Source organism: Bidens hawaiensis, unplaced genomic scaffold (genome assembly GCF_021521415.1).
Source record: "Bidens hawaiensis isolate Kalapana, Puna unplaced genomic scaffold, B.hawaiensis_p1.1 tig00022290_1, whole genome shotgun sequence".
Taxonomy (NCBI): domain Eukaryota; kingdom Viridiplantae; phylum Streptophyta; class Magnoliopsida; order Asterales; family Asteraceae; genus Bidens; species Bidens hawaiensis.
Window position 1 is genome coordinate 184,367 of NW_027493458.1, and position 72,089 is coordinate 256,455.

Consider the following 72,089-nt stretch of genomic DNA (forward strand, 5'->3'; position numbering starts at 1 on the left):
GTTATCAATCGTGTCTGATAGGGATACACGGTTTACTTCGAGGTTCTGGAAGAAATTCCATGAAGCTATGGGGACGAGGTTGAACATCGGTACGGCGTATCATCCTCAAACCGATGGACAGTCTGAAAGGACGATCCAAACCCTTGAGGATATGCTACGTGCTTGTGTCTTAGATTTTGGTGGAAGTTGGGATGATCATCTGCATCTGGCAGAGTTCTCCTATAACAACAGTTACCATTCAAGTATTGGTATGCCACCGTTTGAGATGCTTTATGGTAGACGGTGTAGAACCCCGGTGTGTTGGGGTGAGATTGGTCAGAAAGAAATGGGAAGTCTAGAAGTGGTTCAAGAAACGTCTTCAAAGTTCGATCAGATCAAAGCAAGAATGAAAGCCGCGCAAGACAGACAAAAGTCTTATGCAGATAAGCGGCGACGACCAATTGAGTTTATCGTTGGTGACAATGTGATGCTCAAGGTCTCGCCTTGGAAGGGGATCATCCGTTTTAGGAAAAGGGGAAAGTTGAGTCCGAGGTACATTGGACCGTTCAGGATTGTAAATCGTGTGGGTGAAGTAGCTTATAAACTGGATTTACCCGATGAGTTAGAAGGAATTCATTCAACCTTCCATGTTTCTCATCTGAGGAAGTGTCTAGCTGATGACACGTCTCACGTGCCATTGATGGATATTGAGGTTGATGAGCAATTGAACTACATCGAGCAACCGATAGAGATCGTTAATCGCAAGGAAAAGCAGCTTCGTCACAAGATTATACCTTTGGTAAAAGTGATATGGAAACACCGCAAAGGATCGGATGCTACTTGGGAAGCCGAGGATGAGATGCGCAAGTTTTACCCTAGTTTGTTTATGTAACAGTTAGGTTTCGGGGACGAAACCTCTTTAAGGGGGGAAGACTTGTAACATCCTAAAAATTTTAATGATGAATAAAGGAAGTTATGTTTAGTGATTTCGCGTAATTAATTAATATCGGGTAAGGAGCGGGTCTTGGACTTGGATTAATTGAGATGGGTTAAATGAGAATGGGATTTCAGGGATATAAATACCCCCAAATCCCCAAAATACCTTCATTTCCATCATTTTCCTAAAAACACTCCATAACATACACACAACCTACAACCGCCGGCGGCAGCCGAGGAGAGGGAGAGCAAGGTCCGAGAAAGAGAGAGCGGTTGGTTGTGATTAAGCAAGTAAACGAGATCCAAACAAGCCCAAAAAGGTATGGTTCTTGATCTTTGAAGTTTAAAGATCCAAGCTTTTTAGTGTATAAACGACCGAAAATGGCCGGGTAGCGTAGTGGGTGATATTGAACCATAGCAAGGGTGTTAAAATCGCTCGAGATGCCGATCAGAAGCTAAAACAGCGGCTGTCTGGGCAACTTCGCCTTCATCTGGGCAACTTCGCCTTCAAAGCGATGAACTTCGCCTGCAAGCCAAGTTCGCCTGATGAACTTCGCCTGCAAGCTAAGTTCGTCTGATGGCAACTTCGCCTAAAGCTAAGTTCGCCTGATGACAACTTCGCCTAGAGCTAAGTTCGCCTGAGGCTTAACTTCGCCTAAAGCCAAGTTCGCCTGATGACAACTTCGCCTAGAGCTAAGTTCGCCTGAGGCTTAACTTCGCCTAAAGCCAAGTTCGCCTGATGACAACTTCGCATAAAGCTAAGTTTGCCTAAGGTTTAACTTCGCCTAAAGCTAAGTTCGCCTAAGGTTTAACTTCGCCTAAAGCTAAGTTCGCCTAAGGTTTAACTTCGCCTAAAGCCAAGTTCGATTAGAAAATAAATTAAAAATCTAATGAAAAATGTGTTAAGACAGTTAATGGAAATAAAATTTTTCCAAGCTGACCTGGCAGCTCGACCCCAGCCAGGGGCTCTGCCCCTTGGACCCTGCTAGGGGCTGCCGCCCCTAGACCCCGCTGCCAGGGGCGCTGCCCCCGGACCCCTGTTCGTTGTGGGTCATATAAAGATAGACATACATTATGAGAAGTGATAGTTAATTGATACATATACTTGTTATACAGTCAGCCGTGCACAACTGAAGAAAGGAATTACGATTAACGGTGAACGTAACCGTGTTCAGGTGAGTTTCTAGCCCCATTCCTTGTTATGTTTTCGGGGCTATGTGCATACTTGATGTGTTGTTAATACATTTATCCTAAGTGATAAGTGTATGCCCTACGTGATATATGTGTTATGTAATAATGATTGCTTGATGGTACGTGAACGATCTTCGGATATTGCACGTACTGTCAGGTTGTAATGCTATGTATAAGGTAAGTATAATATGAATGCTTATGCGTAAGAACGTGATAGAGATAATAAAAGAAGGAAATAATGATGTATGGTCGTATGGTTACGAAAAGGGGTACCGAGCCCTAATAATACTCGAGGTATGATGTATGGTTGTATGGTTACGAAAAGGAAATAATGATGTATGGTAACGAAGAGGGAATCGAACCCTACTAATATTCGAAAACTAGGGACCAGACCCTTATAATATCTGTGATGTTAGGGACCAGACCCTTATAATATCTGTGATGTTAGGGACCAGACCCTTATAATATCTGTGATGTTAGGGAATCGAACCCTTCTAATATTCGAAACTAGGGACCAGACCCTTATAATATCTGTGAGGGTAGGGACCAGACCCTTATAATATCTGTGATGTTAGGGAATCGAACCCTTCTAATATTCGAAAACTAGGGACCAGACCCTTATAATATCTGTGAGGTTATAGGGCGAAAGGCTCTTTAAAACGTATGATTATGTATGTAAAGAAAGTATGAAGGTAAAAATGAAAGTAAAAGCACTTAAGTGTGTATGAAAGAAAGTTAAGAGGTTAAGTATGAAGTGTAAAGAATGTATTGTATGATTATGTGATTAACTAGAACTCACTCAGCGTAGCTGACTTTTAGTATGCACGCAGGTGAGTAGGATGAGACAGCTGGCTTGAGCGGGGACACATGGCAGAAGAATAAGAGCCTGGCATCTGAAGACTTACGATGTTTTAATTTTAATGTTTTAATGTGAAAGACAAAGGACGTTTTGAGACAAGTTATGAAATATTGTAATGTTTTATGAGAGTTTTATATTCCGCGTAAATGTTTTAATTAACTCTGATATTTAGAACTGTGTTTATGAGTAAATCCAACACGAGAGTAGGGTTACCGGTAACGGGGCCTTACAACTACGTTAATGAACTCTCATGCATGTAGTGTCATGTATGCATACACTTGAATTAGTCGTGTCATTGGTGACTTACACAAGAATAACTAGTTATTTGTAACTAGAATAATAAACTGTTACACATGCTATAATAAACATGATTGGTTGCATGTACCTTATATGATAGGTATAATGTGTTATATACTTTATATGTTGTATGACTAGTTGTTATATGCCTATGTGATATTATAAGAAAGTTAGATAATTAAACTTGTTACAATATATGATATGTTACATGTTATGTTGCCTAGCTAGACAACTAAACCTTAGACAACATAATACATAGAAATGATTTAAAAGTTAGTAACATGTCACATATACTTTTATATAAAAATAACCTAAGGTGCATTTTATTTATTGGAATTAAATCTTTAAATATTATTAAAGCAATACAATTGTACACATGGCCTTCTCCTAGGCTATCCACATGTGCAATCCATTCAGCAACTTTCCATTCACATATTCTCTAATAGGATGCCACATGTCATTTTGACCAAACACCCAAAAAACTTATTTAAACCTTAAGATTTTCCACCCAAATCATTTTAATCTCTCTCTCTCTCTCTCTCTCTCTCTCTCTCTCTCTCTCTCTCTCTCTCTCTCTCTCTCTCTCTCTCTCTCGGCTTACTAACTCCACCATCCATCATCTTCTATAATTCGGTAATGTAGATCGGGATTAATCGTTTTCCGGTAAGGTTATATATTATACTTTGATGACCAACAATGTTATATGATTTTCCGGCAAGGTAATATCTTTTTCCGGTAAGGTTTTCCGATATGGTTTTATATTTATTTTACTTGTTATATGATTTTGTAATAATCTCTTTAGGTTGTATATCAAAATCCAATATTGAATTGATATTTTGAAGTTATTACGGTTTTCTAGTAACATTTTTGTTTTCCGTTTTTGTTTGTATTTATATTGATTATTATATGATTTTCTTATAATTTCTTTAGGTTCTATATCAAAATCGAAGATACAATGGAGATTTTTCCTGTTTAGTTTTTCCGGTAACGCGATTCAAATATTCCAATTATCAATTAGAATATTTGTTTACATAGAGCATGTTTGGGATTGAGTTTCAAAAGTACTTATGACATTTCAAAAAGCCATTTTGAAAAGCCAGGATTTGGGTCTTTTGAAAAACTGCTTTTTAACCTTTTCAAAAAGCTAAAATATAAGGTTTTTTGGTGATTGCCAAACACCATTTAACTTATTGGCTTTTTCAAAAAGCCAATAAGCCAATAAGGTGTTTTCAAACTCAATCCCAAACATGCTCATAATTCAAATATTCTATAATTGGTAATTTATTTATTATGTGATATTAATATTAATATTTAATTTTCTCATTTCAGGTTATGTCTCCAACTTAATATAGTTAATTTCATGGATTTATGATTTGTTGATAAGATTTCTTAGTTTTTGTTTAATATTGATGTATATTTTTGTTATTATTCATGTATTTTTGTTTAATATTGATGTATATTTTTTTATTATATATGTATTTATGTATATTTTTTGCACTTCCAAAAAATATTTCTCAAGTATCAATATTATTGTCAATTAAGATTAAGTTTTGAGTAGTTCCTAATTTTCACACACTTTTCATCTTTTTTGTTTGACCAATGTATAATGAGGTATAAATGTCACAATTAATGTTAATTAGTGTCATCATTTGGTTATGGAAACTGTAACAATTAATGCACTATAAAAATTTGAAATATTATTTGAATTTGAATTCTAAAAAAAGATATATTACAGTTGGTTATGGAAAATTTTTGTTTCCATTGTCAATATTATTATGTTTATTAGTTTCCAATCTCCACAATCTTTAATATTGTTGACCGACTATTAGTTTTGATAGTTCCAGAAATTTTGGTAAACAGATTTATAACTTAAATAGCCGTTTAATATATTCTAATTTAATTCATTTTCCTTATATATACTCAACATAAAATGTCAATATCTTAAATACGTGTCTATTACATTTTCTGTTTTTACGGGATATTCATATACGTTCGTTAGTAATGTGTTTAATAATATTCTCATTTAAATATAACAATTAATTTTCACGTTTTTAATATATTTTTTATTAAAATACATGTATATATGGTATTTATATTTTTGTATCATATTTTTTCATCTTTAAATATTTTCAAAGTCAACATAAATTTTTTTAATCTTTCCAAAGTTATTTGAAAATTCATTTATTGTAAAACGTTTTTATGTTTTGCAAGTTTAACAAAATATTAATGTCATTGATTTAAAAGTTTGTTGCAAGATTGGTCAAAAATAAAAAAAAAATCATAATTTTTTGAAGCTGACTAATTCTAATTTTTTTATATTTTGTAACTATTTTGAAAAAATTTCAAAACGGATTGTTTTAAAAGAGTATCAAATTTGTTATGTATAAAATTACGGCCAAAAAGGTTTTTATTGATATATCTTTTTGGTTTAATGGTTTAAGTTAGAAAGATGTTTATGTTGTCATTTTACTTTGTTTGTTGTTGTATGTTATTTTGTTTTAATAAAAACAACAATTTAATAAAAACAACTTTATAAATGTTCAAATGTTACTCATTATTAAATATATATAATTTGGATGCTATTGTTTTATTATATTTTCAGGTGGTGACGCAAAATGAGTTTCTTTTGGTAGAATGTTTAAAGAAGTTGATGGTGGTTTAATATGAAAGAACATGTTTATGTCTTTTGCTAATTTTTTTGGTTGTTCGATGTACATTAACTTATTGTAACTTTTAACTTTTAATATCTAGAACATGTAAATGGTTAACGTTTTGGTCCGAAAGTTTGAAGAAGTTTTGTGTTGCTTGAAATGGTTTTTAAAATTTATTATGTTTGTTGACATGTTTTTCTACCCGTGTGAAACACGGGCTAACCCTAGTGTAGCATTATTACAAAATTGATTACAATACTTTAAGTTGGGAAAACTTTTATTTTCCCTTTCTCTCTTTTGTCGTGAATTAGCCACACACAGAGTTCACTTTTGCAAATCTCTCTCAAAGATCATACACAAACTAAAGCTTTTGGTATTTTTTTTGGAAGCAAGGGTACAAGAAGGTAAGCATATTGCTATATGTTATGTTTTATATTTCTTTGATTTGGGATGGTGGGATAAAAGTATCCAAACACATGAAATCATAAGAAAACAAGATATGATAAAATTTACAAACTACACATTAAAATTTGTTTTGTTTTGTTCTTGTTATAAAACCCAAAAAATATTTGTAATAAAATATGGATGAATAATAAAAAGATTTATTTTGATCATATATAATTATCTCTTGGTGATTTAGAGTCATAAAATTTTAATGTCATGATTTTTGTGAATATAGATTTGAATCTGATTGTTGACAGGATTGGTAACCAAGATTTCTAGTTGTATAAATTATTGATATGTTAGTTTTTGTGGTTGATTCTTGATTCTAAGATTAATGAATTTGATTCTAGGTTTCAAAAAGTCAAAAATCATAATTTTTGGAGACTTTTTGTATACTTTTTATGAATTTACAAAATCAGATAACAATCTGAATTGAAAAAGATATTTTTTGATTTGTTTTGTAAATAGTGTAACTTTTAATTGAAAATGGATAATTGTGTGATTCCACTTCTGGGATGTTATAAATTGAATTAGGAATCCAATCCAGTTGGTCTTGAATCAATTGGAAATATATGAAATTTTTGGAAAATATTTACATTATGTTGTGCTGATAAGGTAGCTGAAAATAGGTTATTGTAGTGTATGAATTTTCATGATGTTTGTGAGTGTTGGAAAATTACAAGAAAATATTATTTTTTACCTACTAGTTGAAAGTATTTGTGGGAATTGTTTGGTAATTTATTTGCATGTTTTGGTTGGTTAGAAAATAGGTTTTGTTGACTTAAAACCTGCCCAAATTTATCCAGCGTGATGCTTGGTAAAAATAGTTGTAGTTTGTAAAAATACTGTTGTGTTATTTTGGAATTTGACTTTATTGGTCAACTTGAAATTATTTGACTAAATGTTTGGTCTTACTTATGAGAAATGAAATTGTTAAATGTGTGACTTAGCATAGGGTTGCATGAAAAATGGTTAAGTGCAAATTACATTATCGATTGTTAGGTTACAACTATGAATATCTTATGACTATTTTAAGTCTAGATAATTGCTCAAAAGTCACCAACAGGCCGAACATTTAGGGTCAACGGTCAATATTTTTTATCAGCGGTCAATATTTTGGTCAACGGTCAACATTTTGGTCGACAATCACAAAACCCAAATTTTTAGTCTTCGGTCATTGAGACTTGGACGTTTTAGTCAACGGTCAACAACTTAGACCTTTTGGTCAAAAGTCAAACTTTGGTCAAAGTTAATAGAAAGTCAAACCTTGGTCAAACTTCAAATAAACAATGGGATTGTTTGGATACTAAGGGTTTCTAGGAATCGCTTAGCAAATACTTATAGTGCTTGTATGATTTAGGCACTAGAACACTTTGTGACGTAGAACAAAGACTTCTATTTTACATCGCATTCAAGGTGAGTTTCGCTGCCCCTCTTTTTACTTCATCCTTTTGGGAGAGAAAGCATTTATATAAAACTTTTTTGGATATTGTAGACTTTGTTAATACCTCATGTGTACATAGTGAACTTAAACTGAAGTCCCCCATACACATTGGATCGTTAACAATTGTATATTGGATGGGCAATAAAATGTAGTACTACTGGGTTTGAAGAACCCCCTCGGGGCTCTCGGGAGAGGGAGTCGCCGTGTGTCTTCATTTACTAGAAACGCAATATGCACTAGTCTTGTATTAGACACCGTGGGTGGCAACAAATTAAAAAGTCACCTCGGTCACAATGGAACTTACCCCAATGTAGCATGATAACTAGCTTAATTAACTAGTGGTATTACAGAGGCATACATTATCTGTGCTTATATTAGCTACAATGTTTTTTACTTATTTACCTACTGGTTTGTTTGGCAAGCTTGTTTTAAACTCAAACCTGTGAACTCAACTGTTGTGTTGACCCGTTTAGCATGTCTTTCTCATGTGTTTAAGGTGCACGTGCGAAGTTGAAATGAGTCTAGAATGCATGGATTCCACTAAGCATCGAATTATGATGCGAGTCTTTAATGAATTGTTATGTATGGACGTCTTGACACGCACTCTGGGTTTTTAAGTATTTTCATAAATTATACGCTTCCGCAAATGTAAAACTTTATTGTAAATGTACTTACTCATTTATGATGAGAAATAATATTTAAATATTTTCCATTATAAATTGGTTGTTCGTTATGACACATGGCTAGATCCTAGTATGTTATGCACCTCACAGTAAAACTCCGTTTAGTCGAAAATTGAGGGTGTGACAGATAAATTACTAGAAAGCAATGAAAATAACCAATTATCAATGAATAAATTGTATTATTAATATGACCATCATTATCATTTATACAATATTAAATCAAAATAATTAAATTATACCTTATTATATATTAGTTGGTAACTATTGATAGACCATATTACCCTTGCTAGCTAATAAATGGTTTCTCATTGGGTGAATATAAAAGAGAGATTAGATTAACATTATAACCTAATCAAACACACATAATAAATTCGCGTGCTTCCTCTCTCCCGAGAACATGGTTCCTCTCAAGAACCATAACCCCATCATTGACTATACATCCTAAAGGGGAACTCAATCAATATGACAAACATGTCGACTAAATCATACTCTACTCTTGTTTCTACTCTCTATTTTGTAACAAGTTCTTGTGTTTAATATTATATTCATGTTTTCTATTATAATCATGAAGAACTGATTAACATAAATATAATTAGCAATCTTTAATCAACAAATAATAACTAGTGTTTTACCCAGCGCGTTGCGTCGGGGCATGTTGGTAAAACCATGGCGGTGGTAGAACTCAAGCGTTGTCGATCCCAAGCATTGAGGCGGTAAATTAACGTGAATTTGGCTGGTTCCGGTTACTTGATTTATTTATACCGGAACGAAATACAAAAAATAAAACAAAAATGTTATAAAAATTGAGGTGGACCAACAGGGTGACATCGATTGGTAAAACTCAAGCATTGGTAAAACCCAAACATTGTCGATCCTGGGCGTTGAGGCGTTATAGTTTACACAAATTTGGTCTGTTTCCATCTTGTTCATTACGGTATCATACTAAAAAAATCGGCATTCGGTCAGTTTATGTGACATTCGTCAATTTCGGGTCCTATTTGTATTCGTTTGTGTCTTCGTTTATCATGTAAACCGACCCGATTTATATCCCGAACATTTCAAATATATAAAATATTTGATTTTTTGTTACTAAATCGTTCCCTCTTGTTCAATTTGAAAAACCCCTTTTACGGATTCCAAAACGCCTTTAAAACGCTCAAGTTACATCGAAAATGAACTTCCTAGACGCAAAACGAACCACGCAAGACGAGCTGGACCAAACCCCATCCTCATGGGCGCCGCGCCCGACGGCCATGAGGGCTAGGGCGGTCGCGTAGCGCGGCCTCAGACCTGCAGTTTGTTGTTGTTGATTGTGGTTTACATCCTTTTATCCAAATCCTATTTTTACCCATTAGATCTCTTGTTTAACCCTCTAAATCTTTGTGTTGACAAACTTTATTTTATACAATGCAACATGTTTGAATTTTGTTGACTCAATGACTTGACGAAAAACATTATCAATACTATTAGGATATTAGCAAAACGAACAACATATATTTGTGTACTTGTATTCAATTTGTTTTGTATGAACAAGATGTGTTATTTGTTGATTTTATGAATTAAAATAAGTTGATTAAATATTGTCACTTTAATAATGTCTTGTGTTTTAGGCAATTCGTTGCACCCCGGCATGTTCTGCCTTTGGTCGGGGTGTGACGGTTTATGTTACGTTCGTTACATTACAGGAACTAAAACAAAACGTAGTTAGTCTACACAAATCTAGTCGGCTTCTGTCACGTTCGTTACGACACTGGAACTAAAACAAAACCAAAATTGGTATTTGGTCGGTTTTAATTGCATACGTTATGGATTGGAACTAAAACAGAACCGAAAGAAGAAAAACAAAACAAAATGACTTAAACCAATAAGGTGCCGTCAAGTGACCTATTAGGGTGATTGCAGAATCAAAACTCAAAATTGTATATATTAGTAAAGTAGTAATTTATAATCATTAACAACTATATTGTTATTTATAATTCGATGTTAGGCGCTTTGCAATTTGATAACTTGCTTAATTGAAGGAATAAACAATCCATCGGCAATGAAAAAACACTTTCTAGTTTTTACCTTATAGAGAATTACAAATCGGCAAGTCACAATTCGCAAACATCCAACAACCAATCAACCATTAAATTGAAAACTGGAAGAACCAACAATGATAAGAATCGCAAATTGACTAATTTGTTATCCAGTTATCACTTATTGATTTTGCGGCGTGAATGGAAGCCTGTTCGATTGCAGGTTAGGGCTGACGTTCTCGCCAAACGAAGAATCGAACGACAAAGGGGTTTTCGGTCTTTGATCGGAAAAGAATCGAGTGAATGGATAGGTCGAAGTTGCGAAGCAATAGCGAATGGAGAGAGGCAGACATTTAGAATATTCACTTAGGCTTTGTAAATTGAAAAGGTTAAAAGGGTAATTACATGTTAGAATGTGTAATAACCCGGTTTTTCTCATTTTGATTTACGAACTAGAACCCGACCCGTTTTGTTATTCGGATTATTTTAATCAATAAAGTTAGTGCATGTTTATTACCTAATCATTATTTATTAAATAAATGTATGGTATATTATTATCCATTTTATTCATCTAACCCGTTTATACTTGGATCCAAACCCAACCCGAATCCGAATTGATTAATTATAAACCCTAACTTATTCTTGAGCCCAAATCCATCAACCAAAGTCTAATTAGGCATTCCTAAACCTTAATTTGCATCTAGCCAACCCTAACCCCTCATTCAATTACGTTAGAAGGATCCAGAACTTGGGTCGTAGCTTATTACTCACGCATGGAACCCTAATATCGTTTTCTATATAAACGATCTCATAAACGCAATTAAATTCGCACCAACCTTCCTCTCACCATCGCCAACAGTAACCCTATAATTAATTACATTACATTTGCCATTTACTTGTCGTTCGTCATCATTTTCTGGCCGACAACTGTTTGATCTCATTCACCATCGATCAGATTGAGTTAAGGTAATATAAATATATGGTTTGATCGCAGGATGGTACTGATCAAAAGCCCTATGGCTGATTTGATTAAATTCTTCGGATTGGATCAAATCAGTTTGCTAGGGTTCATAATCAATTCTGATTAATCGGGTTATGTTTATATTTAATCAGTTCTGGTTATTATCAGCTAGTTAAGTCCTTGAGTCACGGGGTGCAGGCCGCGGGTTCGATCCCCTGCAACCCCGGATTTTAAGCATTTTTTGTTTATTTTATTTTAAATAAATTAATAAACATGCTATTAATCATATTAATTAATTAAAATTATTTTAATGAAAACCGACAATATAACACTTGTTTCTCGCATCTTTTGTCCGTGTATATGTGTATATGTAGACATATATGTATATATACATATCTATATATATAATAAACTAATATTTATGTTTTAATATATATATATTATAAGTAAACTTTATATATAACTATATTTATAAAACTAACAATGTTTTAAGATGTATTTTATATGATAAAATATTTGAATAATTTAATTTAACAAACTAATGATACTTTAAAAGATGAATCTATATGATAAAATATTATAATATACTTTATGTATATAATGTAATAAACGAATAATTATCAAATTAATTATGATTAAAAGGGAATAATATTAACTTAATTATCGAGCTTTCATGAATCTATCTAGTTCATATATTTAGCATATCCGTACTTCTTTTTGTTCCTTTTAGGCTTTATTGTCAACGTGTGATTTCATGCTTTCCAAATATCTCAATCACCTTAGTTCGTTTATCGAAGTGAGTACCACGTTCCCCTACTTTACCGCTTTCAACGTTTTGGGGACATATGCGTAAATATACTTCTTATACATACTTATACACAAAAATGCAACTTTGTCTTTTGTGTTAACAACTTATACCTTACGTGTTTATGTGCTTATTTGTTTTGTATGCTTCCGCATTCGGAGAGGTCCAACATAATCTCAGTCTAGTATGATCATACGCCAGTCGTTATAGCCTTTGTGCTTCTCGGCATCTCAGTTATACTTGCTTACTTGGTTAATTTGTTATTCTCATATGACTTGTTGCAGCTACGTATTTGTTATATATACTATATGTACAACTAAACTGGTGTGTTGCTCACTCAACATGTGTTGTTGACAAAATTCTATTTTAAACGCAAATGCAGGTTATCGTAGAAATTTAATGCAGGTTGGTGAAGACTTATTGAAGAATTTAAGTTAGAAATGATATGATCAAGAATTTAATTGTAATTGTTGTTTGTGTAATAAGTTGTATTTTGTACTTGAATTATCTGAAATTATTAAATAGATATTGAAACTATATGGTGCATGATAGTAACCTTGAGAGCTGTGACAATCAGTTCGCGCCCTGGGATTTCCGCCGTAGGGTTGGGGTGTGACAGAATGGGATATATGTCATTAGGGGTATGTTTAGCAGGAAGCTTTTAGGAGCTTCAAACTTCAAGCTTTTAAGAAAAAACTCATACTCAATTAAAAGACTTCTTTGGTTCAAGTAGCTTGAAGCTTTTAGGTCAGCAGAAAAAGCTTAAAGCTTCTACTAGTAGCGTTTAGGAAGAGGTACAAGCTTTTAGGATTTTAATTTACTTAAATAACATTTCTAAATAAATACATTTACTATTATTGTTTTTAGCTAAACTCATTTTAGTAATTTTATACATTTTATTAAAAACTCCAGCTACTCTACCAAACATCTAAATATATCTAAAAAAAACTACAACTACCAGCTACAGCTTCCAACCATCAGCTTTAAGCCACCAACTAGCACCTTCCAGCTAGTTTTGTCAAACATACCGTAGATATTTTACATTCGGAAATTATGTAATTAAGATGATTAAGGAGCGGATATATATAAAAATCATATTGATATAGTACAAGTACATATGTGTAAATATGTGTAATGTAGAATTATGTGTAAAGGAATGAAATCAAGTTTCTCCTTAGACCATACGTAGCCATAACTTTCCACACTTAGGCATTTTGTGGCACGTGATGGTCCAGTCAGCATTGAAGAGTTTTGTATAATGTGGTGTAGTGGTAAAAAGACCATAACTCTCATGCAATTATTACCCCCTCACTCTCTCCCTCTCTCACAAAACTCCGCCCTTTAAAGTTATGTACATAAAGTTGCACCACAAAAAGTCACCCAAAACGCGCCGGGGGTTAGGGGGGGGTTATGCTCCGGCATTTTAGGTTGGATAACTTGCAGACTGCAGACAGTCTTATTTCTCTCTAGTATTTTTTTAAAAATTGGTGGTGGCCATTGATGATGATGTCCTTTTCTTTATTATTTGAATATACTAGGGTTAAGTTACGAGTAACATGGAAAGATAATGTGCAACAATAGTACCCAGTCATTCGTTACCATGAATAAGTCACCACATTATAATAAATGTTATCCAATTTGAAAAGATTCTGGATGTTATCCGGTTTGAAAGATGGAGCATTGCAAGTTATCCTTATTTCTAACTAGTTTTTAAACCCGTAGTACGAGTTGTGTTTCTTTTTCGTGTCTAATATTTATACTTTTTGAATTTTAATTTTATTGATTGTAAGAAGTTAATAATATACTTAATATTTGATGATAAAAAGATTTCACAAATAAATGGGATGTTATATCCGTTTAAAAGCTATCGGTTTGGTAATATCCATGACACGTTTATTTTTTTACTATAAAATTATTACTTAATATAAATAATATCTTTTTCTTAAAAAATTGGATATTAATTTATTGTATATCACTATTTTATAAGATTTTCATATCAAGGTGAGATTATTTTCTAATATAATGAGATGTTATAATACGTTTAAGGTTATCTGGGTTTAGTGAGACTCATACCCGTGAATACGGGTCAAATTCGTAAGAAGCCTTCATTTACAAATAAAATAATCCGATGGCTTAAGAGAAGGTAAGAAGCAACCAGAGAGCTTTTAAGGATTTCGTTTATATATATTTAAGGTTAAGATTCTTAGTTCTATACTTTTTCTTAAATATATTTTTTTTATATTAATTTTCAGTATATTCTTATTTTATAGGATTTTCATATGAAATATTTGGTGAGGTTAATTTTTAATTTAATGAGATGTAATAACCCGTTTAAGGAATATATGTGTTTGGTAAGACACATACCCGTGAATTCGGGTTAAATGCACGAGAAGCCTCCATTTACAAATAATGCAAATCCTGTGACTCCAATAAAAAGGGGAACGACCACATCGCGACACGTATGATTTTTGAGGTTTCGTTTATATATATTATCATAGATTATTTTTCTTAAATTAAGGTTCTAGATTTTAGTAAAGATGAGCGAAACTAATAGTTTATACTAACAAACTGTTAGTTTTAAATTATAAAAAAAAGTAAATGTTATTTAACTTGTTTAGAATAAGTACACCAAGTAAAATGGTTATTAATTGTTTTTGTTTTGTCTTTATTCGAAAAAAAAAAGGCCATCTCAATTCCCACTTACATATTATAGCTTTTGACAATGTAAATATTTAATGGGAAAGCAGGCTATGATTTTTATATGCTCAAAAGATGTCCAAAACCAATAACCAAGGAAAGGGGGTTTTGTTGCAGGAGACAAATGTGTATGCTCTTCCTTTCGGACATCCGCTCAAGTAGTTCTTAATAAAAAATGACCTTTGAAGTTTTAGCCAATAACCAACAAATTTTGTGTATCTTATTTATTCTTTATATTAAACTAGTGCTATACCCGACGTGTTGCGACGAACAGCTTGGTAGAACTCAAACGTTGTCGGTCCCGGACGTTGAGGCGGTAAGTCAACGTAAATTCGGCCGGTATCGGTTAAGTTTGTTATGGTACTAGAACTAAAAACCAAAAATAAAACAAAAACATATAAAAATTTGAGGCGGATCAAATGAGTGGTGTCAGTCGGTAACACTCGGGCGTTGGGAAGATCTGAGCATTGCTGATCCCGGAAGTTGAGGCGGTGTGAGCCAACGCAAATTCGTTCGGTTTCTGTTATGTTTGTCACGGTACCGGAACTAAAACAAAAACAAAAAAACTAACAAAATTCATGGACCAATACGGTTTCGCCAAGTGGCCCAATCGACACTTAGAGGCACCAAAGTTAGTAATTGTTATATATAGTATAATTACTTTTAGTTAAAAAAAATTATTATGTTTTGACTTTCTTTTACTCTCTCTTGGAAACCCGTCGGCCATCAACCGCAAAGCATCATTGTCTTAATCCAGCAACATCTTATCAGTTATCACTATATCTACTAAAACGGGTGGGCTAGATTGGGTTACAAGACAAGAAAAAAAAAGTACAAGTTACAATTGTTCTTTATATATAATGTTAATTTGGTTACAATTAAAGCTATACTGATACGAACATTAATATTAATTAAGTTTAATTTGATTATTTAGTTTCCTTAATATACTCTAATTGTATTTCCTTATCGTTTACCTTTTCCTATTTTTATATTTTTCTGTTCTTAGAATCATTGTTTGATAAAAAAAAAATAAGAAAAATAATCAGAAAATTTGTCTCAAGTTTGGTTTCTCTTCTTCACTCTTGTTCTTGGAGCCTAACCCACTCTACAGGTCTATCGGGGGATTGACCATCTCGAATGGATCTTATCAATTTGGTACTTTCATCAATCGTACTCATCCTCCTTCGTCGCGTGATCTAATCATGGCCTTAGTCGACAAAATCGATTTGCTATTAATCCAGCAAGAATCAAGCGCCGTCCAAGCCAAGTTCCACTTTGACTCCCTCACTACCACCATGAACCAAATAACCGCAAACCTTACCGCCGCCCTCAACAATATTTCCAGCAACTCCTCGATGATAACCGACCCAAAACCAACCCTTACACCCCTAATCTCGGTACCGCCACCATCGACTGTAACCGCTTATGAGTCCTTACCGGCCCCAAAAACATCGCCGGAACCATTCCTACCATTATGCGTACCATTAGAAAACAATTCACCTAGGTTTACCCATATGAGTAATTTTATTACCCAACTTAAACCATGTTGCTCACTAACTCCAAATTCCATACAATTAAGCATATGTACCATGACTAAAACCACTACTATACCACATCCTACCAACTCAATTTCCCATAGTGTTGACACCACGAAAGCCTAATCCCGACTCAGCGTCCTGCAACACCGACGCCTCAACACACCTTGCCTCTCCATCAATAACTATAGCGGCGATTTCAACGATGACAGAGAAAAAATTGATATCAATCATTAGAGAAACCGGAAGACACGAGTGGCGCCCGCCGTGGCGAACGGTTGAGACCACCCCTCATGTGGTAGTCCGACTTGAATGGCGACCACCATGGAAAACAGTTTTCGTTCTTGAGGACAAGAACGTTTAGAAGGGGCGTGGAATTGATACGAACATTAATATTAATTAAGTTTAATTTGATTATTTAGTTTCCTTAGTATACTCTAATTGTATTTCTTTATCATTTATCCTTTTCCTATTTTTATGTTTTTCCTTTCCTATTAATTGTAATCATTGTTTGATGAAAAGAATAAGAAAAATAATCAGAAAATTTGCCTCAAGTTGGTTTCTCTTCTTCACTCTTGATCTTGAAGCCTAACCCACTCTACGGGTGTATCGGGAGATTGACCATCTCGAACCGGTCTCTATCATATACTCGGGATGAAATGGTTGTTTTTTTTTAAAGAAAAGGCATATATAAAACAGGTCCAACCTTTATATTTATTACTTTGGTCACTGATGGTGAAGTGTAAGGCTAGAGAACGTGTCAACAACGATGAGGTAGAGGTGGTTTTGGGTGGGAGCTTCGGTAATTGATAATTGGGGTTAGGTCGTCGTGGTGGTGAAATGAAATGGATCAACAAATGGATCATGACTGACGACTTACTGATTGTTGTCCCTTACAAACCATCAACTCTATCTCATACGTCCTCTTAATAGACCTTGTCATGAAATTGAAATCGTACTTAATATATTAGGGAACCCTCTCATTGTGTCTCATCAAATCCATCTTTAATGACCTCTTGCCTCTCGTGACACCATCTAAAACACATCTTTACATCTATGAATCCACCTTTATAGATGAGTTCTTCGAGAACCACTAAATCAAGTCCCCCAACAATCGAGCATTCGCTACCATAGTTTCTCTCTCATGTTAAATAAGTAACTACATTCAAGCCCTATCATTTTGAAGACCCCATTATTTGAAGTATAATAAATCAAAGAGGAAATGTTTAGCTCATCTGAAATCGAAAACAAATGCGACAATGTGTAATCACATCCTTTTAGAATACATCAAAATGTAACACTACTAGTTCAACACAACGGATAGTAAAATGTAGGTAAATGGATACAATTTTGTATAGTTTGTCATGTATCATTAATGCGGGATCAAAAGCTTCACTTGGTTTTTTTTTGAACGGCAACGATTACAATAAAAAATGTTGAATCGGCTAGAAGCCAAAACAAAATAAACAACTTACATCAAGAGGATAGGGTTTTTTAACCACTCATCCCAAGAAAATAAAACTTTATGGTTCCTATGACTCTATGAGCATATCAAAAATACGAATAATATAAAATAGAGTCAAAAATCTCTCCGTGCCTTAGCTTGGATGGTTGAAAGATGAACGTGTTCCTATATCTCCAAAGCACCCATCATGTTGAGAAAACGACTGCCTCAATAAGCATTTTCTTCTTAGCATTAATCCACACACCATCAAGCAACTCCATCAGTGTTTTAGGTCGTACCTCCACCAAGAAATCAATGTCCAACCAGGATGCATGCAATCAAGCTTCACACCCTAGAAGCGACATCGCACAAGCCAAAAACATGATCGTTGTCCTCAACCTTCATACTACAGGAGGGGAAAAAGATAAATTGAGTATCGAATACACGACGACTAGGATTCCATTTAGTGGGCAATCGGTCCCGAAGCACCCTCCAATCCATAATATTCACTTTTTTGGAACAAAAGAATTCCATCGAGTAGAGGGGGGCAAGTTTGAAGAACTAGAAAGAAGGTAGGCTCTATCAATGGGAGAGCACTCACTTTACTAGTGAGAGGTAGGGGGTTCAAGCCTCACTATCACTAATTTATATGGGAGATATGAGGGATGACCCTGGCTTGCCAGGGTTCGAGTCCTGATCTCACCCGGTTTTATCGGCTCCTCGCTGTCGTGCCGCTTGGCGGGCGTGGGGGTCGGGTTTTATCCGGGAAATCCCTCAATAGGTGGACCACTAGGGGCTCCGTCCGGACTCGTGGACGGCTCGGGCTACCTTTAGCCAACGGGGGCCGCGTACGGAGTACTCAGCGTTACTTAGTTGGTCGTTCCAAAAATAAAAAAGATTTATTTGTTTTAAGATTGGAAATAGATAAAGACGGAGGGGCGTTTTTTAATTATCTGATTTCAATCTTCAACTTTAATAAAAGTGTAAACCGTAGAGTGGTGCACAACAGACATTTCTATTTTCTCCTTTCCGTTGATTGCGGCTAATCTTAGAAGTGGTCCACTTCGCTTATACACTTCTACCAAACTTTTCTCTCTTTTTTGAGTTTGCTCCACAATCATAACAAATATTCTATTTAACTTAACTACAAAAATAAGTATTTAACTACAAATGTTTTTCGAGCTATCTACTCTCTTATGCAGTGGCGGAGACAGGAATTTTTTGCTATGGGTTCGGTATTTTTTAGTGTTCGATTTTTTTTCCGGCTACAAAGTTTTCGGGCCCGGATGGGTCGGGTTCATCATTCAGCCAAATAAATAAAACACAATATCACATTCATAACAAAAATATATCATCAACATTAATATAAAATATAAAGTTATATTAAATAAAAAGGCTTACGTATTATAATTGTTTCATACGCATTTTCATGTATTGAAAACGAATCATAACATCTTCGGTCGCGACTATCAGAAACAACTCATTTTCAATATAGCAAATGCAAGCATCATTCATATTACCGCTACCCATCTGATTAGTTCGAATACATTTTTAAAATGATGATAAAGGAGATTAAAAGGGGTACATTCTCATGGATTTAAATAAGAGCCGACAAGAGAAACTTGATTGGTCGAGTTTGTGTAAGTTTACATTTAAAAAAAATGAAGTTTGGTGTTGTTCGTTCCTTCGTTTCAAGCTACTTGCTAGGTATATGAGTTTTTTAAAAATATTTTAGTCGTTCAAAAAAATATAAATAAATATGGATGAATGATGATGACCATTAAACAAAATATGGCTACACATATTATTATAATAAAAAACAATATATGTCCGGACCTATTTTTTTGTGAGCACAGAAAAATTGAGAAGACTCCTCAAACCATCTTCTTCTTTATGGGTGCACTAAAATTAAATGGCATGTACATAAAATGTCATAAAAATGACGATATAATAGCTGAAGAAAATGACATCGTTGTCTCTCTTTGAAATTCAAGTTTTTGCTTTTTTCACCGGTGAACGGTGAAATGTTTCTGGAGATTTCGTAACACTGGGTTCGTTCGCTGAAAAAGAATGAGTTCGCTCGTTAATTATACCTATAAGTTATATATAAAATCGAAAATGGACCGGGTACGGCCAAACCCGGTGGCTTTAATGTGGCTCCGCCACTACTCTTATGTAAGAAAAAAAATAAGTATTTAACTACAAATGTTTTTTCGAGCTATCTAGTCTTTTATGTAAGACGCCCTGTTTGGTTGTTTGCAATGTGAGACTGTGAGCATATAATGTATATATGCGTGGGCTCTCTTGGAGAGTGAAATTGCAATAATTTGACGTTATTTTACAATTTTTGTGAAAGTAAAGTTAAAATGGCGGAATATTAACCATGATTAATGCATCATGTGGTGACGTTAATAGCCGAAAGACAATGGTACATAGTGTCTAGATGGTTGATTACTATGTCTATATGACTTATGTCCAAGGCTTGAGGCAAAATTACTATCGAGTTAGGGTCTTATCGGAAGTACACTCTATTCTTACGGGGCAGAGGTAAGGTTGAGCATCTTACCATCCTCAGACTCTATCATATGTTTGCTATTGATTAGATTTACTGGGTACGATAATGATGATAGTCTCTTACGTAACCTTGATGCAAATCAATAGCAATTAGCAATTAACGTGCACACGTTCATTTTTTGAAATTGAATTTCCTTAAATAAAACTTAACAAAAATATTGAAGTTAAGTTCATTGAGCGATTTAACAATTCATACATTATGTCTTTTTAAATGATATTGTTTTTTCTTATTATTAAAGATTTCACAACAATATGTACATATATTTTTTTGTAACATATTAACATTTCACCCATTTTATGAAACTAAACTGTAATTTTATGATGTGTTCAACAATAACCGGTCTTGCTCATTCATGTGCAACTTCACATAAAACCAATTTTGACAATAAAACCAATTTCACCCAAACCGACCTAAACCGTTTTGGGACCGGTTCTATGCAAACTAAGCCGAACAGGTTTGACAATAAAACCAATTTCACCCAAACCGACCCAAACCGTTGGTTCCCCCATGACCAGTCTTTGACCAAACCGGTTCGATTTGGGGAAAAAAAACAGTTTTGTACACCTCTAGTCCCGGGTGGAGCATGTTAAAGAAAAGCCCTCTGAGGCTACCTTTTACCTATCTTAAAAACAAAGTATCAAGTTGTTGACAAAAACATAATACAACTCTACACAGAAGATGTGTTTGTCAAGCATCACTTGAGAACTTATGTTAAAAGTTATAACTGAACCGAATGATAATAAGCCATATTTATCTAATTATCCACCCCTACAACTTAACCACTACATCCAAGTTGATCAGTAGTTGTAAAAGTCAAGCCTCATCATGAAAAGCAAATACATGTTTGCACAGAAAGTACTGGCATTAAATTGAAACCAAACTCAAATCAATTCTGCAATAGTATTAGATCGAAATAAAAATCAAATCAATGTTGCAATCTAAGAGTAAACGATTTAACATTCAATGCAACTACAACTATTGTTGTGCTTTATGACTGTGTGCGTGTAAAACGCGGTATGATCGTGAGAAAGAAAATGCGAATGAGCATACATACCAGGTGCCCAATTTTCAGAGTTAGGGTTTATGTAGCCAGCGTACACGAAGAAATTGGACGTATTTCTAAAGCATGTCTGATTGTAATGGGATGGTAGGAAGAAGAGTGTAGCGACATACCGCCACCGCCACCGCCACCGCCACCTAGGGTTTTGAAATCAAACCCGTCAACGGACCCCCCTTGACCCTCCTCTAGTTCCTTCCCTGATTAGACATAATTTGAATATTCAAATATGTAATCAAGTTAACACATTTATCATTTATACACGTTCCAGTCATCAAACATGTTACCTAAGTTTTTGGGTTCATATGCTCCCAAATTATAACAAACCACAAAATAAATAAAAGGAAAAAGTAAGGATATGAAAGGAGAAAATTTTCAATTCCATATTGGTGGAGGAAATAAAAGGAAAGGCTTCCATCATGGTATAAATAGGAGTGTAAGTACTTGTCCCACATCGCTAGATTATAAAACTAGTGAGCTCTTTATAAAAAATAAAATTCATATGTTAATGTTCTTATAAGACATATCACACCCAGTGGTCCTAGCGGAGGGTGCAAAGCACCCGAACGCGCACGGGCACGGGCGAGGGGCGCAATGTGGCTCTTTGATGTCACACTTCGCTTAAGGGCTGCCTTAGTATTTTTGTAGAAAATTAAGATATTTCCTCCCATCGCGATACGCGACAGGTTTGGGTTATCCTCATCGCGTACCGCGATGACGTGGAAATTATCCGAAAAGTATTGCGGCGTAGCGATACGCAATGGCCTATTAAGGTAACCCATCGCTTATCGCGACGTGGAGGTTACTCAGACGGGACACGTCGCCTGCTACGTGGCGTGCCACGTAGCAGGTCTAGGGCTGATTAGGCAAGGCTATAAGATTCTTTGCGATACGCGACGCCTTTGCCTATGGCCATCGCGTATCGCGATGGGGTCCAAAATCTGCTATAAATAGATTGGCAACGGGACTACATTTCTCATTCAAAACTTCTGAATTTTCACACACACATACATAATGTTAAGAGATCGTATAATACCCGAGTTATTGTAACTATATCCTATCCGATCGAAAGAAATATACACGAATCCAAAAGCTCTGCCTGTTAAGGTTTGACATTGTGCCATCGTGTAAAGATTCTACGCTCGTGATTATCGTTATGATTATTGGTTTTATACTAATCTAGGTATACTACATTGTGTTTATCATAGGTTCTTAATACCAAGAGGCGTTTTCATTAATTGTAAACTTGCAAGGTGAGACATTCGAGTTTTTGTAAAACTCACATTTGCGTGAGACAACTGTTTTTCCGACACTGTCATGATTATTTTAAAACTTATAAAACCCATGACAGATAGTCTAAATATTTTCAAAGATATTTTTAAAGTATTTTAAAATACATTACAGTGATTAAGTCTCTGTAGACTTTCGGGATGGTTACTACTGGTATTGTGGGGTTTTGTATACAAGGCTTGCCTACTGGGCTATTACACGTTACTTATTGGACAAGTGTTAGCCAATAAGTAATATGACCACAGTCATAGATACGGTCGAGTGACAAGTAACCTTTCTGTAATTTGTAAGCATGCATGTGTAAAAACATTTTAATGTCGTGACTGTAAAATTTGTCATTTACAATCGAATGTACTCACCAGTATTTCTTGCTGTACAAATATTTTAAACATGTTTCAGGTGACTTGTTAGAGACAAAGGAATGATGTGTAACACCCTTGGCAAACACAACATTGTCCCACTCTTAGGCTATCCCACATCGGCCGTAGACAAGAGAGATCACTGGTTCATAAGTAATGTCATGCCTCTTCAATCACCAACGCGTTTTGGGCAACTAAAAACAAATCCATGAGCTCTTCATGGACAGAGCAGACAATATTGGTCGTGCGAGGGGCCGGATGTTACATGATGTCTGCGGACTTCCAGCTTAAATAAGTGGATTGTCATAAGAATAAAGAAACGTCTTTTGTAAATTAGGGTTTATCCCTATAAAAATTATGTTTGTATAAAAATGGATTAAATTCCAAGTTTATTATAATAATAATCACGGTGTTTTTATAACTCTGATCATTTTTCCTAACTACGGTTTTGATGAAATATTCCGCTGCAAAATAATTCAATAAACATCGATACCACCAATCAATGTTCACGGCTTTCCTCCCGAGGTATAGGGGTCGGGGCTGTAACACAAATAGACACTCATGAATATAAAAAGTAAGGTTATTGCTTCTTTCTAGTTTCTAGTGTTGGTGTGACTATATCTATATTAGTACCTTTCACACATTGAGTGATTTGATCATTAAGCCTTAATCATAAGAAATATGTCCATTGTTTAACCTGAGATCTTTCTATAATATCATTCCTATGTGAGGTTGATTATTAGGTACGTAGCTGAAAAAGGGTGCTGCTAAACATACCCCTCTCCTTACACCATTTTTACTAAATATACACCCCCTTAACATATTAGATAAATTACTATTACCCTTTAACATTTTTTATATACATATTAGTCCCTACAACATATTTTTCACTTAATAATCTTCATTACATATATTAAATTAAAAACTATCAAGTATTACTATTAATTTATTTTTTTAGTATTAATATTTTAAATATTTATAATATTTTATTTTTAATTTTAATAGTATATATATTTATAATATCCTTATTTTACCTCTTTATCTTTTACAAAATAAACCCGAAACTTGAAAACCTAAAACCCTAAACCCGAACCCTAAACCCTAAACTCGAAACCCGAAAACCTAAACCCTAAACCCGGACCCTAAACCCTAAACTCTAAACCCTAAACCCGAAACCGGAAACCCGAAAACCTAAACCCTAAATCCGAACCCTAAACCCGAAATCCTAAACTCGAAATCATAAAAAAAAACGCAACTTGTAAAAAAATATGAAATCCTTGTTTTTGTGCTAATTTGGTAATTATATAATTTCAGGGGGTAATATTAAAGTTGGTTTTTCCAAAGAGAGTATGACAAGCAACCAGGAAGGTATATTTAGCCTAACCCGTTGAAAAAACTCAAAAAGTATACATGACCCTTCCACACGTATTTAGCAGCTATGTGGACCAGTTACTACATACTAAATAAAGTCAAATACATTAAAATACTTACAAATTAGTCAACAAAACATAAAAGAAAATACAATTACATCTCTATATTTGAATCAAGTTATTTTCCATTAATATATTCTCCCGGATTTTCTGCAGCAATTCACTGCTATAATTTATAAAATAAACTCTTAACTATATAATTAAATTATATGTTCCAACACCGATCCTTCGCAGGAAACTATATCAAGCAAAACCCACATGCTTTTGTTCTGTATTTTTCTCTCACACACACAAGAATTCAAATTGAAACAGAATAAAAAATATTTTTTAAAATCACCCCCATTTATTGATCAATACTATATAATTTTTTTACCTTTTAAAACCCATTATAACCGTTATAGTATCTTTTTAATTGACTTTGGAGAATGAGAAAAAACAGTGATGATTATTTTTTTAACATAATTACTTTTCTGAACTAAATTTAAACAATTCTAAATTCACAAAAAGGGTAAGTTGCGTAAAGGGTCAACAACTATCATTTCTCTTTTAGAAATATATTTATTTTTGAACAGCATTTCTTTTTATAAAATAAGTTTATTTCATATTAGGAAATGCTATCAAGTTTCAAAATTCTATCATTTAAGAAAGAATATATTATCTAATAATAACCAAAATATTGTTCTTTTAATATTGCCTCACTAATGTGAAATCTTTATTAAATGTAAAATAATATAACTAAAAAATAAACTGATATAAACATTTATTATTGTTTAATGATAATTCTCATCCAATTAATAATTAATCAGGAACAATTTAAAAACAAGGTCACTAAATATCAAATAATAACAAATTTTATAGTTGTTTCATTTACATCACATTCAATTAAACCATTACAATTATTTCATAATATTGTGACAATATTAAAAGTTGAGTTCCTTTTATAAATATAAAAAATATCATGGGCATTAATTATGATAACAATAATAAAATTGTTCAAATAAATAAATAATACACTGGTGCAAGCAAAAACTTGTGGTAAATTCTATAAAATATGTTTTATCCTAAATCTCAATTTTTGGAAAATTTTACTTTTAAGTTATATAATTTTTTAACAATTAATTATCAACAATTACACTTTAATCATCAAAATCACCTTTTAATCATAACATAACTGTGAAATTAGTTAACTTTTCATGTAATTGCCAAAAAGAAAAAAACATTATTATTGCTTAAATTATTCAAAAAGTAATACGCGTGTTCATATCACACCACTCTTCCACTCTCCTCCATATATATACACTACTCCTATAGCTCATCTTCCTCGCCAACTTTCCTCTCTTAATCAGGTTTATCCGATTATCAAAATCGATAAACCAAATCCACATTGTCAATTCAACAAAAACCCATTTTAAATTCACCTTCAGTTTCGATTACAATGCCGAAAATGATGAGAATTGGTGAAACTAGCCTGTTTCTACTTATTACAATCGTGCCACTAGCGTTATCGCGTGGACACGATTACGGTCTAGCACTTACCAAAAGTATTTTGTTTTTTGAGGCTCAAAGATCCGGGTACCTCCCGAGTAACCAACGGGTTAAATGGCGAGGAAACTCGGGTTTAAATGATGGCAAAACTAATGGTGTAAGTTGTACTAGTGAAGTTGAATTTTTGTTGATTAATTTGGGAGTAATTTGATTGGTTTGGTTTGGTTGTGATTTTGAAGGTGGATCTAGTTGGAGGGTATTATGATGCGGGTGATAATGTGAAGTTCGGGCTTCCGATGGCGTTTACGGTCACGATGATGTCGTGGAGCATTTTGGAATACGGGTCCCAGATGGCGGTGAGCGGGGAGCTCGGTCACGCCATGGATGCGGTTAAATGGGGTACTGATTACCTCATTAAAGCGCATTCTGAACCACATGTGTTATACGGAGAAGTAATTGTCATTATGTTTTAATTCATTTATTTATTTATTTATTGTCAGGCTAAATGTACTTAAAAGTATATTTAGCCTGACGTTTTATTTTATTTCTTTATTGATGTGGGTTGATTTAGGTGGGAGATGGAACTACGGATCATTATTGTTGGCAACGCCCGGAGGAAATGACGACGTCACGAAATGCGTATAGAATTGACGAAAATAACCCTGGATCAGACCTCGCTGGAGAAACTGCCGCCGCGATGGCTGCCGCCTCCATCGTATTCCGTAGGGCTAAACCTGCCTATTCAAGAGAGCTGCTAAAACATGCCCACCAGGTCAGTTGGCTGGTTACTATTGTCATTTTCATGTTTTTTCTGGCACATGCTGTTGAGGGTACAATGTGTAAAGCATAAGTTGCAACTACTTGTTGCGTTTGTCTTTAAGAAAACCCGAGTCTAAGTTTTGTAACTCCTAGAACATGTTTTTGGTAAAAGTGTAAAACTAGGTAGGACTGTTATTGACCATTAAATCTTGATAAAAAGTAATAGTATATTTTATAAAAATAGTTTTAACATAAATCAATATAATTTGGTAACAAATCATTTTCATTCTCAAAGAAGAAATAAATAATTCCTAACAAAGGAAAAATAGCTGTAACATAAGCTAACTTTTTTAACATTTTATGTTGTAATAAATACGGACATTTAAGGTTTTATCACTTTTATGAGTCCTAGTGTCAGGCTGGTAGTTGACGGTGTAAATTAGCAGTTGCCATGAGATGTCCTTGTATATGTATGTACAATTATATATACACATGGTACAAATCTTCTTATTGGCCTAACAATACGTTATAATGGTTCACATGGGATGTGTCCATATATGTATGTACAACTAATTGTAATCATTTCTTCAACTTTGTAGTTTTCTTGCATACACATTTTCTTTTCTTTTCCCATACATAATTCTTAACTTTATTTGTCCCCTTTTATTATATTTTAATCAACTCATGGTTTACCATGTAGTCCAAAAACAATATTCCAAAGTTTTGATATATGAAAAATCATTAAATGATCATTATTAACTTATTTTAATTAAACATGGGTTAACTTTACATAAACATTAGAATTTTAAAACAATTAATATTGAAGTCAAAAGGAGACACAATTTTAAAAACAATTTAGGCTGTTGATTTATGTAAACATAGTCTTAGGCATAATGGCTAATAAGAATTTGTACTTTCAATTTGATTAATTGGGATCCTAACTTTAACAATCGTTGGCTAACAAAATCCCAATCTAACAAAGAAATAGCTATGTCCGACTGTAACGGTCTGTTGTCTAATGATAATATAGATTGCTTTAAAACTCGAAAGAACTTTGGACATACAAAAACATTTTCTTAACAACGTATGAAAGTTAACACAACAGTCATATTAGGCACATTCTGGTATAAATTATTCTTAGTTAAAATTAAAAGTAAAAGTTTTTGAACTTAAAAAATACAAAGTGACAATAATATCATATGAGAGTGTAGTAGACTAGTTGTTACCGTCAATCACGGATGATAAATACACATGACACCATTAGTTGTCGGTGTGTTGCACCGTACTCACCACTGATGCATATTAAGACTAAGGGGTGTGGGGCTCTAGTGGGGGCTTCAGCAGAGCCAAGAACCAATAATATTATGACTTGTGGCAGAGAGAGAAACTGGATAAGGGGGGTGTTGGAGCCCCTGGCCCCTGGTGTGGGTAGCGCCCCTCTAGCGCCCATATTAAAGCCCCACATCCTCTCTCTCTTCTCCCACTACCATGCTCACAGGTGGTGTTTGCGCCTCGATAGCGCCCCCTCTAGCGTCTATTTGGTGTGGTATTAGCGTCTGGGAGCGCGAGCGGAGGGGCTCTAGCGCCCCCTTTGAAGCCCCCACACCCCTCAGTTTAACTAAACACTTTTTTACACTCCCATATTACCCCTAACCATATCTCTTATTTACTTCCACAGCTCTTTGAATTCGCTGACAAATACAGGGGCAAATACGACAGCAGCATCTCCGTTGCCCAAAAATACTACAGATCTGTTAGTGGATACGCCGTACGTTGTTAAAACCTTAACTTACTTTATTTAAATTAACTTAATTTTTTTATTAAACTCTTTTTTTTTCTTCTTTTTTTTAATATGATCAGGATGAGTTACTTTGGGCAGCTGCTTGGCTGTACAAGGCAACAAATGAAAAGTACTACTTAGATTACTTGGGCGAAAACGGTGACGCCCTCGGTGGGACCGGATGGGCCATGACCGAGTTCGGATGGGACGTTAAATATGCTGGGGTTCAGACCCTAGTCGCGATGGTAATATAAATAATGTTACAATTATAAGTAACGGAAAAACTTAAAGATAAATGATAAATCAAATAATAATAAGAAGTGCTTTTGTATTACAGTTTTTATTGGGAGGGAAAGCAGACAGTCACGCGCCGGTGTTTGGAAAGTACCAAGAAAAGGCGGAAATGTTCATGTGTTCGTGCATGGGGAAGGCTAATCACAATGTTCAAAAGACACCAGGAGGTTTAATTTTCCGACAAAGTTGGAATAATTTACAATTTGTCACAAGTGCGTCGTTTATTCTTACGGTCTACTCCGACCACTTGACAGCTGCCCGAAAACACTTGCAATGTGCTTCGGGCAGTGTTGCTCCCTCAGAGCTTCTTGCATTTGCCAAGTCACAGGTATTTCAAAATATTGTTTTATAATTCGAAAAATATTGATGTAAGTTTTGTTAACAATATAATATTTTATTAATATTAAGGTGGATTATATTCTTGGAAATAACCCAAGGGCAACAAGTTACATGGTTGGATATGGGAACCATTACCCGCAGCAAGTTCACCATCGCGGTTCGTCAATTGTGTCAATTAAGGTTGACCCGACTTTTGTTAGCTGCAGAGGTGGTTACGCTACATGGTTTAGCCGAAAAGCAAGTGACCCGAATCTTTTGACTGGTGCCATTGTGGGTGGTCCGGATGCGTATGATAACTTTGCTGACCAAAGAGATAATTATGAGCAGACCGAGCCGGCTACTTATAACAATGCACCCCTTCTTGGAGTCTTGGCTAGGTTGCATGTCGGCAGTCACGCTGCCCATGACCCGCTCCTTCCAGGTAATATTGGTCACCGTTTTATTTATTTGAAATAGCGCGTGCATAACCAAGCCGAACCTGTAAAAACCGAAAACATTGACTTTTGTTATTGACTTTATAATTATGGCTTATGATTAGAATAGTGTAGCACAAAACTTTTAGGCTCAAATATATAATTATCTTTTAATCATTAATTAACAACACAGCTTTAGTTCCTAAAGTTTCAGACCTAGATTCATTACTTTGGACAATATTTTTTTCGGTCCAAATGGCAAAACCGAAAAAATAAAAACTTCAAATACTTAAATATTGGTTTAAATGTCAGTTAGACCTTTTGGTTTTCACTGTTTGTAACAACTTTTTGTTTCTGCAGTTGAAGTTCCTCTTCATAAACCCTTTGAAGTTCAACCAACTCCACACGCAGGTAAAACATAACCCAAATCAACTCGTTAATTTTTAAATTTCGAAAATTTTTTATTTTGACAAGGATATTAATTATTTTTTTTTTCTTTTTTTTAGCTCCAATTGAAATTGATCAAAAGGTAAGTAGTTCATGGGTATTAAATGGAAGAACATACTACAGATATTCAGCTATAGTTACCAACAAATCAAAGAGGACCATCAAGAATTTCAGTCTAACCATCTCCAAGCTCTACGGTCCACTCTGGGGTCTAACCAAGACCGCAGGTGGCTCATACGGGTTCCCAGCATGGGTTAGCTCATTGCCAGCTGACAAAAGCATAGAGTTTGTGTACATCCATAGTGCTTCATTCGCAGACGTTTTGGTTTCCGGCTACACGTTGGTTTAAGGTTCAAGACTAAGTTAAAAGCGACTGATAAACGTGTTTGCAAAAAAACAAGCTACGAATTCTCGGGTTTTTTGTCCGATATTATTTTTTTCTTTCTAATTATGGAAAGAGAGTGCCATTATGCAGTTGGGTGAGTATACAATTATACTTCTCAATCTGGTAAAAAAACACAGATTAGAGTTTTTTTTTTCCTTTTGTTTTTTTTTCTTTAACTTCAAAAGAGGTTTGAAGTTGTCTGTTTCTGCTGTAAATTGGGCTTTAATTTGCAATATTTATAGAGTTTTGCAATGTCTTCTGTTTATTATTTTTAATTTTCAGACTAGTCATTTATAGATTGTTTTAACTACAATGGATCATAAGGCTTGATAGTATGTTTAGAACTCATACTATTAGACTTGGTACCGGTAGGATCTCGATTCTCACGTAAACACAAATAACCGTAGAAACGTAAAATTAGTTTTGTGTTCAGTATTTTTCTGAAAATCGGTGCGAATCTTGGATAATAACTAGGATAGTGTTACGTACACTTTCCAAAAGAATTATAACAGACATAATCTTCAAATAATTAATTAACTGTGTTAACAGACAAAATCTTCAAATATAAAAGATCAGAACTTCTATCAATGCAGTTTGCATCTACTTCCAGCTTCACTTCATATTCTTATACATATCATCAATTTTAGTCTGCCAACAACAAACGATATTAGAATCCGGTTTTCAATTTCAAATGGATCCTTTCAACAGACATACCTGATAATATTTCAGCATCTGGGGCCTTTTCTTTTTCATTGTCGGGGTCAGAAGATCGCGTTCAATGTCAAACGGTACAGGATCAAGCTCAACCGCTTTAATGAACTCAAATCCTTTCAACTGCCAACCCAAACAACCAAACTAATCAAACCTTCCTTATATTCAAATCTCAATACCAGTTAGTTGTATTAATAATACCTTTTTCTCTTTTCCAACTCTGGCTAGCTCTCCTAGTATGTATTCGTTAACCTTCGGATCCTTACATAAGGACTCAAAATCACCAGACAATTCAGCTGAACGGGCCCACTTTTCGAGAGCCGATTTGTTTGGGTTTACAACAGCAACAAGACATGACTCAAAACTATTCCCATATATCCACACCTAAAACACACAAGCGGGTATCAGTTTTCATGGATCATATAATATTATGATATCAAAAGCATACCTCATCAACAGCAGAAACAAGCCCGTAAACATTCTCCAGATTCTCAACTGCCACATATTCTCCTTGTGCAAGCTTAAAAATATTCTTTTTGCGGTCAATAACTTTCATGCTTCCATCTGGTTGCCACTCACCAATATCACCTAAAACATACATATAAATCTATAAATATATGAAATATATAACACAAAATCAATCTTAAACAAGAACTATGAGAAACGCATAAACACCTACCTGTATGGAACCATCCATCAACCAAGACCTCTTTTGTAAGGTCTTCGCGTTTGTAGTACCCGGAAAACAAAATACCCCCCTTTATGCATATTTCTCCACGCGCTGTACTTGAAAGAGCATCGTAATTCATTTCAGGAACAGATTCCAAACGCGCATCCAAATTTGGTGGGCCCACTGTACCCACCATGTTCATTTCATTTGGCGGTGAGACAAACGATCCAGCACACGTTTCGGTCAGGCCTACATTTAGGTATACACAAATATTATTATGCGGTTACCCGACCTGCTCAGTTTTCCATATAACCTGAGAAACTGAATTACCATATCCTTGGAGGACATGACAACATGCAACCACTTTCAGAAAACCTTCTACGTGTGGAGCCAGTGGGGCCGCTCCAGATAAGATAATGCGGACCCTACCGCCTAACCTCTGCTTAACCTGCACAAAATGAGCAACACAATAACATCTTTTGTCCTAAAATATTTCATTCATAGTCTACTTTTTTTAATAAAACAAGTGAAATATGAATATGAGTTCCTTTAAGTTAATATCTAACCTTATCGAAAACATATTTGTCACTTAATACAGATGCCTCTTCATGTTTACTCCCACCCTTCATATTATGCAACTTACTGCATAAAGTTTCAACAATCAAATTCAAATATTACAAAAATGAATTAAGGTGCATGATTAAAATGTGAAGAATCTTGTTATTGGAACACTCACTATGAATATGCTAGGTTAAACAATTTACTTTCAAAAAAACTCCCAGAATTAATCTTCTGTTGCAAACCTGAACAAAAGAAAGTAATTAGCAATAGTAGAAACATAGGGGTAACATTCACAGAATAAAAGTAAATACCTGAATAAATTCTTTCTAAAACCCGAGGAACAGCACAGAAAATAGTAGGTTTAAGCTCCCCAATGTCTTCAATTAGTAATTTCACATCCTGAATATATTATTTGCCATATTATAAAAAAGACTAATTTCTTGATATTTAATTAAACAAGATGTTTTGATGTTACCCCGCGCCAAAATCCAATTCTACCACCGTGATGTATAAAACATTCTTCAATCACCCGGCCAAATATATGCGCCAAAGGTAAAAATGAGAGATATGCATCATTTTCTGTCAACTGCAACATTACAAGTATGAGAAGAGTATGATCATCAGAATTTGCTGAAGTGGCACCAGTTTTGCATGTTTTATGCCATGTCACTGTTCACGTGTACGTTGACTAGGGCTGTTCAAAATGCTCGCTGTAAATGGCTCAGCTAAAAAAACCTCCTTTGTAAATGAGCTGAGCCTATCCAGCTCAACATGTTAACTAGCCAAGCCCTAGCCAACGTTGGCTCGGCATGTGGCTCGCTCGATAACTGGCTCATTGGCTCGCTCAATTCGCTCTTTTAAAACATTTCATACAAAATATATGCTATAATACTAAAATGATAATAATAATAACTTATAAAAGTATTGAAAAAAAAATATTCTCTCATTTAGAAAAAAAAAACAAAAGTAACGTTATAAATTCTCTTGTTTATAAAATTTGTGTGATGTGTATGTTAAAGAATGATATTTTTTTCTTTTACACATCAATATACATAAAAAAATAAGAAAAAAGTTAACGAGCCACAAGCTAGATCGAGCTATTTACAAAATGAGCTCCAGCTCAGGTTTCAGTTCGGTTTCAAAACATGAGCCAAGCCACCCCTGTTTACATTTGAGCCAAGCCCGAACTTGCCCTGACTCGGCTCAGTAACAGCCCTAACCTTGACGATGACGTGTATCAATTAAAAATATAATGAGCTTGAAGGGTAGGAAACTCACTGATTCATTATTACAGTCTAGAAAACGGCGAACACCAGCTATGAGTGTAACAATGCTGTTATTAGAAATTAATACACCCTTTGGATCACCGGTTGTTCCACTTGTGTACATAATAGTACAGATGTCGGTTTTCTTCTTCACTGGCAGATTGAAGAGGTATGTACCCGCCTCAACACCGAGCGAGGCGGGTCAACCCACAAGATATGGACAAGAGGCTTGAAATCAAGACATTATGAAGGCACAAAGCCAAAACCTACGCGCATGGCGCATATCACATATGCTCACGCATATCACATATGCTCACGCATATCACATATGCTCATGCATCACATGCTCAGGCATCATATGCTCAGGCACCACAGATGCTCAGGCATCACATATGCTCACGCATCACATATGCTCACGCATATCACATCCGCGCGTGGCGCATCCGCGCGTGGCGCATATCACATGCTCGTGCATATCACATCTGCGCATGAAACATCTGCGCGTGAGAATAAAGAGAAGACCTCGCGCATCCTCAGGATAGGCGCGTATCACACATGCACATAATCAACCTCGTCCTTATCCAAATCAGGATTAGGGCAACCTTGATTGTGCACGTCAGACAACCTTCCAGAAGGTATCTTTTTAAGGAATAAGAATATGCTGATGTTGACAGCTGCCAATGAAAGGTGGACAACTCAGCAAAACCCATGTGCTACCACGTGATTATAACCAATGAAAAAGCACCAGGTGTCCCAAAGGACACGTGGCGCAAAGCAATTGGAGGAGGCCAACAAGGCCCTAATTAGGTCTGAGCCCAATCATGGGAAACCCTAGCACTATAAATATCACATCAACTCCACAAGGAGAGGAGACATTAAAACACACAATTACAGAGTATTCAGCTATTAAGCAATACACTCCAAATTCCTTACTCTCACATATTATTATCTTCTCCCACAAATACTTATTCTCACACCGGAGGGTTACCCCAAAGAGGACCCCTCTGTCCCTTTCTGAGGGGTAAGTTTACGGTGCTGTTCATTTTGTAGGTGGAAGAACCCAGATCCATCAGATCCCAGAGAACCATCGGTGAAATAGCATAATCACACCCGAGGAAAGTAGATCGTCTACCAGTGAGTCGATCCACGTTTCTTCATTGGCGCCATCACCTGTTACAACGGCAACAAGATCTCATCAGATCTCTAAAAAAAAAAAAAAAAAAACAAATTTTCACCATGGTTTCTGGCGTTCGTAACGTTGATCAAGTTCTGGAGGATATTGAACGTGAGGATGTTAATGAGGGACAGCAGTTTCTGAGGGTGCCGCGTGATTCTACGCGCGCCACCAGTAACCGTCCCTTCATCACAACTCCTCATGGCCAGACTGAAACTCCTCCAGACGATCTCACGTTACAAAATTTTGCCGGCGCGAAACAAAAAGGACCAATGGGTCCAGAAGATGAAACTAATGACCCCAAAGAATGGCTCATAAACGAGCAACGACGTCTAATGGACAAGTACAATGAGATGGTCAAACACAAAAAGACAGCCGACTTAACACAAAGGCTAGCGTTTGACAAGCAAAACGTTCATGGAACAAAAAGGGCGCGCGCGCCGGAAGATGGTCATTCTGTTCACACTGCACACACTGAGTTTAGTGATGAAGAAGTGCACAGCATGAGGAAGACGCGAGATACTCATGCAGGAGGCTCACAGCTCCGCGCGCACGTGAACACGGCGCCTGGAGCCAAAGCAGATCTGGATCTGCACATACCGTACAGCCCACCAGTTAGAGGGCAAGTGGACGTAACCACACCGTACAGGCCAGCCATCTTGGTGAAACATTCAAAATTCACTGAGCGCATCGCGAAGGCCCCCATTCAGCACAAAACCAAGATGCCAAGTGGTTTGGGCAAATATGACGGCACAACAGATCCAGACGATTTCTTACAAGGTTTTTACAACACAGAAAACCTAGAAAGCTGGACGATGCCAACATGGTGTCACATGTTTGCTCGCTGCCACACGGGCGCGGCGCGTGTCTGGTTCGAGAGCTTGCCGACTGGGCAAATCGATGGGTTCGAGGAACTATTGGAGAAGTTCCAAGCCCACTTCGTACAGCAGCGCAGACACACGCGCGACCCTGATGACATCATGCACTGCGTGCGCAAGAATGATGAAACGATTGAAGACTACATAACTCGTTTCAATCAGGAGTCTCTGGCAATCGGAGGTATCACTGAGCAACTCTTGCGCGTGGCCTTTATTCAAGGCGCGCGCAGTGATCAACTCCGCCGAGCTCTCGTAAGCAGAGATGGCATGCCAACCACTTGGGCCAAACTAATGGAAGCATCGCGAGTCTTCGCGAGAAATGAAAAACAAATTGCCCAAGATAGGGCACGAGAAAGAGCGCATCAAGCTGAGTCACCGCGCAGCAACGAAAGAAGGGGCAAACAGAACTCTGTATGGTCCAGGTTGCAACCAACCAGTTTTTCTTCCGCAGAAAAGCAGGCGCAACCAAGCTCACCCCAGCCCCAAAAAGACGTTCGTAATCGCGGGGAGGGTGACAAGAGGGAAGGCGGCAGAGATCCTAACAGACCTCTGCCAAGAATATGGACTCCCCTCACTAAAACGCCTTCACAGGTGTTAAGCACTGAGAATGTCCAATTCAAAAGCCCCAAGCCACTACACTACAAGGGACCATCAGACAGTGGCAAGTACTGTGAGTTTCACAAGTCCACAGGACACAACACTGATGCATGCCACCACTTGAAGGATGCAATTGAAAAAGATGTGAAATCAGGCAAGCTGGCTCACCTGGTAAAAAACTCAAGACCAGAAAATGAACAATCAGGAGCCTCAGCCAGCAAAAAGTACAAAAGAATCTGTGTAGCTGAGGGAGGAAGGCAAGGGCAAATATCAAGAAAGAGAAGCGCGCAAATCCAAGGAGATTGGCGCGAGCAACAAGTCATCTTCCCAAGAATCAGGGGAGGCCCTTCCATCAGCAGTCCTCTTGTCATCACTACACACATTGCTCATTATAAAGTGTCAAAAGTCTTGGTGGACACTGGCAGCGAATCAGACATCATGTATGAGCAATGTTTCAGGAAACTGGATCCGGCAGACCAAGCAAGGCTTGAGATTGTGAATGCACCGATCTCTGGTGTTTCAAATGAAATCATTCATCCCCTAGGTCAAATACAATTTGAACTAACCATGGGGGATGAAAAACACAAGCGAGCCGAAGTTGTCAACTTCTTGGTCTTGCCCACCACTTCTTGCCACAATATGATCTTGGGTAGGGGAACGATTGCCCAATTTAACGCCATACCGTCGCTAGCGCACGGCGCGTTAGGGTTCCCAACACCAACAGGTGTAACTTTTGTATACCGAGATCATTTGTGTGCAGTGACAAGTACTCCGCGGGAAGGGAGAATGAAACTTCCAATGGCAGACAACGCGCCAGAGGAATGGATTCTCAACCCAAAATTCCCGGAGCAGACAATCACAATTGGCGCTACGATATCAGACGTCACGAGGTTGAGAATGAAAAGATTGCTCAGAGAATATATGTCGGTCTTCGCGTGGCAACACTCTGATATGACTGGGGTTCCGCTAGACCTGGCGCAACATTCTCTCAACACCTTCAAGTCTGTAGAGCCAATTGCTCAAAAGAAGAGAGTCATGGGGGATGAGAAGGCGAGGGCCATGAATGAGCAGGTTGAGGATCTATTGCGCGCAAACATCATCTGCCCGATACGATACCAGACATGGGTAGCCAATCCTGTGATGGTAAAGAAAAGTAACGGGTCGTGGAGGATGTGCATTGACTTCAAGGACCTCAACAAAGCGTGCCCAAAAGATTGTTACCCCCTCCCAAACATCGACGCAAAGGTGGACTCCGTGGCGCCATTCAAGCTCAAATGTTTCCTGGATGCCTACAAGGGCTATCACCAGATTCAAATGGCACCACAAGACGAGGACAAGACCGCCTTCAGAACCGACAAGGGTGTTTTTTGTTACACAAAAATGCCCTTTGGTTTGAAGAATGCGGGAGCCACCTACCAAAGACTTATGGATGCTGTTTTCAGCGAGCAGATTGGAAGAAACCTAGAAGTCTATGTGGATGATTTGTTGATCAAAAGCAGGGAGGAAAAACAAATGCTCAAAGACATCAAAGAAACCCTTGGGCGCCTAAAGGAAGTTAACATGAAGCTCAATCCGAGCAAATGTACGTTCGGCGTACAAGAGGGAAAATTTCTAGGTGTAATGGTCACCAAGGATGGTTTCAAGGTGAACCCTGAGAAGGTGGAGGCCATCCTTGACATGCCCTCGCCATCCACCATGAAAGAAGTCCAGAAGCTGAATGGTAGATTGGTTTCAATCAACAGGTTCCTAGCGAACCATGCAAGCAAATCTACCCCATTTGTCAACACATTGAGGAATTGCTTAAAGAAAAGCCAATTCAAATGGACTCCTGAGGCCGAGCAAGCTTTCAGTGAGATAAAAGAATGTTTGATAAATCTGCCCGCGCTCACAGCTCCACTTCCTGGTGAAACTTTGACAGTGTACCTATCAGCAGGAGAGCGCGCCATCGGCGCAGTATTATTGGTGAATCGCAAGGGAATCCAAACGCCAATATACTATGTGAGTCGGGTGCTGACAGATCCTGAGACGCGCTACTCCATCATGGAAAAGTTAGTTTTGTCACTAACACACGCGTCGCGCAAGCTTCATAGATATTTCAATGGTCATCCCATTGAAGTTCTGACTGGTTACAACATCCAGCAAGTCTTGCGGCGCCCCGCGCTCTTGGGAAGGCTGACAAAGTGGGCGCTGGAATTAGGTGAGCACACGATCGCCTATAAGCCCCGTCCAGCAATAAAGGGACAAGTCTTGGCTGATTTCATTGCAGAGGTCCCCGAAGGAAAAATTGAAGAGGCTCAGCGCGAGGTGGACCCTCCGCGAGCCAATGATGAAGAAAATGTGTGGAGATTATTCACCGACGGAGCTTCAAACAACGAAGGATCCGGCGCAGGCCTCAAGCTGGTGGATCCAGAGAATCAGGAATATACTTACGCCATCAGGTTGGACTTCAAGAGCACCAACAATGAAGCTGAGTATGAAGCCTTGCTGGCTGGCCTGCGCATCGCGCAGAAATTCGGAGTTAAAAAGCTAGAGGCCCATGTTGATTCATACTTGGTAGCAGCACAGGTCAATGGCCTTTATGATGCCAAGGAGAACACCATGCCTCTGTATCTAGAGCAGGCGAAAAAGCTCATCGAGCAATTTGACTGCTTCAGAATCATTCATATCCCGCGCAGCGAAAACAAGTCTGCTGACGCGCTGAGCAAGATGGCATCAACCAGCTTCGATCACTTTGGCAAAGATGTCAGGGTGGAAGTATTGAGCAACCCGTCGGTGGGAGCGAAGTCTGTCCTTGTAACTCATACAACCCCTTCATCATGGATAACTCCAGTAATGGAATTCTTGAAGGAGGGAAAAGTACCAGACGATCGCGCACAGGCGAGGAAGATAAGACACAAGTCGCAGAACTATGAACTGCTTGATGGTACATTATATCGACGCTCTTATCTGGGACCGCTCATGAAATGCCTAGATGCTGAGGAAGCAAGCTATGTGATCAGAGAGATACACGAGGGAATCTGTGGAATACATGCTGGCCCGCGCATGGTGGTTACCAAGGCAATGAGCGCAGGTTACTATTGGCCAGGCATGTACTTGGACGCTTTAAAAGAGATCCAAAAATGCAAAGCATGTCAGAGCTATGCGCCAAACACCATGCGGCCAAAGAACAACTTGATTCCGGTGACCTCCGCATGGCCTTTCCACAAATGGGCAATCGATATTGTGGGTCCCCTACCGCAAGCGCAAGGGCGAGTAAAATTTTTGGTAGTGGCAGTAGACTATTTTACAAAATGGGTTGAAGCCAAGCCACTAGCAAAAATCACAGCCGAAGCGATGAAGCAGTTTATTTGGAGCCACATCATATGCCGTTTTGGCTTGCCCATGGAAATTGTGAGCGATAATGGCAAACAATTCACTGACAGGAAGATATCAAACTGGCTCAAGGAATTGCGCATCAGCCAAATCTTCACTTCGGTATACCACCCTCAGGGGAATGGCCAAGTGGAGCGCGCGAATCAAAGCTTGTTAAATGGGCTGAAGAAAAGGTTGGAGGGAGAATCCCATTCTTGGGTCGAAGAGCTACCTAATGTCCTGTGGGCACACAGGACATTAAGCAAAACCAGCAATGGCGAATCCCCGTTCAGCCTAACCTATGGAACGGAGGCAATGATTCCAGCAGAAATTGGATGCCCATCCCATAGAGTGCTCATGATGAGCAAGATTGATAACGAGCGCGAAAGAAGGTTGGATCTCAACTTACTTGAAGGGCGCAGAGAGGCGGCTATCATCAGTGAAGCCAAATACAAGAAAAAACTGGAAAAATATTACAACCAGCGTGTGAAAGAATGCCACTTCAAGAAAAATGATTTTGTCCTTCGAAACAATGAAGCTAGCCGCGCGATACCCCCGGGAAAAATGTCCCCCAATTGGGAGGGACCTTATCAAGTCTCGGAAGAATTGGGAAAAGGCGCATACGCTTTAAAAGATTTGAATGGAAAGAAGATCCCGCGTGCATGGAACGCGGCACAGCTTAGAAAATGTTTCATGTAAAAATGTCAAGTTTGTAATCAAGGCTTTTTAAGCCATTATGAATAATGATACGCGCTATCTTCTCTTAATGTGGATTCTATTACCTTTTGCATACATGTTTCACACTTCCCTTTATTAATTTTGAGCAATATGACAACATTGTATTGACATCAAAACGAAATAAAAACGAAGTAAAACATACATGCGCGAGCTTCAAGCTCAAACGCGTTAACGAGTCTTAACTCTAAAACGTCAGGGCCTTAGCCCAATTCTATTACCTTTTGCATACATGTTTCACACTTCCCTTTATTAATTTTGAGCAATATGACAACATTGTATTGACATCAAAACGAAATAAAACGAAGTAAAACATACATGCGCGAGCTTCAAGCTCAAACGCGTTAACGAGTCTTAACTCTAAAACGTCAGGGCCTTAGCCCAATAATGTGAGCCTTAGCTCAGGGCCTTAGCCCAATAATGTGAGCCTTAGCTCAAATCACTCACAACATCCATCCTACATGCTGCGCAGCCTGACCATAAAAATACCTAAGCACAACTAAGGCAAAGCAAATGCCAAAACATAGTTGTTAAGGTCTCAGGTCGAGGTCGCGCATGAAATTGTAATGGATATCTGAGTAGCACATATTGACACGTAAAGGCTAAAAAACTCATAATTCCATGCGCGATAACGTCGCGCAAAAGAGGAATAATGAAAACGCCAAGGCACGTGTCAACATAATCAAGATATGGCAAAATCATTTACAATATGACAAGGATTAAGTATAATAATTTCCTTACAACCTTGTTCTTATTTCAACGTGCAAGCATATCTTATATTCAACAAGCAAACATGCAATATAAAGAGATGAATGGGGAATGCGCAAGATGCGAAGAAGGGAAAAACAAAATTTCATTCCAAAGCATTGAAATTTACAAGTTTACAAGATGATGAGATACAAACTACAAATAAAAATAAAAAAAAACATGAAGGGCTTCTCAAGTCTCCACGTCGACGTCAGCCTCTTCATAGTCCTCATCACCGCCCTCAGCATCTGGCGCAGCCCGCTCCTCGTCATCTCCAAACTGACCATAGTCAAGTTGTTCATCCTGAATGGAGTCTTCTATCACAATAGTGTCAGGAGCGGATCCTTTGGCCACGCCAGAGCCGCTAGCAGGAGCAGCATTCTCCGCGCCATCATCGCCGCCACCAGCCCCTTCGCACTCGTCAAGTAATTTCTTTAGCGCGCCGAGATCGGGCTGGTTAGCAAGCGCGGATATCTGCAAATCATAAGGAAAAATATGAGTACAAAAAGACTAGGAAAATAAGTCAAGGTTATCTCATTAAGGTTAAAATACCTGTGCAAGGATGGGAATGGGAGTATTCAAATACTTCTCCCCCATCGCGGCCATGTCCGCGCATGCAACGTCGCTCTGATAAGGGTACTCGGATGGGTTCTTCTTCAACATGCCATATTCATAGCCATCCGTAAACCCTTCAGCTCGACCCACCAAGCGCGCGGCAGCGTTGCAATCCATCACAAGGGCCTGAAACTCGTCTGAGTATTTCATCGCGTAAGCGCAACGAGTCATGCCCTGTGAGATTAGCCATTGGCGATCCTGCGCGAGGGAAGCAACAGACGTCTCGAGGGCAGGAATCTGAGAGTTTAACAACTCAACAGTTTCCTTAGTTTGTTTCAGCTCCTCTTTGTCGGACGCTGATGCCGCCAAGGCTTCTTCCTTTTCCGCCCGCGCAAGCTCGAGTGCTTCCTGGCTAGACGCTGCCGTCGCCAAGGCTTCATCTTTTTCGGCCTGCGCGGCCGCCAGCTCCCTCTTCAGGCGCGCAACCTCACTCTCCAGCGATGATTTGTCAGTTATAGACTGGACAAGAGCTTGGTCACGCGCCTCCGCGTCCAGCTCCAAGTCGCGCACTCTACGCGCGTACTTGGCCGCGTCCGCCTCGGCTGCCTGAAGCTTCTCCCGCGCAGCCTGGAGCTCATGCCCGCGCTTCACAAAGGCGGTGTTGGCACTTGCCCTGTTCTCACTGAGCTCTGCTTGGAGCTTCTCAGCTCTCTCTCGAGCATCAGAAAGATGCCAAGCAGATACTTTAGCCTCTTGCTTGGCTTCCGCAAGAGCATCACGTACCTTTACGTAATCATAGCGAAGCTCTTGGGAGGCAGCAAAGAAAGCCGACCCAGCAAACAGATGATCTTTAAGCAAGTCATCGCGAGCGCGGGCCTCCTGAAACCTCCTTTCAGCTGGAGGCACAGAATGAGCCCAGAAGTCCTCACACACACCCATGGACTGAAATGAGCTGTCCTCAGTAATGTTCTATCTCGGGCGGTAGATGTGATCGGCTTCCTGCAAACACAAAGTAATGATCTAAGTCATCAAAACACTAATATGAAAGTCCGCGCAGCGGAGCAAAAACGAACTTATACCTGCGGGGACGAAGCAGAAAAGTCAGCGGCAGGCCCACGAGAAGACGGCGCCGCGAAACCTCGTGGCGCTGCAGGGCTGGCGCGGCCGCTGTCGGAGCCTTCAGCTTGAACCTCCTCATCCTCCTCTGAAACAGGCCTTTTATCCTGCGACCTAGAATCAACATCAGTCTCGCGAGGACGGCTGTGCGCAGGAGGAGGTGAGGGAGGTCTCGACGCCGCCAGATCGGCGCGTAAAATGGCCTCCTGCTCCTTAGTAATCCCGATGAGGGGAGATTCATCGCTTGCAGGAGCAGGAGCAGAGCCAACGGCACTGGCACCGGCGCCAGGAGTGCCGCGAGATACTTGTACGCCAGCTACGACTCCTATGAAAAAATCAACACAAAAAAAATGGTTCATGACTTGATCTAAAAGAAAAAAGTCAGAAAATAAAACCACAATACGTACCTTGGTGCAACTCCGTTCGCGAGGCAAACATCGCCATGAAGTCCATTCTACCCTTTTTCGAGGGTAAAACAGGGGACTTCGAAGCGACCTCCGGCGCAGCCTCGGCAACTTGTTGCGCTTAAGGTTGATCCACCAAGGTCGCCGGCTCTACAAACATTTGAGTGAGCAAAGATTCATTAGTAATTCTATCAGAATCGCGCTCATAGAACCATGAAAGATAAGCAAAGGATAAGCAAAGTATACCTGTCGAAGGCGCAACGCCGCTTCCCTTTTCCACCGCGCGAGGGGAGGAGGTAGTAGCACCGTACCTCGTGTGGACAGGAGGTCTGCCCACTTTTTGAGGCAGGGAAGACAAGGAAAACTTGGGGGGAAATTCCTGGGTTTTCTCAAATCCCCTCGCCTGAGTAGGAGGATCCTGAGCAACAGGGGCAACATCTTTCTTCTGTTTCTTACTGGCCCCTGCGCCAGTTTTCCCCTTAGCTTTACGCTTTAGTTGGGGCGCCTCCTCCTCCTCCTCCTCTTCCGCGAGCTCCAGCTCGTAGTTCTCAAGCGCGTCTACAATACGTGCAAAAGAAGTGTTAGCCAAATTTGGTATTATAAAGGCAAATGTATAAGTACAAAGGCTTACCAGGCGCATCGCTGTCAAAAATAAATCCCAGATCAACAGGGATGAACATGTCATCAAAGCGATCGGGGAAGCCAACCTCCCCAGCGCCCAGCGCGACGGAGCCACCCTCCATATGCTCATCATAGGCGGCGTGGACATACTCCTTGACGACTGCACAAAACAAGTTAAATGATATCAGCAAAACGAATTATATTCGCGCAGAAGTAAGGCAATGAGATTAACTTACACAAGCCGTCAACTTGGATCACGGGCTCAGACGCGCTGTCAGCCCACCTCCTGCTCATACCAACCCCCACCAGCGCCTCCTCACAAATTTTCTTGGCGGGGGATGGTTCGGCAGTCAACTTTTTAACCCAGGCGCCAGTTGGGTTCTTGAAGACACCCACATCCGCAGGCGCAGAAGAGATCGCGCGCATGGTCATGCGGATGGGGATCACACCAGCCCTGATATAGAAAAACCTCTCAGACCAGTCATGAAGGCTCTTGAATGAAACAGTGCAGCACTTGACCTTCTGACTGCGAGGAATAAACGAGAACCAAGAATCTTGGATCTTGGGCTTATAAAAAAATTGAAAGCGCCGAGGGGTGGGCTCCTCGCGCTGAGATTTGCACATGAACTCAAAATGAGTCATGCGCACAAGTCCAAACGGATGGACTTGGGATATATGAATCACATAAAACCTAAGCACCGCACCCACAAACCTTGTCATCGGGAGACGAAGGTTGCAGTGGGTGAAAAAATGACAGTAAAGGGATATATAGCCGGCAGGCGGGTCCGCCGCCGTTTGCCCGGCCCCAGGCAACATGCAGCCAAACTCAGGGAGAAAACCCTGAGAGGCGATAAGGCTGTCAAAATCGGACTGCCTAAGTTTGCAGGGGATCTCATCCCACTTCTTCACGGCCTTGGTCCTCCCTACCTCCTCCGATGAGGCCTCAGCAGCCCTCTTCCCCTTGCCGGTCTTCTTCAAGGTAGACATCACTAACGATTTCACACGGCAATGGATGGGGGAGATTGTGTTGTCTGAGCTATCAGACATACAACTGTGACAACGAACAAAGGATGCTTCTGAAGAACAGATATCTGGAAGCAGAACAAAGGTAATCGGAATACAAGGAAAGAAAGGAAAGCTTTGAATAAAACAGCAAAGAAGATGAAGAATAAAAACTCTAAGGGCTTGCTTTTATAGGCCTAGGAGAGAGAAAATTTTGGTATTGATCGGACTACACGCGCCCCCACTCGCAGGTGTTCGCCAACGCGAGCGCGACACGTGTCCCTGACACTATGTGAGGGGACACGAAAAGAAACGATACAGCTGCTGCCAGAGTTCACGCGCCACCACTCGCAGGAACGGACCAACGCGAGCGCGACACGTGTCCCTGACACTATGTGAGGGGACACGAAAGGCAACTGTAGCACCTCGAGCACACGAAAGGTCTGACACGTCTCCATCACTGACGCATGTCAGCAACAACCAACCACGTACAGGGACGATTCGTTTTCAACAAAAAGGATAGAATTTCGCGCAGCGATGAATAATAAGAAGAAAAAGACAAACCCCTACTAAAAGAGCTAACTATTTAGTCTAATATCTATCTTACCTCGCTCGCGCGAGACAAGACACACATTAGACTGGGGGGGCTTGAAGAGGTATGTACCCGCCTCAACACCGAGCGAGGCGGGTCAACCCACAAGATATGGACAAGAGGCTTGAAATCAAGACATTATGAAGGCACAAGGCCAAAACCTACGCGCATGGCGCATATCACATATGCTCACGCATATCACATATGCTCATGCATCACATGCTCAGGCATCATATGCTCAGGCACCACAGATGCTCAGGCATCACATATGCTCACGCATCACATATGCTCACGCATATCACATATGCGCGTGGCGCATCCGCGCGTGGCGCATATCACATGCTCGTGCATATCACATCTGCGCATGAAACATCTGCGCGTGAGAATAAAGAGAAGACCTCGCGCATCCTCAGGATAGGCGCGTATCACACATGCACATAATCAACCTCGTCCTTATCCAAATCAGGATTAGGGCAACCTTGATTGTGCACGTCAGACAACCTTCCAGAAGGTATCTTTTTAAGGAATAAGAATATGCTGATGTTGACAGCTGCCAATGAAAGGTGGACAACTCAGCAAAACCCATGTGCTACCACGTGATTATAACCAATGAAAAAGCACCAGGTGTCCCAAAGGACACGTGGCGCAAAGCAATTGGAGGAGGCCAACAAGGCCCTAATTAGGTCTGAGCCCAATCATGGGAAACCCTAGCACTATAAATATCACATCAACTCCACAAGGAGAGGAGACAGAAACACACAATTACAGAGTATTCAGCTATTAAGCAATACATTCCATTTCCTTACTCTCATATTATTATCTTCTCCTACAAACACTTATTCTCACACCGGAGGGTTACCCCAAAGAGGACCCCTCTGTCCCTTTCTGAGGGGTAAGTTTACGGTGCTGTTCATTTTGTAGGTGGAAGATCCCAGATCCCAGAGAACCATCGGTGAAATAGCATAATCACACCCGAGGAAAGTAGATCGTCTACCAGTGAGTCGATCCACGTTTCTTCACAGATCAAACTGTTTGTCTTTTCCCTGCAATTGGAGAAAAGTAGAAATTTCAAGAAAGTCAAAATCAAATATCAGAGTAAACTTTCATGAAAGTCAAAGTACAGTTGATTGGAAAAAGCTTACCAATGATAAAAACTCATCCCATGAGTGTAATGCTTGCACCAAAGTTTTTGAATTGTTCCTTTTGTTCAGTAGTAGCTTGTCCAGAGCTCACAATTGCTAAAAGAAGTATGCATCTTAGTATATGCAGTAAATAGCTAAAAATAACAAATGGATAGAATAAGAGACTTACTTTTAAGATATTCTCCAGCTTTCGGGAATGTTTTCAGCACCTGAATTGCCAAAAGGATATTATAGATAAAACTAAAGAACTATAGTCCATTTGATTTAAAATGGACACATACAAATGAATCATTATTACAATTACTAATTACCTCTGGGATCTTTTTTACTTCTACAAAGCAATGGCGACCTCAGCATGACATATGATGAATTCTACTGCATTAGCACCTAAATGAAACATTTAAAACAGAAAAATACATTCCATAAGTCCTATAACATATAAGAACCAATGAAGAAAGAAAACACTACTTACCTAAGGTATCATATAACGGTATGCAGTACAAGCCATGAGCATTGCATGCCTGCATCAGTTTATGACTTATGAGTATCAAAACACAATTCTAGAAACTTATAATATATGTATATGTATAAGCCCGTAAACAAACCGAACGTTTAGAGAACCGTTCGATGGGAAGTTCACTTATCTAACGAATGAACAAACATGAACATAACTTTTTTGTTTATTTAGTTACATAAACGAACATGAACACATGACTCTGTCATTTATTTATGTTTATGAACATTCATAAATTTAAATTTGTTTATGTTTGCCCTTTTACGTTAGGCCCATTACAATTTAGTCTAGTTTATTAATTTTTAGGCCCAACAAATTGATGTTCACGTTTTCTTTTGTTTGGTGTTTGCTTAGTTATGTTCGTTTATATTCGTTTCATCTATGTTCAATTATATTCGTTCAATTATGTTTGCTTGTCGTTTACATTTCTGAACCGTTCGTTTATACTATTAACGAACGAACATGAACACATTCATTTTCTTAACGAACAAACAAGAAAACCTTGTACTTTTGATTGTTTGTGTTTGATCGTGTTCAGTTAAAGTTCAACGAACACAAACATACCCCATTCGGTTCGTTTACATGCATTTATATCTGTAAAATTAGTTTCCATCTTGGTAATAGAATTTAGTAGCAAGCAATGAGTAATAGAAACCTAGAAGGAAAAAAAAGAAGAAATAATAATGTACCTCCATGCTCATTATCCACTGTGCACAATTGGCTCCATAAATACCACACCTTCCTCCCTAAAACCACCAATACATGTCATCAAGTAAGCATAAATTAATCCCCAAGTGAATAATAAGCAATACAATCTCTCAATGTGAAAAAAACAGTCCACATGAACAAAACTGTTACCGATAAGTCCGCCCATATAGTTACAATAAGAACACTTACCGGCTCAACTCCACAAGCTCGGATAGCATTCCCACATTGTATCACTTTGTCATTGACTTGTTTGTATGTCAACCACTCATACTTGCCATGCTGCAAATTTACAATAGATGATCAACTTAAACACACACAGATTTAGAATATTATCTGTATCATGCATTGCAGGTGCCATATATCATTCGATTAATTATACCTTCCCATCTACAAATTCATGCGCGCCAAGCATTTTGTTATCAGGATATTTCTCTGCAGACATCCTGTAACATGACCAAACACATATTTTAGGAAACCATGCAGATAATATCCTCAGAAACTCCATCGATTAATAGGAAATGAAACGATCCTTGTATTGTAAATAAAAATGAAACGCATTTGTAACATAATAAACAGAATTAAAATGAAAACATGCATATATATATATAACAAATACGAATGAAGATGTAAGAAAGGCTGACCGGAAAACGTCCCAGCAGGAATCGAGGCCGTCAATGGGGTTCGGAAAACCGTCTTTAGCGAAGATGCTACGGTAAACAGGTCCCATGGAGGGGCGTCCATCTTTGGCCTGGATCGCAGGTTCAACCTCGAGTATAAATTTCTTGGGCTCCATTATTATTATTATTATTATTAATATTATTATTATTATTATTATTATTATTATTATTATTATTATTATTATTATTATTATTGTATGCTTGCATATAGCGGCCAAAAGAGGTAATGCAGCGGTGGAGGAAGAGGGTGATGGATCATAACTGTTTTTCCCGTTTTTCGGAACACCTCATCTTAAAATCTCAACTTTTAATTTTAAATAACTTATTATTGTTTTTATTTTAATTGTTCCGAAACGTGTTATGCAAACCGACCCACCGTACCATTCCCATCATGTGAGAGGTAAATCAGTCTCACTCAGCGACAAGACGATTGACGCTTAGGATCGGTTTCGAACCCACGACCTCTAGGTTATTTTTATTTTAATTTTAATGGTTTTAATGTATCTGGTTGTCGAGAGACCCTGAAAGGCTTATCATCCGCATGTAACACACCTTACCTGAGTTTGAATCCTATAACGTACATTTGTTGGAATCGAACATGAAACTCCAAGTATATTATAATAGTGAGTGCTTTTTTTTTTTTTTTTTGTTAAAAATAACATTTTTGTACAAAATGATAATATTAATGTTATAAAAACTTCTTTTTGTTTCTTACTTCTAGAAGTAAGATTACTTAAATTTTCTTGGAAAACTGTTAAAACTTATAAAAAATCACTTTTATAGGTGGAAAGTTGAGGTGTGTTGTCGTCTTTGTTACTCGCATATATGGATATGCTTAATATTTTGAATATTCAAATTGTTAGGAACAAAGCGGCGCAGCGGGACAACACACGAACATGCACACATGATTATACACCCAGTAAACAGAAAATATAAATGATAAACGACACAAGAATTTTATGTGATTCGGTCCCAGCGGGGGACCTACATCCACGGGCTGCAACAAGGTTATTTCATTGATTAGGTGCAAAGATTACAATTACATATCAGAGTTATTTATAAGATATGAACTAGGGTTAAAGACTTATCAACAAGAAACAATAACGTGCCAAGTCCTTGTTCTTCTTGTCACCAATTTGAGCCCAAGCCCAAAACTAGCTCAAAGCCTTCACAAATCCTAACAATCTCCCACTTGAAGGCTTTGCACGAACCTCAACAGTCATCCAAACAAAACCCTATACCCATTAACTCAAGTATTCTTTAATAACAGATCCCAAACCTCCAGTTCCAAGAACAAGCTAAAACATCAACAACAGAAGTTCTCCCAACCTCCAGTTCTTCATGACCAAGCTAAGATTTCAAATATCCAATCAACTTAGTTGCAGAGCCCGACCTTTGCATCAGTCAAACTATGCTCAGCTCCCATTGTCAAAACAACACTCATGAGTTGAATTTCCACTCGTACTTTCCCAGCAAAAAACCTTCACCCAGTACCAGTACAAAAGATCCCTCTCAAATGTAAAACCACTTATCACCGTCGAACAAGAAATGGCTTCACGGTTCCGAACGGACATGAAGTAACAATCACAGTCCCGACAAGCTAATAGGCAAACAACTATAACGACAGTAGAACTTACATGAAAAGCAAGCGGTACCAAGGGTTCTATGACCGTACACACGATCAGTTAACACAAACCCTAACCAAAAGATCTTCCAAATGAGCAATTGTAACATCACGAAAATAACGGATCAAAAATGCCAAGTTTTTAAAGTACAAGGGCCAATCTTGAAAAAATTTGTCTTCTTAAGCTATCGCGATACGCGATACCCAAAGACACAACGTCATCGCGCACCACGATAACGTGGTCTGACAGGTGATGACACGTGTCTCCAAGTGGCACCGGGTGACAGCCACGTGGCAAGGAGGGGTTGACCAATATTTCTTGAGAAACGTGAAAGCATCTAGGTGCTGCCCAAAAGTCCAGGAAAAATATAAGCAGACCAAGGTAGGGGTAATACCCGAATAAAATATTAATATAATATTAAAGGCTTAGACCTAGTCGAAGGTATACTCGATACCTCGAGAATAAATAAAAGAAAATATAACAAAGAAAAATATAAATAAGAAATAATAATAATAATCTTTGTTATTAATATTATTATTATTATTATTATTATTGTTTAAGTTTATTAAATAATAAGTAAATAAATAAAGTATACGTTTCTTCGAGAAGAAGACACGTAGTGTTTTAGAAAAGTAAACAAGTAAAACTAAAGGTTTAAAACTTGTTAAAAAAAGAAAAAATGTTTTGAACTAAATGTTCAAATAAGAAATATAATTGAGGTAAATATTATACAAAAATAGACTAAAGATCTAAAGCTAGATTATTGATCTAGTAATGACAAAAGGTTATACTCGTATTATAGGTCCGAGATAGCAAATGAAAAACAATACGATCAGTAAAGTGAAGCTGATCCTTTCAAAGGTGAATACGCCCAAACTTTAATAATTTGTTTAATCGAGTAAAATTAAATTGATTACATGAGATTACGTGTCTCTAAAACATTATGAACAAAGTAATCGCTTCCCCTGAGGTTGTTGTGTACGTTTGTTTGGATCCTTACATATATTGTAGACGGTGGGCACACCGCCCCATACCTGGTTATATGCCTCCGCCACGATGGGCCGGACCTAAATTATGTCCGAGAGAGGGTAATCATGTGTATACTAAAGGTAGCTAAGTAACCTCGAATGCTGTGATGTTTGCTGAGCGGTTTCGAGTAGAGCTTAAGTTTGTAGTTGTGTTTAAGTTTTTAACTTGATTATTCCTAAGCCACGATGGGCCGAGACCTAAGTTATGTCTCGAGGGTTAATTAAGTAAATAAAATATTTTATGCGTCGACTTATTCACCAGCATGTGTTGCTGACGTATTTTCAAACTGTTTTACAGGTAACGAAGGATATGCGCTTGAAGAATCGAAGTCTTCGATAGACGATCTGATGGCTCAAATCATTTGGTTAAATGTTAAACTTTAATCTTTTGTAAACGTTAACGGTTATTTTATAATCCCGTCTTTTTATATGTAAATATTAATATTTTAATCCACGTTAATATTTCCACATTTAACCCGTAACTCTGATTAATTTACCAAAGCGGTGCCAACTGATGGTCACAAGCCTAAGCCCAAGATAGGGGTGTGACAGGTTGGTATCAAAGCCATCGATCTTAGAAACTTAGATATTAATTAAATAATACCTAAGCTTCGATCCAAGTTAATAAGAATTATTATTATTACTCTTTTTATTTAAATAGGGATAAGATAGGCCGGTAACCTTTTCTATCCCTCCTCAATCTAAACCACCCATAGATGTCATTCCAGAAGATAATAGACGGCTTTATGCGCGATGAAAGGAGAGCTGGATGCCCCGAACCAATTCCAAAGGACAACATGAGTGAAGACTATTATGAAGATTTCTTTAGCCAAGATCATCCAATTGACCAAACCACACCAATTTATTTCCTGGAACACAACAACTACCGATCAATTTACCAAACGATCCTTGATGCAAGAGTACCATCCCATAAACATCCCGACGTATCATCCATCAAACATCCCGAAGTATTATCCATCCAACATCCCGACGTATCACCCGTCCCACGAATTGCTAACTAACAAACAAATCAAAGTGGAACCGGAGTCCAACTCTTTCGACTGGATGCAATGCCATTCCGATCAAAGACAATAACGAACTGGAACATCTGCTTACAACTCCATCGATTCTCATCCCAATACCTACAATGGACCTTCTCAAAAACCAAATATGAGAGTCATTCAACCGTACGGAAGCTATCACCTAGACCCTTTGGTGATGAATACAGCAAAGGCCATGGAAGAAGAGGAATACCCAGAAGAAGAAGAAGATCCCGATGAGGAAATCTCTGAAGAAATAAGTACACCAAGAGAAGAACCTTCAATCGACTCAAAATGTGATTTTCCGCCAGATGAAGGTTGTACACATCCTTTTTATCACATGAGCCAGTGTTTTGATCCTGAAGATCCTTTTGTAAAATCTATTCAAGGGAGAAAGATCAGATTTCCACCCAAATTTCTGCCCTTTCAAGAAATAATCTCCAAACAAGCAAATGAAATCCAACAACAAGAGGAAGCAACCTTGTCACCGTATCCAAAGAATCACTATGACATCGTGATGATGGGCTACCATGACCCACCGCCACAATATGGATACCCAACCATCATGCCACAATCCCAAGAGGAACATCTTGATCGAGCACTACATGAGACAGACGAGCTGAGAAATAAGGTTGCTGAAGAAGGAAGTAAGAAGAAGAAGATGAGAGACAAGCTTCTTCACAAATGTAACAAGATGAAAAAGATGGTTAATAAGTTTATGAAGGAATAGGAACTATGATAGTATGGTCAAGTATCTGTTATTTATGTAATCATCGTTTGTTTAAAAATAAGAACGGTGATCGTTCTAAGTAAGGATAGGGATATATATATATAGGGTTAGGTTATTATAAAAAATACAAAGTGTCTAAGAAGTGTAAGAAGAGATCTTGACCATTAGATGTAGTTATCCAATGGTCAAGATGGAAAGTTGATCTAATTTGTGATGTGTCATATATTTGTACTTGTTTTATAACACACCAAGGACATAATCGTCTAACGTGTTATATTATTTATGGAAACTATCAATTTTAATTAATAATTTTAATTTTCCTAGAATAGATAAAATCAAAATTTCAAAAAAAAAAAAAACACTATAACATAAAAATAAGAACACCCAAATAAACAACTAAATATTTATATAATATTGTGTTCTCATTTGATCATCACAGCATAAATAATTATAACAATTTATGTATCATCATGTACATTTGTCTAGAACTAAAACACACCGACAACTAAAACACAGCGATAAAAAGTATGAACTTATTCATGATTCATATGAACTAAAACACAATAAATTACAGAAACTACAAGTGATTATAAACTAAAACACAATAAAGAATCACTAATTTTGTTTTCCTTTTATGACTTGATGATAGAAAACAATAAAGTAACAACATTTTTATCCCAAAAACAAGTTGTTATTTATTGTTTCATGTGTGCATTAGAAATATAGACGTGACGCAAATAGACAACCAAATTATTATTTTATAGTTATTATTGTTATAATTTCTTTTCTTTTCTTTTGGTTCTATATAAGTCCATTTAATTTTGCAAAATGTTCCATGGAGGAAGATGACCGTAGATAAAGATGATGATGCTTGGAAGGTTTTTAAAATATAATTAATAATAAACTAGTAATATGGAAGCTACCAAAATTTAAGACATGTCTTAACTTACTGATTTTAATTCCAAAAATAATAAAAAGAACTATGGACAATCATATCCTTGTGTGTTATAATCCATCCAAGATTCTCTATTGTTTCCTACACTTCTCATGAAATTTTGTCTTTTTATTATAACCTTACTATATATATATATATATATATATATATATATATATATATATATATATATATATATATATATATATATATATAGGGTGAGGTTATCCTAAAAAGCTCATTGTGTCTAAAAAGTGTAGGAAGATATCTGGAGCGTTGGATTTGTCTATCCAATGGTTGGGATGGAAAGTTGAGATAATTAAAGGTGTGCTTTAATTTAATGTACTAATAATATGGGGGAATGGGTAAAATAGTTCATGTAATTATTTAAAAAACATATAGTCAACTGATAATTTATAGAAACTACCACTTTTATGCAATCATCTAGATACTTTTTAAATCTTCTACAGAATCGTTTGTGAAACTTCAAAAAACACACAAATTCTTCATCATGGTAAGCATTATAGTGTTTTAGGTTAGTTACCGTCGAAGTGTTATTCCTGTAATTTTCCGGCGTGTGTTTTATTTAACTTCAATCGGTTTTTGTAGTTGAACAATAATGGAGACGATGAAGTTGCCGAGTAATGCGATGTCAATATTGATGAATAATCAAGGTGTGTTCATGTCTTACTTTCTGTATTCATTTGGTAATTTGGTAACCTCCAGTTTCTAAGTTTTTATTTTTTTATTGTGACTGATTCTTAGTGCTGGTGTTTGTTGTTGCAGAAACACACCAGATGTGTTTGTCGATGTGTTTTATTATGTGGTTGGTAGGTGTTTGATACACGACAAAAATAAAAAACAGGATTGTTGTGTAATTGTAATTCAAATATATGAATGTATGAATGTTGGGGGTGAATTCAATCGAAAATTCAAGAAACTCAAGATCGAAAGTTGTTCGTTTAAGGATTTTAAAAACTTTGGCCCTAAGAATTCTATGGCGACAAGGGCGCCATTGCGACACTAAGGTGGCTGGAAGAGATGGAATCAATCGTGATCATTAGCAAGTATGCCAAACAAGAAAAGATCCAATATACGGCACAAATGTTCAAAGGAGAAGCGTTAGAGTGGTGGAACACCCTTATCATGATCAAGGGAAGATAAACATTGTACCATTCGATGTGGGAAGAATTCAAGGTGTAACAACTCGGATTTTCGAATGTACTAATTACCCGACTAGGTTCGACGTTCGGGTTATTTTCATTTCGACTATTGAGTTTAAATTGATTAATTTTTAATTTATTATTATTAAATTTTTATTATATATAATTATATTATTATGGTTTTGACACTTTTAACCCGAAATATAAACTTTAACCTATTCTTGTACCCATCCCCAAACACCAGGGACTTAAAATGTAAATATCTTTATCTTTCTAACCCATATCATCAATCAAGATACCTGTTTACCAAACCTTACTCATAATAGTTTTCTTTTACCCGACTCAATTAATCACCAAATTAAGCTAACAGATCCTTTTCTAATCAAAGTTTTGATATGCGAATCTTTTACCTATCTCTAACGCGGCTTAATCGACACCCTAAACGAGTTAATTGTATCAATTATTGATATGTTCTTCCTTTTTTAATCAAACCGATGGTTCTAATTAACCATTGATCTCGAAATCATTTATAATATCTCAATTTAATGTGCAGATACCTTTCTTACTTAGTGGCCGACCTTTTGCCCTTATTTAATTGAATTAGTTTGGTCATTCATAACTCGTTCTATTACCTTTAGCCGCCGGCCATTGTTGTGATTAGTTCGTCCACTTCCATTCGTATATTAAGGTAATTGATTACACGGTTTTGATCGCGTTTTCACATAGATCTAAAGCCCTATACATGTTTTGATTAATTATAATCGATGGGATCAGTTTCAGTTTCTAGGGTTCTTGGCCATTTGGGTCAGAACCTTCTTGTATATTTTTAAATGAACTGGTTTTAAGTTTGCACGTCACCTTATGGTCTGCTGGTTAAAACACAAGAGTTTAGGAGCGGAGGTCGCGGGTTCGACCTTCCCTGCACCCGTTTTTCACTTTATTTTTGGTAAATGCATGTTAAGATCATTTTTATTAAACATACGAATAATAATAATTATTAAATAACTGTTTTATTAAAAACCGACCCTCTAATACTTGTGTTTCTCGTATCTCTTGTATATGTGTAATTAGTTATGCATATATGTATATATGCGTATATATAATAACACGAAAAGTAATATTTATTATTTAATATATATAACAAGTAAACTTTACTTATAAATATGCAAACTAATAATATTTTTAAAGATGTATTTTACTTTTATATTTTAATTTAAAAACTAATGTTTTAATAAATATATAAATCAAGTAAACCAATTTTATAAAACTACAATTAATATTTAAGTTATGTTTTCATAAATCAAAATAATCATTTTATATAGTAAATCCTTATGTAATATTATGTTATTATAATAATTACTTCTTAATGATTATCGAGTTGTTGTAATCAATCTTAAATCTTTACTTAAGCGTATCCGTTACTCTTGTTTTCTCATAGGCTTTAATGTTCGTGTGTGATTCTTTTCCTCATTCTCATTATCTTAAATCATCTTCGCTCATCTTCAAGGAGATTACCACATTCTCCATATTTTACTTGTTTTCCATGTTTTGGGGACATATGCGTAAATATATTTCTTATATATACTTATACACAAAATTGCAACTTTGTCTTATGTGTTAACAACTTATACTTTACTTGTTTATATGCTTATATGCTTTCGTATTCGGAGAGGTCCAACAAAATCTCAGTCTAGTATGATCATAAGCCAGTCGTTATAACTTTGTGCTTCTCGACATCTCAGTTATACTTGCTCATTAATTTGGTTAATTTTTTATACTCATATGACTTGTTGTAAATACTTATTTTCTACATGAACATTTAAACTGATGTGTTTCTCACTCAACCTTGTGTTGATAAAACCATTCTATTTTCAACGCATATGCAGGTTATCGTTTGATGTGAAGTACAAGATCACTTAAGAATTTATGCTAGAAGAAAATTTAATGAGACATATTGTTATTAATTGATATATGTACTTTGTTTATTTGGATTTTGTATGGATGATTGTTATTTGGAAATAATTTAATAGATATCGAAAATTTTATTAATGCATGATGGTAACCTTTGAAAAGTTGTGAGCAATCAGTTACGCCCCAGCAGTGTTTGTTCTGAAACGAACCTTACTCGACTGAAGAACAACCTTGCTTGATGAAGTGTAGTTTGCTCGAACTATACACTTACAAGGATTCCAGAAGATAACCTTGCTTGAATAAGTATCAGGCTTGCTCGAAGTGCCTAGTTTGCTCGTATACCATACTTAGCATATTTCTTGAGGAGGTTAAGAAGATTCCAATCTTCCTTGATCATTTTTGGTTCCAACAATCTCAAGCTAGATTGGAACAAACTCAGATGTACCAAAACACCTCCAGATTACATACACTTGTTCAAAATACACATTAAATTCTTAAAAGTAGTAAATTACATTACTTAAAAGAAAAATTACATATTCAAAATTCTGCCTCAAGGGCATTACATATCAAATTGAAATAAAGACTACTAAACCAAACCAACCATCATGAGAAGTTTAAACAATTCTTGTTGTTCCCCATTTTCTTTAGTTTCTCAGTTGATTGATTATGGGACATGCTACTTTTACTACCTTTTGTTGGAACATGAAAATTTCAGAGTAAAAGGGATGGTCACAAGGTAGGTTCCATCTCTTTATGTCGATAAGATCCTCCAAATGCAGAGATTTCAATTCATTGTCATGTGAGATTGTATAAGTATCATCCCTTCAGAGTTTCTTGACGTGAGGTCATAGACTCACTCAAATATAACCAATTACACTAATTAGATAGTAGTAAGTGGATATTGAACATAGAGAGTTTGTGGAAAATGTGTTACCAAGTAGTCTTGCAAAATAACTATATTAAAAACTATTTACGGAAAATAAATTCAAAGATTTGATTGGTTGATTTTATTAACAATAGAGAACTAAAAACAATTTAACGAGTTTTAAATCAAGACGAGAAAATATGTCTTCCCTCGGTTTAAGGTTTCTACGTATGTTAATGTAAACGTGTAATCTGAGCAAGGTTGCAAAGGTCTCTAGGCGGACCTTAGGCAGCCGACTAGGGAGTTGGGTGTACTTGGAGTACTCGGGGAGTACTCGGAGAGCACTCGAAAATGATAAAAATAAAGAAAATTAACTTTTGAATATTATATATATGTCAAATATTATAAGTTTACTAATAACAAAATAAGTGAATATAAATATAAATAAGATAAATACATATTTAGATACTAAATTATTCTAAAATTTGCTAATCATTAGTTAAAAAAAGTGAGATTCTTTTCTTAGTATTATGGAGATATGAATTATGTTTTATTTTTTAAGTCAAAATCGGCTCAAGTTGACCAATTAAATACGATTCTTGATGATCTTCACCACCTTTGATCAATTCTTAAAAACTAGGCGGAGTTTAAGAAACTCCCCTCGGCATTAGACCTTGTAGCGAGTACTTGGCCTTGTAAACCTACTTTTACAACATTGAATCTGAGATGAAATACAAATACATAGCTCGTGATTATGCAAATGGCTGTGATAATTGAAGACTAAGTAATTGGATTACAAAACACAAGGTAATCCTCAAAAACCAATTAGTTTATCCAACCCTGAATCCCACCCGATTAATTTAGAACATGAACTCAACAAACTAACAATTTATAAATCAATACATAAACACCACAATAACGAAATCAATAAGATCAAACTATTATCACAGAAATTGCAAAAACATTCAATCAACATTCAAAACAAAACCTTACAATGCGAGGGAAAACACAAAGGAAAAAAGCCAAGCATGATTTGGTTCATCATCCCTTCTATTATAGTGTGCATACGAATCGAAAACAAGTATCCAATGGTTACATAACTCACAATTGAACTATGGCACCTGAAAATCGCCCCTAGGTCGACCTTGATTGAAATATAATGATAAGATAATGAAAAGCCGTCCAAAAATGACCTTATATGTTCAATTACAAAAACTTTTGTCGGACCCACCGTAAGCTACAGTGGCCACCGTAGCTTACGGTGGCTTCCTCAAATCCCACGGTAGAAAGGATCTGCCTTCCGGCAGCATTTTGTCTTCAGGGTCCAATGTAGCTTACGTGCACACCGCAAGATACAGTGGAGGCTTTTCGTGACTTTTTTTTTTCTTGTTCTTTTTCCATCTTCCGTTATCCGACCTCCCCGTTTCGGCTAGCTTCGTTCCCACGCGTTAATTCCACTTCTTTTACTTCACTTGTACCTGAAATAACATTCTATCGTAGTCATCCAATTCCACAATATAAACCGATAAAATGTATGCTTATTAATGGTCTTTAATCATTTAAGGGTTGTCCAACGGACCACACGTCACATTCCCACACTTACCCGTTGCTTGCCCTCAAGCAACTAACTCATTTATTTTAAAACATTAACTCATTCAACAAAACGCATCTCGATTTAGGTCCCAAGTCATAACCTATTCTCATGTGTTTCATATTCACACTAATAACACATTCATATTCCTCAAACATAGAAATTCATCCAAACCTAACACGTTTCATGTTTTTCTTTCACACAACACACCCCCATAAACTTTCCACTCAATAACTTTTTTCAAAACTAGCATGATGTGCTAGTCACCCCCCCATGAATTTTCCAAATATAGAAATTCAACCAAACCTAACACGTTTCCTGTTTTTCTTTCACACAACACCCCCCTCCCCCCCACAATGAACTTTCCAATCCACTATAATAAGCTTGTGTGACTATCGAACCTCCACCTAATGAATGCATAGCCACTCGTGCAAATCAAGAGGATTTACCATGGGTTGTAATGGGGCCAAGTGTTAGGGTACAAAAGGGAAATTTTGAAAGTAACGCAGGCGATCTGATCTGGCTTATTACATACAAAACTAAATTAACAAACAAAATAAAATAAATAACTCTATATACCACTAACTTTTCTCTCTTTTTTTCTTTTCTCTTTACACCATACTTTGATCAATGGATCTCAGACCCTTTTTGTTTGAACTACTAAACAAAATACTAAAATCTTCATAACAAATAACAAACACAAATAAAAAAATACAAAATATAACCTACTAAGCCGGATCGTCTCGCAAATGTAACAAATGTGAACAATTCACGGGGTTTTGATTGATAAACAATAAGTTGTTGGGTCAAGAGTTTGACCCAAATGAGGAGATTTGATCTAAATGAAGAATATTGAAGATTGGAATCTTCTCAACCTCCTCAGAAACTGCTAAGTATTGAACCCGGGTACACCTTGGACATTCGAGTAAGCTATTACTTAGCCGAGTACGAGATTTTGCCTTCCGGGCACGGTTTACTTCAAATAATCTTCTTAAGTGGATATCCGAGCAAGGTATGCTTTTTGGTGATTTCCGAGTAAGTGTAACACCCCGTAACCGCAGCGGAAACGTAAACGGGATGCAACAGACACGTCTGATATCAACAGCATTGCTTATAAAGAAAACACAACTACATTAATTCACACCATATTACATTGTTCCGGGTTTAGTTACCGTCTAGGCGTTAACACATAAGTTTTACCAACAGTACATTAACATAATTAATACAAAAAGATCATTAAGCTTCCACAAAAAGCACGCATCATCAAGCATGTAGCAATTATTCCAGTTTGGGAGTACCTAGAAATCATGTAAAGAAAACGGGTCAACTACGAATAGTTGGTGAGTTTCACTAATTTAAATAACAGTGACAAATCATTATAATAATCATATATTAGCGATGTAATTATGCTGAGCCCACAAGTGAAACCTCTGACTATCCACATACAACCCTGTGGCATACTCCGCCCACGGACCTACCCCAAACCGCTATGCCTAACATTACATAGCAAAAATATATAACAACAAAATAGACATGTGCAACTGGCTGGGAAACATCAGCAAATCCATGCCGGACCAGTTGGGTTTGTCAGACCAATAGTACTATTCACACTCTACCGGCTTTTAGCTAATCACTCGTGTTGCGGGGCCTTACAATGTTAGCAACTCAGACAATTACCATCTTAGTACATTTCCGTACGATTCCCGTACAATAAAACATATATAAATACACGCAAATCCATGCGTTCAGTATGTACTTAAACATTTCAATAACAACATGCTTTCCTCCCCGGGAAAATATTTAAAAACAATTCAGAAAAGGGGCTCGTGAAACTCACCTTATCGTAAACAAGCAGATAACACAGTACGCAAGCTTTTAATCCAGATCTGTAATACGATCCCTAAGTTCGTTACTATACAATCACTATTAATATAACTTTAACCGTGCTAACCGGTACTTCTGGGGACACTGTTAACCCAGTACTGTACCCGTTTCGGGGGCAATGTTAACCCAGAAACACTTCTCCGGACTCAGATTGTGATATCGTTTAGAGTTCAATAATCAAAATACTATTAGTTTGTTTTCCCCGTTTCGCGTGCCTAGCACGGTTATCCGTTTTTACGCTTCAAAAATGAGTTTGGTCACACACGACCCGAAAATAGTTGTTGACTAATAATTTTATTAAAGTTGTGAAATTAGAGCTCGGTTTAGACGCCCCGATTGGCCGCGGGACCCGTTTCCGTCTTTAGTGTACCGGAAACTGTTAAATCGGTTAAAATTACACAAATCATCCGAATTATTTTCGGATGATTTACATTTAACTCAGTTATATTAAAATAGTTCATTTTTAGGGTTTTTATACACCAGTCAGCTCGTTTAGGCGAACTTTACCGGTTTACACGTTTTAAGCCTTAAAAGTTTGTTTTTATTTTCTTTTTAGCACAAGTAACTATCCGTTTAATCTCGGATCTTGAAATTTTGCACAAATCACTTTTTGACTGTGGGGAATTTTATAAAAATATTTCCATAATTATTTTTTATATTAAAATTTATTTATCTATTTTTAAACACCATTTAAACACTAAATATGTCGTAAATACCAAACGACCTTAAAAAAATCCCAAATTTTTCCTGGATGTCCCCTGCCATCCACATAGTCCCCTGTAATTTTTCCAGAACCAAAATCTCCTTTTACATGCCATTTTCACTAAAACCGAGCTAGAAAACCCTAGAACTCGTTTAACCGAAAAAGCCTACTTAGACTTCTCCAACGGACCTAAAATTTTGTGTGTGACTTTTATATGTTATAAAAAGCTTATCTGGAATTTTCCAGAATTTTGCATGATATTTAACTATTTTTCACCATTTTTAGCCAAAACCGAGCATTAAATTCACCAAATATTCATCCTTTGTCCAAAAATTACCAAAACTTCACAGATCTCATATTTTCATGTGTAGATCATCTCTTTGAAATTTTGTAGCATAACTCTAAACGCACCACAATCTGTCCAAAACACAAACATCATACAAAAACCGAACTACCTTGTGTTTCTAGCTTCAAATCGCAAGGATCTCGCTTTCTATCCTTTGCTAACAACTAGATACAACACCTACAAGCACAATAACACCACACCAAGCAAGTTACACTCACAATCAAGCCATTTCTTTCATGGTTTCGGTTATGGTTTAAAAACAAAGATTTAAACCGTAAAAATTCGTTTTTGGTTCGTTTAACTCCTTTCTTGGACCAAGATCCCTTGTATAACCCGTATACATCACTTGATCATGCAAGAATCGGTTTCATCTCGGGTTTTCACCCTTTTTCACTTGAAACCCTCATTTTCTTGCAAATACCCTCAAGAAACGAAGATGAACACGTACATAACTCGATTTTTACCTCGGTTTTCTTGCTAAAATCTCGGGTTTTTGTTCATCATTTGGAGAGAAAGTTGGAAGAATGTTGAAGATGTTGTAAAATAAAAATAACAAGATAAGGGGTGTTACCCCCTTATCCGATCGGAACCAAGAGGGGGGTGGGGTGGGGCCCACCTCTCCATTTCTAGCCACATATTTGGATTCCTGAAATCTGGATAATGTTTTGGATAATCTGGTTCAGTTCGTTTTTCGGTTAAATGACTAATTCGGCTTAAAACGAGGCTAAAACGGTCGTTTCGGCCTAAAAAATGAAATTTATTTAAAACCGATTTAAAAACTTAAACCATGACATTTATTATCTTAAAACATCATATTATTAATAATTGCGCATCTTTTTCGGCTTGATCGATCGTCTCTTGCTTGGTTTGGTATTAAAGGTTTCGTTTAACGTACCGACGTACCATTAAATCGAAATTCTTTTTCTGTGCTTTAATTCACTTATCCCGAAGCTTTAACACTTCGTAAACATCATTAAATATTATATATCTCGTCTATAATGTAATCCTCGATTCGTTCGGGCTTCAATAACCGTTAATCGGTTAATCGTATTTCAAATACGATTAACTGTATAATCGAGTATAATCCGTACTGTGAATCATACATACTCGTATAAATGCAGTATAATTCATATATTCATTATTAAATAACACATAAATAGTATATACCGGTTAGGGTATACCTGATTCTGCCGTAATCGTTATATTCTCCCCTCGTAACAAAAATTTCGTCCTCGAAATTTTACGCGTCGACTACTTCTTTTTGAGGAAATAGGTAGGGGTATTTCTTCCGGAATTCGTCCTTTCGTTCCCATGTATATTCTGGGCCTCGTTGCGAATTCCATCTAACTTTGACCAACGAAATCTTATTGTGTCTAAGTTGCTTGATTTTCCCGTCTACTATTTCTACGGGTTCCTCTACGAAATTGAGCTTATCACTTATTTGGACACCCTCTAGAGGTAACACCGATGTCTCATCCGCCAGACATCTTTTCAAGTTCGATACGTGAAAACGTTGTGAACTGCACTCAGTTCATCGGGTAGTTCTAATCGGTATGCTACGGGACCGATTTTTGCAGTAATATTGAATGGTCCAATATACCTCGGGGCTAACTTCCCCGCCTTTCCAAATCTGACTACACCCTTCCAACGTGATACCTTCAAATACACTTTATCACCTTTCTCGAACGACAACGGTTTTCTACGGGTATCGGCATAACTCTTCTGCCGATCCCGCGCGGCCTTCAGATTGTTCCTAATTTCAAGGATTTTGCTGGTCGTTTCCTGGACCATGTCCGATCTAATGACCTGGGTGTCGCCCACTTCAGTCCAGCAGAGTGGTGATCGGCACTTCCGACCATACAATGCTTCGTAAGGCGCTGCCTTTATACTGCTATGGTAACTGTTATTATAGGAAAATTCAACGAGTGGGAGATGTTGATCCCAATTTCCCTTAAAATCCAGTACGCATGCACGAAGCAAATCCTCCAGGGTTTGGATGGTCCTCTCAGACTGACCATCGGTCTGAGGGTGGTAAGCTGTGCTTAGATCAATACGCGTTCCCAGCGCTTCTTGGACAGCTTGCCAAAGTTTGGAGGTGAAATGGCTATCCCGATCGGAGATGATTGAGATGGGTATCCCATGACGAGACACAATTTCATTTATATAAATCTGCGCAAGTCTCTCAGTGTTATAATTATTTCTAATCGGAATGAAATGTGCCGATTTGGTTAATCGATCCACGATTACCCAAATTGCATCATGTCCTCGGGACGTCTTAGGGAGATGTGTCACAAAATCCATCGTGATTTGCTCCCACTTCCATTCCGGAATTTCCGGTTGTTGTAACATCCCCGAGGGTTTCTGGTGCTCCGCCTTAACTCTCGCACAAGTCGTACACTTACCGACATACGTTGCTTTATCCTTTTTCATACCCGGCCACCAGTAGAATTCCTTCACATCCTTGTACATCTTATCCGATCCCGGATGTATGGAATATTTCGATCTATGCGCTTCGTCCATGATTAATTCACCGATTTTGGAAATAGAGAATTTCGTCCACGCGCTGTTCGAAATTCTTCTCATTGCCGTAAAGTCCCTCCTTTTCCAATTGTTCCTCTTTCAACGCCTCACGTTGAGCGACTCGAATCAGGTCCGAAAGGTTCGACTGGACTATCATCCCCAGTGCTCGCACTCGCAATGGCTTAACCCGATCTTTCCTACTCAAGGCATCGGCTACGACGTTAGCCTTGCCGGGGTGATAACGGATGTCACAGTCATAATCGCTTAACAACTCGACCCATCTTCGTTGCCTCATATTCAGTTCTTTCTGATCGAATATGTGCTGCAAACTTTTATGATCGGTGAAGATGGTGCACTTCGTACCGTAGAGATAATGTCTCCAGATTTTAAGTGCGAAGATAACCGCTCCCAGTTCTAAGTCATGAGTATTGTAATTTTTCTCGTGTACTTTTAACTGTCGGGAAGCATAGGCTATAACCTTATTATTCTGCATCAACACGCATCCTAACCCTCTACGCGATGCGTCACAATACGCGACAAAACCATCGTCTCCATCGGGGAGACTTAAAATCGGCGCTTGGCACAATTTTTGCTTTAACGTTTGAAACGCCGTCTCCTGCTCTTCTCCCCATTCATACTTTCGATCCTTTTGAGTTAGGAGAGTTAAAGGTTGGGCGATGCTGGAAAAGTTCTCTATAAATCGACGATAATATCCAGCTAAGCCTAAGAATTGGCGGATTTCCTTTGGTGATTTAGGCGCTTGCCAATTCTTAATTGCTTCAACCTTACTCGGATCAACGTGTATCCCTTGATGGTTTACGACGTGACCGAGGAATTGCACTTCTTGTAACCAGAAGTTACACTTGGAGAATTTTGCATACAACTTCTCCTGATTCAGAAGCTCTAAAATTATTCTTAAGTGTTGCTCGTGCTCTTCTCTACTCTTCGAGTAGATCAAAATATCGTCAATAAACACAATGACGAATTTGTCGAGGTAAGGTTTACAGACTCGATTCATGAGGTCCATGAACACTGCCGGCGCATTTGTTAGCCCGAACGGCATAACTAAGAACTCGTAATGGCCGTAGCGAGTCCGGAATGCGGTTTTTGGGATATCTTCTTCCTGAATTCTAACCTGATGGTATCCCGATCTAAGATCGATTTTTGAGAAATAGCTCGCACCTTGCAGCTGGTCAAACAGATCATCAATTCGGGGAAGAGGGTACCTATTTTTAATTGTTAACTTGTTCAACTCCCTGTAATCAATGCACATTCTAAGGCTCCCGTCCTTCTTTTTCACGAATAATACAGGTGCACCCCATGGGGAATGACTAGGACGTATAAATCCTTTATCCAACAATTCTTGCAACTGATTGGATAACTCTTGCATCTCGGACGGTGCAAGTCGATAGGGTGCTTTAGCAACCGGGCCAGCTTGAGGTATTAAATCGATTCTGAATTTGACTTGTCGGGTTGGTGGTAACCCCGGAAGTTCTTCTGGGAAAACTTGTGGAAATTCGCGTACCACCGGGATATCTTCCACCCGTTTCTCCTCAGAATCTGTGACCGTCAAGCTCGCTAGATACGCCACGCATCCCTGGCGTATATATTTTAACACCTTGAGTTGGGATATAAATGGTATCATTGTGCCCGACTTCTCTCCTTGCACTAACACCTCTTCGTCATCCGACACCCGGATCTTGACGATTTTCTTTTCACAGTTTATTTCCACTTTGTTACGTGCCAACCAATCCATTCCCACTATCACGTCAAAACTACCTAATTCTACCGGTAATAAGTCAATCAGGAAGGATTGATCGTTCAGAATAAAATGGCAATTCCGAACTATCTGATTAACTATCATGGTTTTACCGTTAGCGACTTCTACGGTATAAGGTTCTATGGTTTCACTAATCGGAAGGTTTGCTATCGATAGGAATTTAACGGAGATAAAACTTCTATCGGCGCCCGTATCAAATAATACAGAAGCGTAATGATCAGAGACGAGGAATGTACCTGTCACTACGCTGGGGTCCTGGCGTGCTTCGTTCGCCCCCATCACAAATGCTCGGCCTCTCGCCGGATTGGACGACGATGCCTGACCCATGGTTTGCCTTCCATTTCCTCCCTGGTTCAGTTTCGGACAGTTTCTCTTGAAGTGATCTGTGCTGCCGCATTCAAAGCAAGCACGGCTGGGGTCATCATTTGGTTTCCTTGTGGGTTTTGTTGTCGGGCTGGTTGGGTCCTAAATGGCTGCGCACGGATAGGTTGCGGTTGTCGGTTCAGATTGTTCAGGGTTGTCCTACAACTCGGTGCGTAGTGCCCAATCCTGCCACACCGGTGGCACACTACCCCCTTGCACTCGCCACCATGTTGGTAACCGCATTTCCCACACTTAGGGAACGTCCCTTTCTGCAATTCCTGCCTTCCGCCAGAACTAGTCATGGCGTAGTTCTGGGCAGCGGGCCGAGCACGTTTATTTTGCTGCTTCTCCTGGATCCTATTGTCGTACGTACCTCGCTTTCCCCCAGCAGACTCTTCTGCCACCTTCAGTGACCCACTCCTCACGAAATCGTATGTGACGATACCAGCTTGCGTCACCGCACCCTCAAACGTCTTGTGTCCCCCAGCGTTGACTATACTCCTTACTACTGGAGTTAGTCCCCATATATAACGCTCAACCCTCTTTGACTCTGGGATGACCAACCATGGCACCAATCGCGACAACTCATTAAATCGGTTCGTATAACCCAAGTGGTCTGCCCCCTGCATCTCCAGGTTCCACAATTCGTTTTCTAACTTCTGCAGTTCGTTTTTTCGGGCAGAAATGTTCCAGTACAAGGTCCTTGAGCTCTGCCCAGGTCATGCGGTTTGTCGCTGCCTGACTGCGAGTTTGCACTATTGTGTTCCACCATGTCAAGGCATGGTCCGTGAACGTGCAGGTAGCATACTTAACAACGTAATCCTCAGGGCAGTTGCTGATGTTCACAACAGACTCTATTTTCTCAATCCACTTAACCAACCCATTTGGTCCTTCAGACCCGCTAAATTCTAGGGGCTTGCACAACATAAAATCTTTGATTGAACATCCCTTTGTTGCAGGAGTCGGTTCAGTGCGGTTTGTTTCTACACTAGGTATAGGGCTATTACTGTCTGTAACGACCACCCTAGGCGGTGCGTCATTACTCGGAATCGGGTTACCGTTCGGTGGAGGATTAACATTTTGTTCCCCCTCATTATTGGTGGTCGTTTGATTGCTCGCAGGGCCTGGATTGGTCGTATTGTTAATACTGGCGGCGATGCGCGATACTATATCCGGTATCGCCGCCTCTAACAGTCGAGCAATCAGACGGTCCACATCTACTTCTGACAATTGAGCTGACCGTTTTGGTGCCATTCTACACAACATTAAGAAAAATACATATAATTAACACAAATTTCAATCTCGATACACAACACACATTCCATTCATTAATAAACATCAGTACATATTACATAAACATCATCACATGGATTAAGTTTTCATACATCAGTCCTACATCGGCATCATTTCGACATAACCCGCTATGGGTCAGTGCTTGAATGATACACCAAAAGTATCTACAATGATATCCCCAAAAGAGACCCCCGATGGGCTAGTGGCTGTACTATAACTACCCAAGATTCACTCTATGTTAGCATCGCCACTAACTGCTTACACAGAGTATCAAAAAGCGGACCCTGACTACTACCACCCTAACATAACTAAGCATGGTGGTATACCAACCACACCAACACTGCCACCATCACCACCAACACCGCCAGCAAACCCCGGATCCGTGTCTCCATCCGGTCAATCATCCACTGGGAGTATGCGCCCTCCCTCCTCAGCTGGCCAATCGCGTACTGGCTGTCCAGTACGCAGTCCGCCAAGTGTCTCCTCCTCTGGATCCCCACCGTCAAGGCGATGGTGTGCTCAACCACCTGCTCGGTGAGCACTCGGAGCCATGCAGCCTCGGAGGAGGGACGCTCATCCCTCTCCAGCTTAGGGGTACCCCACACGGGTGGAGGTACATGCTCGGGCTGGGGGCGGGAGGACTCGCCCCTGTGGAAAGTAGGTCTGGGTGGGGTAGAGGTAGGTGGGACATAGGGGACACTGATCCGCGCCGTGAGGCGGGATCCGGGTCTGGGAGGGGTAGGGGTGGCCTGTGGTGCGGGTGGGGTGGGGGATCTGGCAACCCTAGTAGGGGAGGACAGGCTAGCACTCCTACGGCTAGTCTCAGTAGGCTCAGTGCTGGATGCTAGGCGTAAGCTCCTAGAGTTCCCGGAACTGACCTCCTCCGGGTCCTCCTCCACGGACAGACTTCGTGATCTCGACATCCCTACCTATACACAAGTTAGTAAACGTATAGTTTCTTCCATAATGTAAATCATGATTAATATACACATACTTATACAACTTTGTCACATAAAAATATTATCATATACTTACACATATGTTGCCGGTTTTACCTATTAATGTTCCCCGTGACTTCCCCTGAATTCCCTCGTGCGGACAAGTCTGTTATTATGTTCCGGACCATAATAACTCACTTGTCCATCCAAGTTCATCCAGATCTCGTCACTATAAATTATTAGTAGATATTCAGATCCTATAATACTTGAGCTACTGGTTATATTTTAGGTATCTTTTAAAGACATCCTAATTCTTTATAACCAATGGCTCTGATACCAAGTTCTGTAACACCCCGTAACCGCAGCGGAAACGTAAACGGGATGCAACAAACACGTCTGATATCAACAACATTGCTTATAAAGAAAACACCACTACATTAATTCACACCATATTACATTGTTCCGGGTTTAGTTACCGTCTAGGCGTTAACACATAAGTTTTACCAACAGTACATTAACATAATTAATACAAAAAGATCATTAAGCTTCCACAAAAAGCACGCATCATCAAGCATGTAGCAATTATTCCAGTTTGGGAGTACCTAGAAAGCATGTAAAGAAAACGGGTCAACTATGAATAGTTGGTGAGTTTCACTAATTTAAATAACAGTGACAAATCATTATAATAATCATATATTAGCGATGTAATTATGCTGAGCCCACAAGTGAAACCTCTGACTATCCACATACAACCCCGTGACATACTCTGCCCACGGACCTGCCCCAAACCGCTATGCCTAACATTACATAGCAAAAATATATAACAACAAAATAGACATGTGCAACTGGCTGGGAAACATCAGCAAATCCATGCCGGACCAGTTGGGTTTGTCAGACCAATAGTACTATTCACACTCTACTGGATTTTAGCTAATCACTCGTGTTGCGGGGCCTTACAATGTTAGCAACTCAGACAATTACCATCTTAGTACATTTCCGTACGATTCCCGTACAATAAAACATATATAAATACACGCAAATCCATGCGTTCAGTATGTACTTAAACATTTCAATAACAACATGCTTTCCTCCCCGGGAAAATATTTAAAAACAATTCAGAAAAGGGGCTCGTGAAACTCACCTTATCGTAAACAAGCAGATAACACAGTACGCAAGCTTTTAATCCGGATCTGTAATACGATCCCTAAGTTCGTTACTATACAATCACTATTAATATAACTTTAACCGTGCTAACCGGTACTTCTGGGGACACTGTTAACCCAGTACTGTACCCGTTCCGGGGGCAATGTTAACCCAGAAACACTTCTCCGGACTCAGATTGTGATATCGTTTAGAGTTCAATAATCAAAATACTATTAGTTTGTTTTCCCCGTTTCGCGTGCCTAGCACGGTTATCCGTTTTTACGCTTCAAAAATGAGTTTGGTCACACACGACCCGAAAATAGTTGTTGACTGATAATTTTATTAAAGTTGTGAAATTAGAGCTCGGTTTAGACGCCCCGATTGGCCGCGGGACCCGTTTCCGTCTTTAGTGTACCGGAAACTGTTAAATCGGTTAAAATTACTCAAATCATCCGAATTATTTTCGGATGATTTACATTTAACTCAGTTATATGAAAATAGTTCATTTTTAGGGTTTTTATACACCAGTCAGCTCGTTTAGGCGAACTTTACCGGTTTACACGTTTTAAGCCTTAAAAGTTTGTTTTTATTTTCTTTTTAGCACAAGTAACTATCCGTTTAATCTCGGATCATGAAATTTTGCACAAATCACTTTTTGACAGTGGGGAATTTTATAAAAATATTTCCAGAATTAATTTTTATATTTAAAATTTATTTATCTATTTTTAAACACCATTTAAACACTAAATATGTCGTAAATACCAAACGACCTTAGAAAGATCCCAAATTTTTCCTGGATGTCCCCTGCCATCCACATAGTACCCTGTAATTTTTCAGAACCAAAATCCTTTTTTACATGCCATTTTCACTAAAACCGAGCTAGAAAACCCTAGAACTCGTTTAACCGAAAAGCCTACTTAGACTTCTCCAACGGACCTAAAATTTTGTGTGTGACTTTTACATGTTTTAAAAAGCTTATCTGGAATTTTCCAGAATTTTTCATGATATTTTACTATTTTTCACCATTTAAAACCGAGCATTAAATTCACCAAATATTCATCCTTTGTCCAAAAATTACCAAATTTCACAAATATCATATTTTCATGTGTAGATCATCTCTGTGAAATTTCGTAGCCTAACTCTAAACGCACCACAATCTGTCCAAAACACAAACATCATACAAAAACCGAACTACCTTGTGTTTCTAGCTTCAAATCGCAAGGATCTCGCTTTCTAGCCTTTGCTAACAACTAGATACAACACCTACAAGCACAATAACACCACACCAAGCAAGTTACACTCACAATCAAGCCATTTCTTTCATGGTTTCGGTTATGGTTTAAAAACAAAGATTTAAACCGTAAAAATTCGTTTTTGGTTCGTTTAACTCCTTTCTTGGACCAAGATCCCTTGTATAACCCGTATACATCACTTGATCATGCAAGAATCGGTTTCATCTCGGGTTTTCACCCTTTTTCACTTGAAACCTCATTTTCTTGCAAATACCCTCAAGAAACGAAGATGAACACGTACATAACTCGATTTTTACCTCGGTTTTCTTGCTAAAATCTCGGGTTTTTGTTCATCATTTGGAGAGAAAGTTGGAAGAATGTTGAAGATGTTGTAAAATAAAAATAACAAGATAAGGGGTGTTA

At 37.9% G+C, this 72,089-nt stretch overlaps 1 protein-coding gene and 1 pseudogene across 1 annotated transcript; one reads left to right on the forward strand and one right to left on the reverse strand.

The window, feature by feature from the left end:
• The first annotated feature begins 26,023 nt into the window (after positions 1–26,023).
• Positions 26,024–30,780, forward strand: LOC143565148 (endoglucanase 6-like). Its single transcript, XM_077052212.1, has 9 exons — positions 26,024–26,297; positions 26,380–26,592; positions 26,712–26,912; positions 28,578–28,667; positions 28,760–28,924; positions 29,017–29,301; positions 29,382–29,733; positions 30,086–30,136; positions 30,232–30,780. The coding sequence occupies exons 1-9, from the start codon at positions 26,091–26,093 to the stop codon at positions 30,519–30,521; spliced, it is 1,854 nt and encodes a 617-aa protein (XP_076908327.1). The 5' UTR covers positions 26,024–26,090; the 3' UTR covers positions 30,522–30,780.
• A 319-nt stretch (positions 30,781–31,099) lies between these two features.
• LOC143565146 (long chain acyl-CoA synthetase 4-like) lies at positions 31,100–48,696 on the reverse strand (annotated as a pseudogene).
• Between the last annotated feature and the right edge of the window lie 23,393 nt (positions 48,697–72,089).

What these genes read in the sequence shown, in the direction of transcription:
- LOC143565148 (XM_077052212.1), top strand. Translation starts at nt 26,091, where the DNA reads ATGCCGAAAATGATGAGAATTGGTGAAACTAGCCTGTTTCTACTTATT. An exon ending in TTGCATTTGCCAAGTCACAG is followed by an intron (nt 29,302 to 29,381) that starts GTATTTCAAAAT and finishes ATTAATATTAAG; the next exon opens with GTGGATTATATTCTTGGAAA. An exon ending in TCAACCAACTCCACACGCAG is followed by an intron (nt 30,137 to 30,231) that starts GTAAAACATAAC and finishes TCTTTTTTTTAG; the next exon opens with CTCCAATTGAAATTGATCAA.